The sequence below is a fragment of the Macrobrachium rosenbergii genome, chromosome 46 (genome assembly GCF_040412425.1).
Source record: "Macrobrachium rosenbergii isolate ZJJX-2024 chromosome 46, ASM4041242v1, whole genome shotgun sequence".
In the NCBI taxonomy this organism is placed as follows: Eukaryota; Metazoa; Arthropoda; class Malacostraca; order Decapoda; family Palaemonidae; genus Macrobrachium; species Macrobrachium rosenbergii.
In genome coordinates this window covers 21449266-21521354 of record NC_089786.1, presented here as the reverse complement: position 1 = coordinate 21521354, position 72089 = coordinate 21449266, and the positions used below count along the sequence as shown (strand labels likewise).

At 36.1% G+C, this 72089-nt stretch overlaps 3 protein-coding genes across 3 annotated transcripts; 2 read left to right on the top strand and 1 right to left on the bottom strand.

The window, feature by feature from the left end:
* The first annotated feature begins 27773 nt into the window (after positions 1 to 27773).
* Positions 27774 to 32048, top strand: LOC136830397 (zinc finger MYM-type protein 1-like). Its single transcript, XM_067089933.1, has 4 exons — positions 27774 to 28402; positions 28632 to 28778; positions 31606 to 31625; positions 31900 to 32048. Exons 1-4 carry the CDS (start codon positions 27774 to 27776, stop codon positions 32046 to 32048), a joined length of 945 nt encoding a protein of 314 aa, XP_066946034.1.
* A 12598-nt stretch (positions 32049 to 44646) lies between these two features.
* Positions 44647 to 46096, bottom strand: LOC136830396 (mucin-5AC-like). Its single transcript, XM_067089931.1, has 3 exons — positions 46028 to 46096; positions 45103 to 45237; positions 44647 to 44955 (listed from the first exon to the last, which is right to left on the bottom strand). The coding sequence occupies exons 1-3, from the start codon at positions 46094 to 46096 to the stop codon at positions 44647 to 44649; spliced, it is 513 nt and encodes a 170-aa protein (XP_066946032.1).
* Positions 46095 to 51647, top strand: LOC136830395 (uncharacterized). The gene is made up of 4 exons (XM_067089930.1): positions 46095 to 46150; positions 46443 to 46574; positions 50866 to 50969; positions 51238 to 51647. Exons 1-4 carry the CDS (start codon positions 46095 to 46097, stop codon positions 51645 to 51647), a joined length of 702 nt encoding a protein of 233 aa, XP_066946031.1.
* The last annotated feature ends 20442 nt before the right edge of the window (positions 51648 to 72089 follow it).

Genomic DNA, 72089 nt, shown 5'->3' with positions numbered 1-72089 from the left:
TATATATATATATTATATATATATATATATATATATATATATATGAAAGAGAATATTTTTATTTTACTGGTCCGTTGGCAAAATTTAGCACGTGGCCTCTATTTGACCCCAGGAAGCTTATGACTCAAAATCAAACCCTTACCCCCCGTTACACATCAAGCAGAGACTTATTGAGTAAAATTTTCGTTTTTACCAATTCCTTCAGGTTTTCCTTCAGGTGCTTTATGGGTTAATGGTGAATTTTCATCTGAGCACTCCAGGTTTTCTTCCAGGCGCTGTCAGACGTATGATTAACCCGTGGCAATAAACGCTCTATAATATGTAAATTTTTATCAGAATTTACGTGAATTTTGATCAGAATTTACGTGAATTTTGATCATAATTTATGATAATTATTAACATAATTGTTTATCACTTCGATGAAATCAGCATTGAAAACTTCATCGACAATTTCTATAATAGACCATTCAGACTTCGGCCTGCACTTTCAGAGGAAACTGAAATGCGTTCGTTAACACGCGCAGGAAACCGGAAACAGTTACAGCTCTCTTTACAGTGTCTAAAATTATCATCGTGATAATAATTTATTATTTAAGCAGTCAAAGGACAATGTATCTTAATAACTTATGGATATTCTGAAGCTACTTGTCTGTCAAGCTGACAGCATACCATATTAGTGCAGCAGATAATTGCATATTTCATAAGAATCGTTCAGATAGTGAAACAAGCATGAAATTTTGCACAATTGCTCTTTAAAGTTCCTCTATCAGAAAAGGGCGCTGGCCACAAAAAAATTTAATATGGCGGCCAAATTCCAAGATGGCGGCCAGTATCCACAGATTTTGGCTAATTTTCACTAGAATGGCATGTATTTGCTTCTAGCAATATGGTAAAGCTCTTCCATACTATTTCTTGTGAATATTATGTTTCTGTAGCTTCCCAGTACAGTTTACCTCTTTAAATATGGGGGCTATATGGCTGCCAAGAAAAGGTAGAAACAATAATTATAATGAGAAATAATGCCCGTTCAACAATTATCGTTTTAAGCATGGATCTTGGTTTCTGTGGTTTTAGATCCTAATGAGGCCATCTCTTTCGAATAACTCATCAATTTTGAAGGAAAATTAATAAATGTAAAAGAGTGTATGTCTGCACACAACCAGGGCACACTGGTGACATCACTGCTGTGTAACTCAGCATGGGGTTCAGTGCCAGCTAATCCAGCTTTACTAATCCTGTAGTCTTAGACTAGTAGTTTGTAGTATAGTTTAGTTTAGTGTCCCAAATGCTTTCTAACAGCCCCAGACCAGCTATAGTTAGATAGCCGCACCTGAATAGACAGGATGTGCCAGCAGCGGGAGAGCCGAGCCAAGGGTATGGGGGCTGTACATGATGGTTCATGATACTTACCCGGATGGTGTACAGATCACGTGGGACTTAAATGGCACTGGATGAATGATCGGGCTAGGTGTAGGGAGACCGAACCTGGTTGAATCCCATACAGGAATGTGTGCTTTGTTTAAGGTGGTAAAGGATAACCCTCGGCCTTAATCAAAAGTGAAATCATGGCAGAATGTGATGCCAATCCAATATTGAGCAGTAGAAAACAAACTGGAGTTTGTGTTGTCTTTGTCAGAAGGACAAAAGAGGTGAGCACTTGACATCACCTCAAGTCATCATGTCCTAGACCATGATGGGTACACAATGCTGGCAAGGAACATTCCCATGTTCAGTGAAATTAATGAAATGCCACTGATAATGGATCCAGCAAGGCTGGATGAAGGTGATGGCATAGAGGCCACTCTCAGGAAAAAATGCAGCAAAATACCATGTGAACTGTCGCTTGTTGTTTAACAACACTAAACTGGACCATGCAAGAAAGCGACAATCCAATGACCAGACCAGCAACACTGAGACTAGTCACCGTGCAAAACTGCGCCGAACCAGTCATGACAATGAAGTTTGCATTTTCTGAGAAAGTGGCACCTGCATCTGATCTCAGACAGGCTAGTACTAAGGGCCTTGACTTGAAATTGCGTGAATGTGCAGAGATACTTAGTGATGGCAAGCTCCTTGCTAAGTTGACTGGTGGGGATGTCATTGCACAGGAGTTTAAGTATCACCATGCCTGTCTTTGTGCCCTCTACAACAGAAAAAGGTCCTACCTGAGGAGCCTTGAGAAAGACCAAGGTAGCACTGAGTCAGAATCAGATGTGTATCCACTAGTTCTGTCAGAACTGATGACATACATTGTTGAAAACAACCTTTGTTCAGATGATCCAGTCACATTTCGGCTGGCAGATATTTGCCACCTCTACCAACAACGTCTGGAACAATTAGGTGTAGAGTCACCAAGTGTAAATTCCACGAGACTCAAAGACAAACTTCTGGCAGAAATTCCAGAACTTGAGGCTCATAAATCTGGCAGAGATGTATTACTTGCATTTCAAAAGGATGTGGGAACAGCACTTGCTCAATCATCTGATCTTTCAGAGGCAGTTATCATTGCTAAAGCAGCAAATATTCTCAGAAAGTCTATACTTGATCATCAGTCACTGTTTGATGGCACATTTTCTGAGGCTTGTGTACGAAATTCTGTGCCTCCTCTCCTGCTCCAGTTTGTAGGGATGGTTGAGCATGGGGCTGACATCAAGTCACAGTTACGATTTGGAGCATCAAAGTCAGACCAGGCCATTGCACAGCTCATGCAGTTCAACTGCTAATCCCGATACAAAGAGGGAGCAACAACTCATAGACACTCCAAAGACAGAGAAACACCATTCCCAGTCTACATGGGACTCTCAGTCTATGCCAAAACCAGGAAGAGAAACCTGGTTGAAATGCTACATCAGTATGGCCTCAGTATCTCTTATGACAGAGTACTGGAGGTCTCTGCACAGTTAGGAGATGCCACAGTTAGCAAATATGTGGAGGAGGGTGGTCTGTCCCCCAGTACTGCGAAAAGGGTTGTTCACCACTGCAGTGATGGACAACATCGACCACAACCCATCTGCAACTACTGCCACTACCTCCTTCCATGGAACTAGCATCTCCATATTTCAGCACCCCACCAAGGAGAACACTGGACAGGAAAGACAGCAACTAAAGTTTGCACCTGAGAAAGTGAGGTCGGTGCCTGAATTGCCTGACACATTCACAAACATCTCACCAGCTTCCTTTTCAAACAAAGAACCCTGTGCCACCAAACACTGCAATACCAAAGCCACCCACAGATATCTTGGGCCACAGCTTGCACTGGAGTATCAGTGGCTAGCAAGAGTTGCCAACAGCTTACCAAATGTGGATGCAAAGCAGGCTGTCGGGAAAGGTGCAAGTGCTACAAGCTGGGTCTTCCTGCACAGCTCTGTGCACTTGCAAATGTGAAGTCTAGATAAATATTGCCCTCTCTTCAGTAGATAATCTAGCTTGAGCATCCAACGTGTCATGCTATGCCTACCTTCTTATCCTCGAATTTTTCAAAAGTGTAGGTTGAGAGACCTATACATAGATTGGTTTACTGTTTAGTCCGTATTTCTCTTCTTTTCTTTTTTATGGTTACAGTCTTAGACACAATGTTGTATGTGACCATACCATTACTATTTCAGTTGAAAATAGCATATTAGTTAAACTGTCTGATCACATGAATATACCATTAAATAAAAACAGTTGGTCTCTATGTTTTCTTCTAGCGCTGTGGATAGAGAAAAACTTTTATGGCAACCATTTTGTACGCCATCTTGTTACAATTCATTTAGTAAGGGTTTTCAATAAATGTGTGGTATGGAACATTTTTATAACCTAAAAGTCGAGGTTTAAAAAAAACTGGCATATTCCATCCAATAGATGCTCCCAAACCAGTGAATTCAACATAGATGGCGGCCATTTTGAAAAATAGCCGCCATCTTGGATTTTCAGGTAGCCAGCGCCCTTTTCTAAGAGAGCGTAGTCTTAGGAATGTTTGTGCCAAATTTCATGCTTGTTTCACTATCTGAACGATTTTTACAGCAATCTGCTGCACTATATTGGTTTTATGCGATAACGATCGCTTACCAGTCTTGAAAACGAGGTGATAATCAGACGACCGAATGGTCTCTGGTTAACTGAAGTTGTGCGCATGTCCATACCACACTTCGTCTCCGCAGACCTACTGATATGTTTTCGTTATTACTGTGAAATCATACCGTTGAATTCTGATCTGACTGAAAAATAGAGAGAGAGAGAGAGAGAGAGCACAGGCTTTCGTTGACGATGAGGCAGTTCCTGTGTGATATTCGTATTTAAATATGATGACTGCCGCGGCATTCTGTTGTTCATGGATGTATAGTCTCTACAACGATTCATCCACTATTCATTTCCATGCGTGAATCTCTTCACCTACTTTACCTTTTTGGTATACGTGAATTTCTGTTCGTTATGGAGGTCTGTATGACACTGTCCGCTTTTCCTCGAGCAAAGAGTCTTCTTAATGAATTTAAAACAGGATTATTAATTACAGGAAAGAAGAGCATTTTTAATGATAGTACACATGCTTACATGACAAAACAATTCAAAAGGAGATGTAGAAAACTTTTCTGAGTCCTTTAAAGTTTTTCTCGGGCAGCGCCGGGTTGATCAGCTAGTATGTATGTATGTATATGTATATATATATATATATATATATATATATATATATATATATATATATATATATATATATATATATATATACCACTTTGTGTACTGAACGGCCATTTGTATCTTGATTTGCTCGTAAGTTGGTCTTCATGCCTATTTAAGTACGTATGATATAAAGTGAATACACTACTGTACACTGTACATACAGTACTCTATTTAATAGAGTACAGTACTTTATTAATACGAATGATCGAATGATACATAAAACCTAAATAAATTGTAATGATAATACAGTTGTTTTTCTTACCTTTGAAACTGGTAGTGTAGGCTTGAAGTGATGGATGAGAGGAGGAGAGGTGGTGTGGAATTACTGGGGCTGTGGGTCGTCAATGTCAGTGTCTTCTTTGGCAAGGATTTCTTTGGCATCACTTTCCTCTTAATCTAAGGAGAGAGCAGTTAACGGAGGTAGGGAGGCTCTTGAGGTTGAAGGCACTTGTTTGAAGAATTTGGCTAAGGTAGTTAGCATTGTTTTTCTTTTCTTTTCATCGTGTATGAGATGATAACACTGGATAGTATCGTTGATGGTTGTTGCTACTATTCAGAATCTCTTAGCATCTGGGTCCTGATTCTCAAAAATAGTTAAAGCTTTCTCCATAAGAGAAACCTCTCAGCCATCAATTTCATTTCACACTTCTTTAAAGGAAGGGTTCTTGTTCATGTTCTTCTGTTCCTTGCATTTCTTCCAGCATCATTAAATCTTTATTCAATAACCCTCTGAATGAGACTCAAACAGCTCTTCAAAGTCCTCTTCCCCCCTAAATCAAGCTGTGTATTTTCAATTATGTGAATGAAACTGTTAACGATTCCCTTTTCCTCCTCTTCCTGATTAAATCTTTTGAAGTTGTTGACAAACTGTGGGCATATGTCTGCCATCCTCCCTTCATGTTGATTCCACTTACTTCACACTATGCAGCATCAATATTCTTGATGCAAGTATAAATGTTGCATCCCTTCCAAAAGTCACATAAGGTCACACCGGGGTTATTCACTTCCTTCAGTGCTTGCCTGTAAACACGATGAGTGTAATATTTCTTTAAATTAGCTATTAGGCCTTGATCCATCATCTGAAGGGGTGAGGTGTGTTAGGGGGTAAATACATAATTTTCACATCCAAATGGAAATCATTTAAGTGCTGTGGGTACCCAGGGCCTTTATCCAAGATTAAGAGATCTTGAAAGGAATCCCATTCTTCGGCAGTACAGATTGACTTCGGGAACAAAGTGATGGAAAAACCAGTCTTCGAATATACCAAGAGTCACCCAGGTTTTGTTACCGGACATCCAAATTATGGGAGAGAGCTCCTTGTGATGCTTTCGAGTGCCCATGAATTCGCAGCACGGTACACTAATAGAGGTTTTAGCTTCAAGTCTCCCGATGCGTTGCCACCCAGCAGTAAGGTTAGCCTATCCTTCGCCACCTTATATCCTGGCATCATCTTCTCTTCACATTTCATGTATGTTTTTTTTCTGGCCTTTTTCCCAGAAAAGGCCTGCCTCTGTCAATATTAAACACTTGCTGAAGATTATAACTTCCCCTTATCAATTATTTCCTTGAGTGTCCCTGGAAATTTTTGGCTGCTGCAAGTTAGCATATTTTTAAAGCGATGAAACCATCCACAACTTGCAGCAAATATTTCATCTGCAGGTCCTTCGCCAGTTTTAGCCTTAAAGTCGTTGAAAGGGCTTTTACCCTTTTCCTGAATCAGTATGAGGCTAAGCGGTACAGACCTTGGTCTCTGATGTTCTATGCAGATAACCAGAATTTTTCCATTTCTTCTACCAGCTTCCCCTTCTCTTGCATATAATTGTTAACTGCATAGGCACAGCGCTTTAACATGTTCCATAATTTGCTCTTTGTTCTTAAAGATTGTGCCAACAGTTGAACGATTCGTATTATACTGGCATGCTATGTCCACCATTTCTTCACCACTATCTAATTTCTTTATAATCGCCACCATAGTTTCCATTGGGATAGCTTGCTGCTTTTTACCACTGCCACTATCTTCACTTGTCTTATGTTTATCATTAGCCATGATAGATAGAGGATGTGCTAAGTATTTCACAATGAAATCATAGGAATAGTTTGAAAAGTTAAGTATACCTTAGTTTTACCAGACCAGTGAGCTGATTAACAGCTCTCCTAGGGCTGGCCGGAAGGATTAGACTTATTTTACGTGGCTAAGAACCAATTGGTTACTTAGCAACGGGACCTACAGCTTATTGTGGAATCCGAACCACATTATAGTGAGAAATGAATTTCTATCACCAGAAATAATTCCTCTAACTCTTCATCAGCCGGCCGGGGAATTGAACTTCGGCCCATCGAGTGACAGTCCGCAGCTCTACCGACTCACCCAACGAAGAGCTTATATCACAACAGAGAACATCTTACTAATAGCGTAGATACAAGAGTATAGGGCGTTGGGTGGCATAAGCTACGGTGCTGTATGGTGTGGGTAGTGGAAAAAACTGTAACTAAGCAGAACAGTTGCTCAGAACAAAATTTGAACTCACGGGGGGGCAAAGGGGAGTGCTCTGAACACAATTTCAATTTACGATCATGTTTGTTCATTTCTCTGAATGTTTGTAACTTGAATGTTTGTAAGTAGGGTAGTGTGTGTGTGTGTGTGTATACACACACACACACACATTAAACACACACACACACATATATATATATATATATATATATATATATATATATATATATATATATATATATATATATATATATATATATATATATATATATATATATATATATATATACTGTATATGTATGTGTGTGTGAGTGTGTGTGTAGAATCTACTGGTCACTTTTACCAGACACATATGTAATTCTAATAGCCACAATGCCCTCTTAACTTCTCGAATTCTTCGCGCTTTTTGGATATGTGCCGACCTGTGAATATGGAATTCAGGTTCGCTTCCCGCGACCGGCGTTCACAGGCTCTTCAATTTCTTCCGTTTGGATACTCTCGGCTTCTGTAGTTACAAGCATATCCAAAAAAGCGCGAAGAATTCGAGAAGTTAAGAGGGCATTGTTGTTATTAGAGTATATATATATATATATATATATATATATATATATATATATATATATATATATATATATATATATATATATATATATATATATATATATATATTGTGATATTATGTATACCATGTCTCTGTTCTCTGTAACTATGTCACTTGTATATATTTATTCTTGTAGTGGTACTCCTCCTTACCACTAGGTTTGTAACACTTGCTTTCCTGTTTTGACCTTTGTATCCTTGCCTATCTTATCTTTTCATTACTGTTCGTCATTTAAGTATCCTTTGTTGTTCATTTAGTTTACTTTGGCTTGTAATATTTTGAGGAGGGCAGAGTCGCTCTCAGGCTACCTTAACGACAACATATTCTGTATACACGGTGTAGGATAATCATCTTCCTTTTGTTAATGTAAGTCAGTGTGTTTTCTTTTATTTTGTGTTTCGTTGATATATTTAATTCAGGTGCTTGTTTGATTGTTTGTCTGTGTTCGTTCATTGGTTCGTATAATTGTGTTGGTTTAACTTGCGAATTGTTTTCTACTAAAGTAAATGTCAATGTAATTGCTTGTTATTTCTATTATTAAATTGTTATATTTGTGATCTGAGTTTTACACGTTCCTTCATTGATTGATATTTCTTAAATGTTCTTATTATAAGCTGTAACAGGCTAGGCTAAGGCTTAGTTTATAATAATTGGGGCCTGTCCGGGATCTTAAACAAGTAAACACACCTGATTAAACTACCAAGGTACTGACAGTTAAGTCACCGTGAATGTTCCAACGTACGATCACTTAAATTTGTATACATTGTGATTATCGAATAGATCTATTACAGTATGTTGCGTGGGTTCTTTTCTCCTATTTATCTTATAGCGATTTCTCTCGACATTTAAGTCATTCCAATTCATGTTTTCGGACATCGCTATTATAGCTGCGACTGTATCTAAGTTAATGTAGAAAGTAACAGAGTTCATTTACATTGGTTCGCCTTGTTTCAAATAGTTTTGGGAGAAATATTATTTGAAACTTCGTCTTTATGACATCATGGCATCATATTACCTTAGTGCCGTGTAATAGAGTAGGTTTGGAGTTTGACTGGCCTGACATTTCCGTATCTACGCTATTCGAAGCATCTAAGTATTATTGCTTTTCATATCGCTTCATTCGTACAATTTTGTACCGTTAATTATATTTACTACTTTATCGAAGCATCCAAGTATTTTCATTTTTTTTCTTCTTCGTACCAGTAATTATAATTATTTATTCTTGCCCGACTTGCGTAATGTAAGAATAGTTCAGTATTACATCACGTGATATATATTACGTATTCTGTAATTGTTTATGCTATTGGGAACACTTCTCGTTGACTTTGCTACGTTCTCTTGTGGATTTTCAGTCGCAATGTTTTCAGTAGACGCATTTTTCAGTGACCCTAAGGGAAAACTCAACACTATAGTATATGCTAAAAAAGAGTGAATTGTTGGCTTTGGCAGATAAGTTTAAAGTAACTGCTAGTTCAAGAGACAGGAAAGATGACATAAAAAATGCCATTTTAGAATAAATTATAGAGGAGGGAATTGTAGAAGAACGCGAGGCTAGGAAATTCCTGAGTGCTAAGAAAGAAAGCTCAGACGTTGAGCTTATGAAGTTTAGCCATACAGTTAGAACAAGTAAAGTTAGAAGCAGGAAGACAAAAGTTAGAGGTAGATAATGAGAGAGAAAGACAAAAGTTGGCCATAGATAAAGAAAGGAAAAGGTATGACCTAGAAATGGAGAAAGCTAGATTAGATCATGAAGCTAGTCTAACTCAGAATATGGAAATTGAAAGAAGTAGGATTAGTATAGAACAACATAGAAGACTAATGGACCTAGAATCTAATCAACCACTCAAGTTTGACTTGACTAAGAGTTTAAAGTTAGTCCCTGAATTTACAGAAACCGATGTAGATTCCTTTTTCCGTAGTTTCGAAGATATTGCCTCAAATATGAAATGGCCAGTAGATCAATGGGTTTGGTTACTTAAATCCAAAGTCCATGGTAAGGCTGCTATAGTGGTTAGTAATTTGGTAGGGAAAAGAAATTATACAGTAGTTAATCAAGCTATTTTAGATGCATACATGGTAACTGCCGAGGGTCTTAGACAAAGATTTAGACAATACATTAAATCAAATGCTCAAACTTGGTATGAATTTGCAAATGAAAAACTAAGATTATTTCATAAATGGCTTAAGGCTGCCAATGTTAATAATCATTTTGAGGAACTCATTAACCTGATTGTGACTGAAGAATTCATGAGAAAACTGCCACAAAATATTAGAATGCATATTGCTGACCGCAAGGAAGAGGATTTAAAGAAATCTGCTATGTTAGCTGACCATTTTTTCTTGATACACAAAACACACCAAGGTACTGAGATGTTTGTAAAGCAAGGCAAAGCAACGGGGTTCAGTGGTGAGAAAGAGGGTGTTAAACATTGTTCATATTGTAAACAACAAGGTCATGACATAAATGAATGTAAAACCCAACCTGTAAGAAATCTAAGTTTTTGGCTCTCAGCTGTCCTACCCCGATGTTGGTAAATATAAAGACAATAAATTTAGTGTAAAAGGTAAAGGAACTATGCATTGTAGTACGCCTGAAAGTGATGCCTTGTTTGCTAATTATATTTCAGAGGGTACAGTATCAATTCCCAATGGTACTCCTGTTAAAGTAAGAATCTTACGTGATACTGGGTCAACCCAAAGCATGATTTTACATAGCGCAGTGCCTACAATTTCTTTGCTTGATGAAAAGGTACTAGTTAGGGATTTAAGTCACACTAACAGTTTGTCTTTAGCAGAGCTCAATTTAAACTGTGAATATGTATCTGGTAAAGTAAAGATTGCTGTTATCAACACACCATTCCCCTGTACATGATGTTCAAGTATTACTTGGGAATGATTTAGCTGGTCAACTAACTTTACCTAACCTTATTTTGTATAATCAGCCACTGGATAATAATTCTAATGATTTGGATATCTTTGAACATGTAATTAAAGAAAATAATTTCATTAGTGACTTAGGTGAAAATGACATTGAGGAAGTAGAGACCGAAGTAGAGACCGATCAATGTGACCAGACTGAGAATTTTGTTGGTGTCGTAACTAGGGCAAAAGCCAAACAAGCTGTGAATGAAGGTGTCCCAGATATAGTAAAGACAAACATTCCCTGTACTAATTCTGATTTGATAAACTTACAACGAGCAGATGCGACTTTAACTAATGCACTTAAACAAGCTTCCACTAAGGAAGGTAAGGTACCTGGCTATTACTTTGATAAAGGAGTCCTGTTTAGGCTGTACCGACCTAGAAAGCTGTCATCTAATGATACCTGGGCTAATAAAGAACAACTTGTAGTACCATTAACTTTACATAAGAATATTTTGAGTGTTGCTCATCAAGCAGATTCCCATTTAGGAGTGTCAGAGACTTACAACCGTATAGCTAATGATTTCTTTTGGCCAGGTATGAAAGATGATGTAATTGAATTTGTTAAAGAGTGTCATGTCTGTCAAGTAGTTGGAAAACCTAACGAGGTAATTCCAAAAGCACCCCTCATACCAATTGTAATACCACACGAACCTTTCAGTAAAGTCATAATTGACTGTGTAGGCCCATTGCCAAAAACTAAAAAAGGTAATCAATATATTTTGACTATACTTTTGTCCAACCACTAGATACCCTATTGCAATTCCCTTGGTAACATTTGTGCTAGAAATATTGTGAAACACCTCCTTAAAGTTTTCACCACTTATGGATTCCTGAAAGAAATACAGAGCGATCGGGGTACTAATTTCACAAGTGACCTTTTCAATGAAACTTTAAAGGAATTTAGTGTAAAACATACTCTTGCATCACCATATCACCCACAATCACAAGGTGCTCTTGAAAGACACCATCAGACCTTAAAATCATTACTTGAAAATTTTGTATGGAGACTGGAACAGACTGGGATGAGAGTTTAGACTTAATATTATTTGTAATTAGAGAAGTCCCTAATGATTCCTTAGGTATGTCACCGTTTCAGATGTTATTTGGACATAAAGTTAGGGGCCACTACAAGTACTTAAAGATAAAATGTTGAACAATGATACCTTAGATAACGTAACTGTAGGGCAGTATGTCGATAAATTGAAATGTAATTTTGAGAAAGTCCATAATTTTGCATGTAATAACTTAACAAGTAGTCAAGATGCGATGAAGGAATATTTTGATCTAAAAACTAAAGTTCGTAAGTTTAAAGAAGGGATTTTGTACTTGTATATTTCCCTACTCCTAGTTCTCCTCTCCAACATAAATTTTCTGGTCCTTATATAATTCAGAAATGTGTCAATAATAATAATTATATAATCAGTACTCCAGACAGAAGAAAGTCATCCCAATTAGTTCATGTAAATCTCACCAAGAAATATCATGGTAATCCTCCAGTTGCTTTGCATTGTCTATCAGACTCTAATGTATTAGATTCTAAGAAATATAATGCATCAGCACACCAAAGTAAAACCCCATTGCCACATGAGGCAGATTTATATCACTCTAATGATTTTGTTTCTTGGACAGACTCTGCTAACCAGGAAATATTGCAGAATATTCTAGTATATTTACAGCATCTACCCCGAAAGCAGAGGAGCCAGCTAGCAGAATTATTCCACAAATACAAGGGTATATGTGGGGATGTGCCTCAACGTTGCAGCGATGCTGAACACGACATTGAATTACAGCCGGGTACACGACCAATTCGTCAACACTATTACAGGACCAGCCTGGAAAAGCAGCAACGGATGAAGGAGGAAGTATCAAGTATCGTATTTACTGAAGAATGGACTGGCAACTAGAAGCACATCAGCTTGGGCGTCACCATGTCTTTTAGTTCCAAAACCAAACGGTAAAGTAAGGTTATGCACTGACTTTCGCCAAATAAACAATGTTACTATCAAAGATAGCTATCCATTACCAAGGATTGATGACATTTTAGATGCCATTGGTAATGCCAAATATTTATCACAGATCGATCTATTGCGTGGATATTATCAGATTCCACTTACAGATAGAGCAAAGCAAATATCTGCCTTCATAACCCCCTTTGGATTATTCCACTATGAGAGGCTTCCATTTGGTTTAACCAATGCTCCCGCCACCTTCCAGCGCTTGGTGAATAGTGTAATTCAGGATCTTGATGGTACATATGTGTACATCGACGATATTGTTGTGACATCTGACACCTTGGATGAGCACATCCATCGACTAAAAGCATTGTTTGGTCGTCTTCAGGAGTTTGGACTTACTATTCACCTAGGAAAATCTTCATTTGGCAAAGGGAAGGTTAGGTATTTAGGTCACATCATAGGTAGTGGAGAAATTGTTCCAAAAGATGAAAATATCACTGCTATTGTTGAGTTCCCTGTCCCAAGAAATAGGAAAAGTCTTTTAAGATTTCTAGGCATGACCTCCTATTACAGGAAATTCTGTAAAAATTATAGTACGGTAGCCACTCCCTTGATTGACCTCACCAGCCCCAAAAATAAATTTGTATGGTCTTCTAATTGTCAACAAGCTTTTGATCAACTAAAGAACATACTTTGCTCTAATCCCGTCCTTGTTGCTCCTGATCTTGCTCAACCTTTTATCATACAGATTGACGCCTGTGATACTGGCATTGGTGCTGTCTTGATGCAGAAGAGCAGTGACACACAGATGTTGCATCCTGTTAGCTACTATTCCTGCAAACTCAAAAACACCAACGTTCCTATGCGACCGTAGAAAAGGAGCTGCTGGCAATCATCCTAACCTTGCAGAAATATGAAATATTTCTCATCCAACATCCCGATCACCATCTTTACGGACCATAACCCACTAACCTTTCTCGGACGAGCGAGGTTAACAAATCAACGTATTTTCAGATGGTCTTTGTTTCTGCAAAACTTTGACCTAACCATCCACTGCATCAAAGGAACTAAGAACTGCATTGCGGATACCCTGTCTCGGACCCACATGGACTCCTGATAGTCTTCTGGAATACTCTTCATGGTCCTTATAATGTCCTGATAGGCCATTTCTTCAACGGGGAGGAGTGTGATATTATGTATACCATGTCTCCGTTCTCTGTAATTATGTCACTTGTATATATTTATTCTTGTAGTGGTACTCCTCCTTACCACTAGGTTTGTAACACTTGCTTTCCTGTTTTGACCTTTTGTATCCTTGCCTATCTTATCTTTTCATTACTGTTCGTCATTTAAGTATCCTTGTTGTTCATTTAGTTTACTTTGGCTTGTAATATTTTGAGGAGGGCAGAGTCGCTCTCAGGCTACCTTAACGACAACATATTCTGTATACAAGGTGTAGAATAATCATCTTCCTATTGTTAATGTAAGTCAATGTGTTTTCTTTTATTTTGTGTTTCGTTGGTATATTTAATTCAAGTGTTTGTTTGATTGTTTGTCTGTGTTCGTTCATTGGTTCGTATAATTGTGTTGGTTTAACTTGCGAATTGTTTTCTACTAAAGTAAATGTCAATGTAATTGCTTGTTATTTCTATTATTAAATTATTATATTTTGTGATCTGAGTTTTACACGTTCCTTCATTGATTGATATTTCTTAAATGTTCTTATTATAAGCTGTAACAGGCTAGGCTAAGGCTTAGTTTATAATAATATATATATATGTTTGAGTGAGAGAGAAGGGAGAGTCATGGAGATAAAATGAAAAACAAAGCTCAACACATAAGAATGCGGTGCGGATAAGTCCTTCAGACTTCTTTGAGCAACTCGTTCTGAAGTGTTAGTTCAAGGTTTCCTATCAAACGTAACCTCTAAGTTTTTCCTCCACAGGCCCTCCATTTATGTTATTTACAATAACTTGTACCATCCTATTCTCTCCGTGAGGCAGACCCTCTTTTCTTGCCTCTCATTTTGTCTTTAAATGAACACACAATTTCAGCCTGCTATTTCACAAAATGAGTCCATGATTTAGATTAAATTCACTCTTTCGGTCTTATTCAATATATTTTTCATAGTTCTTATTTGACGTGGTTTTGCCAACAGACTGGTCATTTCGAACCTTCCATAGTTCAGAATCTATTCTTCCGCCGTTTTCATTTTTTCTTTAAAAGAGTACTAAAAAGCGGATGTTTTTCCGAGTGACGTAGGTATCGATAAGCCATCCTAAGCCAGCTTTGAAACTTGAATCAGCATTATCCTCACTGACAGTTATAGAAATTGTACCATTTTTATCATGTAGACTGAATTATTTATATGGCATCGAAGCGTTATCGCAAACTGAAATTTAGTTGTTCATTCCTGTAAACTTGCTTAATCATACTAGCCTGTATGATGAGTCATGAGTCATCAGTGAAACATTTGACTGACCATGGTCGTTAGTACTTCTTTTCCCGTTACTTTCTCAGAAATTAATCAGCTTGTGGATGCCCTTTAACTCGAATTTTTATTTAGAAGTTCTTTCATTAAATTAGCAGTATCATTAATGCATATCGTATCAGAAAAAAATATATATTATCTCTATTATAGAACTGCAACATTAGATCAATTCATCATTATTTTCATTTTAACTGATACTCATCAGATTTCGATTCATATTTTTCCATAATTCTATCAAGATAAAATGAAGACGATAAATATCAACATTTTGAGATTGCCTTCTTCTAATGTAGTTGAATCATATGAAAGCACGATCTACATTACTGACCGGAGTGATTAGAGGAAGACTGAACATGCGTTTTAATTTTAGCATAATTACAGCATGCAGTTGTATAAACTTGTATAATGCACAAATATACAAATATTTTTCAGATGTGGTCTCATTGAACTTCCTAAAACCTTCGATCCAGTCACGTCAGGTGTTATCGATTAGGTTACTTACGTAAATCAGTCGTTCTATTTCTACGCATCACTTTTGTGCGGTCACGTAATGTGAGCATAATTCTTTTTACTTAGTGAACTAATCACAGGGGAAAATCTGTTTCCAGTCATATAAAGATGTACGAAATATGATTTTATCTCATGAAGAGTTACACAGTAATCTAGTTTTTCCTATGTTTCCATTTCCATATGGTGTCATTCTTTGAAGTCATACTAATATTGAAGCATAACAATAACCCAGTACTCTTCGTGAAGCAAATGATTTGTTTTCAATTAGTCCCATACAACCTTCTATAGCTTATAGTCCTCCCACTCAAATCTTTACAAAAAAGGGCATCTCTGGCGTACACTTTTGCTGTGATAGTACTTCTACTTCATAACCCTGTAATGATACAGTCATGATATTGCATAACCTAGTTTAAAAACCAGCAACCATTCGCCCTTAAGAAATGGGGCTGTACTCTGGGGTTCTCGCAAAGCCCTATCATTTGAAGAGCCTAGGCCTTTAATCTATAAAATTTAAAACGGCAGGCAAATTCCCTTTTTCATTCTTTGGGCATTTTCACCTCTCTCTCATAATCATTATGAAGTTTTTGTACGTAAAATTCAGTAATCTAAATATTACCTTTCACAAAGTAAAGGAGTATATCTAGATGTTTAACTGTTATTTCTTAAGACGTCTCAGCATTATGTCGCACAAACTGGCACCAAATTACATTAAAAATTCCTGCTTGGTCTGGACAAATCTGAAAACTAAATGGAACTAAACGTTTCCAGTAATGCCTTTCCAATTAATGAAGTATTTCGAAATCATAATAATTAGGTTCCAATAAACCTAAAGGTGTGGTCTGGAGGAGGTATGTGGAGGACATATTGAATCTTCGGATTCCGACCTAGGGAGATTTCAGTACGTTCTTCAATAAATTATATAACACTGTAACAAGCATCAAATTTAAAGTAAAAAGGGAGAGGCCAACAGAATTCATTCATTACATGTAATTATTAGGAATATTATAAACGGAAAGTTCACAGAATATAGGAAACCATCTCAGCTTATTGAATACAGTTCTTTACTTACCACATCTCAGTAAAAGTGGGACTGGCAAGCAACCTAATTTTACGCTCCCTAAGGATTTTTTTTTTTATGAATACTGTACAAGGATGGGAAATTCAACATTCATGAGCAAATATCCTCCCTCCAATACCCCGGCCTCGTCATTATAGAAGCGGTTTATAAACCAAATATAAATTTCTCTGGTCTTCCTGATGAAAGGCCCACATAACAAGACATCAGTAAAATAAAACTTCCATACCAGGATAGTATCAAAAAGATTAGAGAAATTTTGAGAACGAAAACCTTTCGCTTCCAGCTATGCTAACGCGGTAGGATCTTCGGTCACTAACGTTTATGGACTAAAGGAAACGTTCAGCAATATTGGGCTCTCCTTAATACCTTGCAAAAGTTGCGACGGGATTTTTGTGATTCCCCTTTCCAACAGAAATTTCAAACACCAAAAATCGGAAGCACCAAAATTATAAATTTGGATGCTTCGTAGATTGTTTAGGGAAGATACTCAAGCTGCGTTGATAAAAAAAAAACAACATAAATGAGACTGGTCATATCTTTTAAAGATCCTTTTTCAAAAAAGACTGGCATCCCTTGTCGTTTGGACGAAGCAGTAACCTAATGAACCTAATTTCTTGTTCCCTGTGTAATACCAGAACCATTACTTTCAACTGGGGATAGAGATACCACTCGAAATATAACGCTCTTCTATTTGCTATCATTCCATATAAGTGGGAATTCCCTATTTCATTCTATCTGTATATACATTAACAAGACCATACACACTCACACATACACACACAAACAAACACACACACATGCGCGCACACACACATATACAGTATATATATATATATATATATATATATATATATATATATATATATATATATATATATATATATATATATATATATATATATATATATATATATATATATATATATATATATATATAGAGAGAGAGAGAGAGAGAGAGAGAGAGAGAGAGAGCGAGAGAGAGAGAGCTGCTATTGTGTCCTTTAAGACACACACTTGTCGAACTCTGGTCATATCCATGTTCTATTCCCCATTTTTGTCATTGACATCTGTGAGCTCTTGCAGGCACTGTTATTCTGTGACCCCTTCATGAGCCCTTACTGGTCCTCAAAGTTTTCATGTGAACCTTCTTAATGACTAGTTTAGGTGGAAGACTTGTCCACAGACACCTACTTCATTAAATATTGTGAAACCCATCACCAATATGTTGTCAGGTATTAGGGTTTTGAGTTTCATGGATAACTTCTTCCAAGATTTGGTATGAAGCTACTTCTAGTGTGCTCTTCTCTGATGAATTTACTGAATGCAGAGTGCTGAAGTTCTGAAGGACATTTCTAGACCTAGAAGGTTATTGAAGGCTAACTTAATCTTCCTCACAACACCAGGCCAGCTATCAGCTAATTTAGAGGGTGCAAGCTTCACTCAGATATGGATTCTCGCTTAGATTTGCATTCAGGTCATTCAGTAGTACTTCAGCTGCTCCAATCAAGTTTGTATCTTCATCATAATTATTATCAGAAGGACATGAAACACATTTGTCGGCATCAGGCATTGAGGGCAGAATCTACAATGAAAAGTGCATGAGACACCCAGGCATCAGCCTTGCCACTCTGCATATGTACCACTTCAAAATATATCAGTTCCAGCAGTTTATGCATCCTGGAAGAATCCATTAGCTGTTCTGTGCATCCAATGAGGCTTAGAAGTTTCCAAAAAACAAGGGCTGGTAAAATGATAACTGAGGTGACTCTAATATACAACGAGATTGATTATTTGACTGTGCTGCCCACTGTGATTCATATTGATCATGAGAAGCTTCGAGTATGAAAGTTACCTTTGCATGGTAGTTATCATAATATACAACCTGTATTAATGCAGATCATGGAAATCTAGAACTTGTGGTGGGGGTAAGGGAGCCAAACGGGATGGATGCCTCCAGTAGGGAATCAGTATTTTCCTTTTTTTTCTAGACCTTCAGGCTGACAAGTTTCTGGTAAGCTACATCAGTGTGGTCATCCTTTAGAATGTTATAAATGCACTTTTAAAACCATTTATACATTGAAAGATATTTTATTTATAAATATAGGCACTGAAACAGGGTAAGACAAGAGGTGAGTCGCAGATGAGGGAAAGCAAGGAAAGAAGCCAAGGTAGGAACATAGGAAGTACTTGTTAGACCACTTTTATTTATAGAAGTGAAGTTTGGATGATGAATGCCAGTAAATAAAAAAAAAAAAGGTTAAAGCTGTTGAGGCTATATAATGCTTGTGTAGTATACATGACGTAAAAAGAACTTAAGGGTGAGAAACTTCCACATATGGGGAAACATGATGAAAAGTTGGTGAACATGAAAAGATTGATCTGAGTGTTTTGAGATGGTTTGGTCATGTGGAAAAAATGGAGAACAATAGGACAGTGAAACAGGCGTATACCAAAGGTGTCAGGGAGAAGGAAGAGAAAATAACCTATATTCTTAGGCTGAATGAGGAATTGGAAAGAAAGAGCCTTTATATTCCAGAAGTATAGGAGTCTGAGGGAGAATGGAAGTGAATGGCAAAGTCTGCAGGAAGGTTCCACGTGCTGTTGATGAACCTTCTGTGCAGCTATTATAAAGCGGTTAATATTGTGAAAGTTTTATACATATTGATTCACCCACGATTCACCAAGTATGGATTAGTTAGAGGTGATTATCTTGTCTTTTATTCTGGCGCTAACTGATATGAGGTGAAAGGGTTTCTATATATATATATATATATATATATATATATATATATATATATATATATATATATATATATATATATATATATATATATATATATATGTGTGTGTGTGAGTGTGTGAGTTTTGTGTGAGTGTGAGCCATAGAGAACTTCTGAAATATTTCATGCTACGCTCCGAAAATCTGGAGTAAAATTAATGACCCTTTTCACAGCTGGCTTTGCTGAAAGCTTGGCTTACTTGTTAATTGGTCATTAGAGCGCACGGCCATTCTCTTCAACCCAGATTTCTGATTCTTTATCCCACTTTTCTCTTTTATCGGTTTCCAATGATATGTCTGTCCTAATGAAAGAAAAAAGTTACATTTTATTTTCTTATTTTCAGTTATAACATGACCCACGGCGGAATGTGAAACCATGTGCATACTTTTGAACTTACGGGTAAATTCGAAAATTATGGGAGAGAATAAGTTTCACCCGTGGTATATTTATCTGTTGGGCGTGACCAAAGGAAAGAGATAATATGAAATCTGAAGCTGGCTTCTTTCCAGCTCACTGAAGGGCGAGAAAACCTTTCATGGGGTCATCATTCACCGATTTGAATGGATGATCTCTAACGTTATTAAAGAAAAAGATCAAAAGCGCTTTGTTTCCAGGTAAGGCTACTGTTTGCATAAGAAGAAATTGACAACCACAAAAGAACTGAAGATTAAAAAAATCCATGAGCCCAAGCTGTCAGGAGAGAAGAGCGGTTGAGAACTTGTTAGCTAGCTGACAGCGCCTTATAGCACAGCAATTCGATTGCTGATCGATAAAATGTATTCTTTGATTAGCGTAAAGGCCATATTCGCCAACAGTTTTATAACCCGACTCACATCTCTTGCAATCCTTTCTTTCTCTGCCTTTCTAACACTTGTTTAATAAGAGAAGAGAAACGAAATTGTTTTATGTGTTCTCTCTCTCTCTCTCTCTCTCTCTCTCTCTCTCTCTCTCTCTCTCTCTCTCTCTCTCTCTGATCTTCTTCTAAAAAAAGTTGAATAACTCGTTAAACAGAACACATTTTTGCATCGGTCCTACTGACGGGAAACAGTTTCTGTTAGGTTATAGAGAAAATACGCCTGTCCCTCTTATAATGTTATTCAGCTTAACATTTTTATGTATCTGTCGTGGCACAAGATCTTTTTTGCGAATCTGCAGGGATTAGGAACCCTCAAATAGTAAGTGCTGTAGACTTGCAATATTCCCATTTCTTAAAACTTCAGTAACTTTAGTAGTCTATCTTTTTTCAATATTTGTTACAATATGCATCAGCTGTAATTTCTTTCAAGGCTAATTTCAGTAGATCCTTCATTCATCCTCAGCTACCTCTAGGTGTTTCGATTACAGCTCGATGATTCACTACGGATCAATTGTAATAGAATTACAACACACACACACATACATACATGCATATATATATATATATATATATATATATATATATATATATATATATATATATATATATATATATATATGTGTGTGTGTGTGTGTGTAAGTAAGTATATGCAACTGGGCAACAGGGCAAATAAAACACTGCGTGTTTCATTTCCTTATGATGAAGTTGTATATTCCAGTAACGCATCAATGTTATTATAATATACATACATTATATATATATATATATATATATATATATATATATATATATATATATATATATATATATATATGTATGTATGTATACATATATATTAACTTTATCACATACGTAATTGTTCTGTGCATTAGTAGAATTACTAAAAGGAGCTCATTCAAACTGGATGGTATCTAATGGAGTATTTATTCAGAAAAATTACAAGCTTTCTTGGACAAACAGTCCACATTATCAAGTAGGCTATTCGTACAGTGACCAGACGAGTAGTCCAGTTGTATTTATATCTGTGTGCTGGGTACTTTTATTCCTATTATCGCCTGGCTCCTCCTGTTTGACCCCCACCCCCTCGTGATCTTGGCCTTTCCCTGCCCCCTTCTTCTTCCAGGTGTTCGTTTTCCGTGCGATCTCTTGCGTTTTTCCTTCTTTTCCTTGCTACTGCCGAGTATACGATTTTTCTAGATGTACTGTCTTCAAAGCCGTTTCCGGTGTTCCCTGCCATTGTGTTGTTGGCGCATGTTATGAAGGCGTTCTCTACAACCAGTCTGGCCGTTTTGTTGGTGTTCCTGTACAGAAAACTCATATTTTCCCAGTCTATTTTATGATCATTTTCCCAACAGTGTTTGGCAACTGCCAACGTATGATTATAATGTCTTATGTTTTGTGACGAGTTAATTAAACACATGCCCATCACATACATGCACATATATATTTAGGCATGCATACACAGATATATATATATATATATATATATATATATATATATATATATATATATATATATATATATATATATATATGTGTGTGTGTGCGTGTATGTGATGGGCACGTGTTTAATTAACTCGTCACAAAAACTGTTCATGACAAATTTCAAAGTTCAAAAGGTACTGGGAAACGTTAAATGAAGAATGAATTACTAAACTCGTTGGTATATCGTGTTAACATATCATTATCTTGAAGATATTGACTCAATACATGGATGAACCTTGAATTAGTCTTTTTATTCTTGCAAATTTCCATATATATATATATATATATATATATATATATATATATATATATATATATATATATATATATAATGTATGTGTGTGCGTGCCTGCATGTATGAATGTTTATGTGTGTAAGCAGATATAATGGAGCTTGTAGGAGCTTAGCCATATGTTATACTGTTCTTAATTCTATACAGTTGTTGACGTAATCTCCGGAGTTTTTTTATTCCTCTAAGGACGAGTCAGTTCATGATATCGGACTTCGTATCAAAAGGAACGAGCACTAAAGTACTCAGGGAGGAGGAATTCACAGATGCAGGCAATACTGAAGTTTCTATTACCTTAAGAATTCATTTTTTCTTAATTGTTTCAGACTGCCAAAAGTTCTTAAGGCCAAAAGACTTCCTCTGAAGGTCCTGGTAACCTCATGACAAGGGACATGTGTGATTCCTACTATTAACTTCAACTGGATCATCACCCGAGAAAACTTCGCCCAAAATTGCTGAGATGTCTCTGTGCAAGATGCAGCGATCAGACAAATGTGGCTTCCAGAAAATATAGAAGCCATAGAATGAAATGTCCTTCCTCTAGCTTGAAAGATAAAGAGGTACAACATTTTTTGTTTCTGGTTCCATTTACGCAAATTGTGAATATATTATGGAATCAGAGAAGAATCACTAATATTGTACATCAAACAGTATCAAAATTCTGTAAGAATTGGCTGAATATCAACTCATTTTTAAATTGGGAATATTTCAATTATCTCTTATTTGGAATGACCAATATCCATATTTCCACGCAAGGAGACTCTTAAGAGAAATATTGCTGAAGGCTGCTTCATCAAGTCATAACGGAGGTAGCATTTTAAATTTAACCCTTGAACTTCTTAAACTTACCACTTTTATAACCAAAAATTTTCTTAAATTTTGGTCACTGGTATTTACTTTCATGCAAGTTTTGCATGAGTTTCTGACTGGTTACCCTTTCAGTAGTACTGGTGCCATGTGTGCGGCTTCAGCTTTTGATCTGGCTTGTCGCGGTTTATCGTGTAATATTCTTTCCCTATGACCCTTTGTTTGCTTACTTGGTCATTTTGCTGTCTCTATTGTAACTCGAAAAGTGAATAACAACGGAAAATGACATTGTTCCTGTGATATTCTTGTGATGTTGGTTTTGTGTGTATTTGACACCAAGAAGCAGCTGCCTTGTAGTCAGTATAGCAGACAAACTGAGAGTAATATATAAAATCACAGTGGCGCTAAGCACCTAACTTTCTGTCTTGACCTCTCGGAAAACTTCAGAAAACTCCAGAACTATATCGGTTTCTAACTGGGAACATAAAAACAGCAAGGAAAAAAGAAAACACCATTGCCAAATGTATTTCTCCAGAAAAATTAAAAATTCTGGTGATACTAAACTTTAATTCACAAAAACTCTTACATGCAAGTCACTTCACTTCAAACAGACAAACTGTTATTGTACTTTCTCAAATATTTAGCTTAACACCAGAAAAATAATATGGAATATAAATATGCGAATTTAAATAAAGTAAGTTATTTGCCAGATTTCTTTAGAAGGGAAATTCTCATTTGTAATGCGGCTATTTCTGCTTGTGTTTGTTCTTGTACAAATGACCGTGTTATATTTCCCATTATTGGAATATAAGAAACATTTTCAAATCGAGAAACTATCCGGTAAGGTGCCGTAATCAGAGATTGCATTGAACGGTCTTGAAAAAGATAACCGTCCAGTGTCTTACTAAAGTGTTCCACCACTATCTTATCAATATTATTGTGTATAACAGCAAATAAACTAAATTCAGACGTCTACATTACGAATGAATGTCACTGTTCAATACACGTAGACAAAACGAGTACCACAATCATTTGGAAAAAGCGTTGCTTTCCCGCTTAAAAAACTGTATTTTGAATAAAATAAAGTTTTTAAGCTGGAAAGCATAATTTTTTCGAGCAAGAAAAAGATCTACATTTATAAGATGTGAATCTCATGCAGCCATACCTCCTGTACAAACGAGAAATTTGAAAAAGCCAAGAAAATCCTAATTGGTGAACGACCATTTTGATTAATAACATTCATTATCTGAGATGACACTGATTCAAGCACAGCCACATTTCCTTTTCGAACCAGTATTCTACCATTATTATTGTTTTCAGTAGTTAGGTTGATAATTGGTCATAGGCCCTGATATTAACTTTGTCAGAGAAATTTTGATTTTGATTCAGTTGGGTGTATATATATTTGTGTCTATTTGCAGAATCTCATGAAAATTTAAGGACAAGATTTTGACGAGAACTTGTGGAAACGTAAAACTGGTGATCCTTTCATGGTTGACCATTGAATAACACACTTGATATTTCCGCTTAATTTGATCAAAATCAGCTCGTCTGTTGTGGAAACACTTGCTTTTCATTTTTATGTTTGCCCAAGAAAAATATCGCAGAAAGTTACTGATAGTGTCTGGTAAAACAGGGATGGTTATAGAGAGAGATAATCAGGGCCGGCTCGTCCTTAAGGCGAAACTAGGCAGTCGCCTAGGGCGCAAGAATGAAGGGGGCGCAAGAACTGGGAACTAAATAAATAAATAAATAAATAAATAAACAAATAAATATATATGCAAAGCAATTATATATATACAGAACAATTATAACAATTATACATAAATTTATTTATATATATATATATATATATATATATATATATATATATATATATATATATATATATACATATATATATATATATATATATATATATATATATATATATATATATATATATATATATATATATATATATATATATTACAATAAAGAAAAAAAATATACAGAAAGCAACAATGACTTTTTGCATAGTTCCATACAATGTTCAACTGAAATTAAACATTTTCTAAAGAATGACGCAGTTTTATACTACATACAAATACAATAAAGCAAGGATACATTTGGTTTACTTGAACTGAGTAATACTGAATAGACGGAAAACAAAGTAATGTAGTTAAATGTTCGAGTCAGTTGACAAATATTTCTGCACCAATTCTTTAAAAAGAGAATTATTTACTTTTAATAACCTAATAATATTAATTTTAGAATGAATTATGATATGCTTACCATAAAAAAAATATCGAAATCTTATGATATTATCGAGATTACATCATGCCATACGCGTATGGGCCACGCAGAATCTCTCTCTCTCTCTCTCTCTCTCTCTCTCTCTCTCTCTCTCTCTCTCTCTCTCTCTCTCTCTCTCTCCGTGCGGACATTTTTCCAGATTTTTTTATTTTATTTATTTATTTATTTTTTTATGCTGCAACCCACATCGAGCAACGTGTATTATACAAGTTACCGTCTACTCCGTCTTACTAAAAGTAAAGTTAGTGTTTCCTCTGAAAGCTACAAAAGCACTTCACTTCTTTTCTCTGGTGAGTCAACCGTGAGGGGAAATCTTGAGCACAGACATACTGCACATTCCCCTACATGTCTACAAGTTGAGACTCGAGAGTGAGGCTACTAATAATTAATTCAAGTCTTCAACATTCCCGGGTAGACCGTAGAATCGTAGATCCTGCATATGATTCCACCAAATTCGTGATTCATCACTTACCAGGTAGGAATAGGCCTAATTTTTGGTCATTGACTTAACTTACACAGTATAGATGTCGGAGGGTAGCCGATAGATCACAACATCGACATAATTTTTCTTGCTAATATTAGTGCATGTAACTTGATATAGGCCTAGCTGCCTGCCTAAGGTATTATGGTGACAGAAAATTATTACTCGTATGATATACTGATAAGCGATAGTAAGATTTAGCGATGATAGTTTTTAGCTCATTTTAACTGATTCCGTACAATATTATTGAGCAGATTCTCACCAAATTATATTTGAGGATAGTAGCTAAGCTTTATTTCAGAAAAGCTTTTACTAATGTTAGCATAAAATTGATTTTTTCTAATAAAAAATTCGAAAAAAAATTAAACCCACTTGCAAGCGTGTGTTTGTTTTTTAAGTGGGTTTTTTTTTTGGGGGGGCGGTTAATTGCCAGCCCTGATACACACACATACACACACTATACTTTGTATATATATATATATATATATATATATATATATATATATATATATATATATATATATATATATATATATATATATATATATATATATATAATATATATATGTGTGTGTGTGTGTGTACATTGAAATGTGTGTGATTATATATATATATATATATATATATATATATATATATATATATATATATATATATATATATATATATATATATATATATATATATATATATATAAAATACGTGTTATTGCTTAGTCAAAGTGACTCAATATTTAGCTTGCATTAACATTTTTATTTCAGCATGTCTAAGCGGCCATCTGAGCTCAGTATCGCAAGCGTAAAGCTGAACGAGAAAAAGAAGAAGCCAAACGACAAGGATCATTTCTTAAGTATCTGCTGCGGGAGACTGATGAACTGGGTCATGAATCTCATGATGCAATCGAAAGTTATGCAAAATCAGAGAAAAAGACAGACAAGGAAGTAGAGATGAAATGTAGAGACAGCATCACTAGGTCTGCGAGAGAAAAAACAGAGACAGCAGTGGGGGTAGATAATGTATACATCGTGTCTACACACCAGATTGTGGAGACAGCAGCAGAGATAGCACAGGTAGAACCTAATGACAGGACCGAAACGCAAGATGAACCAGAGACAGCTAACAGTAAGATGATAGAAGCTGGAAACAGCACCAGTACACAAGTAAAATCAGAGACTGAAGTAAACGTTCAGGAAACTGCAGACAAAGATAAGTCTGAAAATGAAGGCACAGTGACCAAGGATGAAGAAAGTAACACACCAATGAAGCACTCTGGTAGGCCTACACTGACTGATATAGACTACAGTGATCCAGCAACATGGACTAGCCATGATGATCAGTTAAGGCAGCAACTAGTGCAACATGGACCCATGCAGATATTGGATATCAGGTTTCCAAGAGATAAAAACCAGAGAAAGTTTTCGAGCTTCCATTATCAAAGACATTTACCCAATGGAGAAGTTATGCACCGAAAGTGGCTACAATATTCAGTGTCAACTGATTCTGTAATGTGCTTCTGTTGCAAGTTGTTTGGCATGAAACGCATTTCTTCACTTTCTAGTATTGGATTACGAGACTGGAAAAACTTGTCATCATTACTGTCATCACATGAAAAATTACCTGATCATTTGGACAATGTGGGCAAGTGGAAAGAGCTTGAGCAGCGTTTGAAGAAACACAAAACAATAGATGATGAAACCCAGCGTGCAAGAGAAAGAGTTGAAAATTATTGGCAACAAATCTTGGAACGACTTATTGCCTTAGTAAGGGTACTTGGTGTGCAGAATCTCTCTTTTCGAGGAACAAATGAAAAATTGTACAGTTCAGGAAATGGAAATTTTTTAAAGTTTGTAGAACTAATGGCATTGTTTGATCCAGTTATGAGTGAACATCTGCGGAAGATAAGGAATGAAGAAACACATGTACATTATCTAGGGAAACACATTCAGAATGAATTGATAGACATATTAGCAAATGCTATTAAGGAAGAAATTCTGAGAAATGCACGTGCTGCAAAATATTTTTCAATAATTTTTGGACAGCACACCTGATGTGAGTCATGTGGAGCAAATGACAGTCATAATCAGGTTTGTTCAAGTTGATGAAGATAATGCTGTGATAGCTGTGAGAGAACATTTCTTGGGTTATGTGCCACTACAAGAAACCACTGGTGCATTCATGGCTGAAACTATTCTGGAAGAGTTCAAGAAAATGGATCTGTGCATTGACAACTTGCGAGATCAAGGTTATGATAATGGCAGCAATATGAAAGGCAAGCACAATGGTGTACAGAAGAAAATCCTTCAAAGAAATCCCAGGGCGCTGTTCGTGCCATGCTCAGCTCACACATTAAATTTTGTGGTGAATGATGCAGCAAGTTGCTGCTTAGAAGCAACTAATTTTTTCGTCCTGATACAAAAGCTCTATGTATTCTTCTCAGCCTCAACTCATCGTTGGGATGTACTGAAACGTCATGTACAAAGCTTAACAGTAAAACCTCTGAGTGAAACACGATGGGAGAGTCGGATAGATGCACTAAAACCCATCCGTTACCAAATTGGTGACATATATGATGCTCTTACTGAAATGGCAACAGACTCTACTCTCCTTGGATCATCTGGAAATTCCACACGTGCAGAAGCTAAAGCTCTTGCAAATGGCATTGCAACATTCAAATTTTTGGTTTCATTGCTCGTTTGGTATGACATTCTTTTTTAAATAAACATTACCAGCAAGCAACTACAAGCAAAAGAAAATTATATTTCATCAGCATTAAAACAACTGGAACGCACTAGAATGTTTCTAGAAGAGAGAAGAAGTGTTACAGAGTTTGAAAAGGTACTAGTTGATGCTACTGAATCGGCTAATGATTTGGAGATAGACCCATTTTTTAGACCCATTTTTTGTTGCAGATTCCGTTCGTCTTAGGAAAAAGAAAAGGCAGTTTGACTATGAAGGAGAAGACACACCAGTGCAGAATGCAAAAGTGAACTTTAAAGTTAACTTCTATTTTGCTATACTCGATGTTGCCATCAATTCTGTACTGGAACGTTTTCAGCAACTGCAGCAGATGAAGTCTGTTTTGGTTTCCTGTATGATGTGAAATCACTTAATGGGATAACAAACACACAACTTATGGAACATTGCACCAAGCTGGAAAAAGCACTACGAGATGGAGAAAGCAAGGACATAGACGCCACTGACTTGTGTCATGAACTTCAGGCAGTTGCACGCCGCCTTCAGCCTGACACTGTCATTCCCTAGATGTTTTAAAGTTCATTTGTGAACAAGGGCTGGTTCACAGTGTACCCAACACATTTGTTGCCTTGCGCATTCTGCTAACTTTGCCTGTTACTGTGGCGAGCGGTGAGAGGAGCTTCTCAAAATTAAAATTAATTAAGACGTATTTGCGGTCTACAATGACAGAAGAAAGACTTGTAGGTCTAGCTATGGTCTCTATTGAGAACGAGATCGCACAGAAAGTTGATCTAAAGAATCTAGTGGCTGATTTTGCCAAGAAAAAGGCACGGAAAGCACATTTTTAGTTATCTGTAGTTGTAGCTTACAATCTAGAAAGACTCAGTGCTCACTAAAATTGAATTTCTCATTTCTGCAATTGACAGATATTGATAAATTTTAGTATAAAGTTACAATTACATTATAATTGAAAGTTGTAATTGTAAACAGTTCCTAATAATATAAAATTTAAACAATTGTTTCTGAGTTATCTTCATGTTTACTTCAGAATTATTAATTATTCTCACTACTTTGATTTCTAGTCTTTTTGTTAATAATTCAGTTCGTAGTTATGAAGAGAATATCACATTCTCTTCAATAAATGAAATTAATATTATACGTTTTCTACGTACATAGCTTTCAGTTCCTTTCAGTACATTGAATTCTAGTCTTTTTTCTTTAATAGTTTAGTTAGGGGATTTTAGTTACTTAAGATTTGTTCTATTAATGAATGAAAAAATGTTGTAGAGGCCATGTTTTATTTTTTCCCCCTTTTTCAGCTAAGGATACACTCAAATGGAAGGAAAATGAGTCAGATTTTCTTCACCACTTACATTTTCTTATCCCTGATTGAAGTTTTAAAGAAATAACTCAAAACATTCATTTTCATATGTTTATAATTGATTGTTGTATATTCAATCATAATTTCACTATCAGATGCACATTTCCTTATTAAATAAAAATTCTTTAAATAGATTATAAGCAAAAATCATTGTTTTGCTCTATTTAATGCCATTTTCAATATAATGTTATGAATACATTAATTGTCTAATATATCTTTATAGGCATCAAAATTGCCCTTGCAATGGTTACATATTAAAAATAATGATGGAATTGTAAATTTCAACCTAGATTTATATATATATATATATATATATATATATATATATATATATATATATATATATATATATATATATATATATATATATATATATATATATGTATGTATGTATGTGTGTGTGTTTGTGCGTGCATAATGCATTTCAACTTAATATTTGTTAGCTGGATTTACAATTAAACTATCCCGAAATGTCACCCAATGGGGAGCTACTGACTACTGCTCACCCCAGACCTCCTAGCTGGTGGACCTGGGGCGCAAATTAAAATATTAGCCTAGGGCGCAGGAAACCCTAGAGCCGCCCCTGGAGATAATGCATTTTTCATAAAGATATTGATACATGATGCTTCTTCATTCCTTGGCTCTAGCAGGAGTATGTGCCCTCTGCCTGTTTGGCAGACATCTATAGACTGGAAAAAATCGTTTCAGGGATCAAGAGTTATATCCAATATCTCATCACAATAAGACTACGTTTCCGCCTATGGTTTGTGATATAAGAGTGAATGTGAAAACCAGTTTTGAAAAATCCACTATTGTTAATTAATGAGTAATTTGGTATCGTAAAAACAATTTTTAACTCGTTAGGAGGCGCGGTTGATGATTAAATCATGCTTCTAATTTAATTGGTCCGTGAGATATCAAGCAAAACATATTTTGACGACCTGTTAATTACATTCTCTTCTTTCACGCAATGCTGTATGAGTTTTGTGCACATAGAGAATTAAATAACTTTTAGTTTTTCAAAACCACCTTTTTATTTATCCTATTGGGTCGATAGATTAATGATCCTGATAATGATTAGGCAAAATCATAATTTAATACATAACCTGCATGTGTTTACCGTACAAAGTTCATCACTCTAGTTTTCGTCATTCTCAGGAAAATGTGTAACCACAAAGATGTATTTCAATTAAGGTTTCAGAAACCTGATTTTGATAAAGAAATTAAGAAAAGTAGGATAACCTTCTTTGATTAACCTAATGCCAAACACCTGGCTAAAATGAAATTACAATAAAAACTTATGTTGTCCCTTTTTGCTTATGCATGCTGGTGCAAGCTTCAGCCCCATTTTTCACCAGTCCCCAAAACATCTACTAGCATTACATTATATATATATATATATATATATATATATATATATATATATATATATATATATATATATATATATATATAAATATATATATATATATATATATATATATATATATATATATATATATATATATATATATATATATATATATGTGTGTGTGTGTGTGTGTGTGTGTGTGTGTATACACACACACACACACACACACACACACACACACACACACATATATATATATATATATATATATATATATATATATATATATATATATATATATATATATATATATATATATATATATATATGTATGTATACAGGTTGTCCATAAAGTCTATTTACAACTTAAGAAATATATTACAAACACCATTGATAAGTTATCTTAATCAGATTTGTTCTATGCACTCAACAGTTATCAAAGTTTTTAATCACATTGCATTTGTGTCTTTCAGATACCCTGTTGTTGACAGAGGTACTGTTAAATGAACCCCTAAAAAATGGCTACTCCTCAAGAAAAGGCACAATGATTGTTATGATCTACTGAAAGAAAATCGGATACACAGACTCAGCAAAACTACAAAACTAAGTATGAAAGAGATCCAACGTCACGTCCGTCAATTCGTGGAAGGCACAAGAAATTTATGGACACAGGGACAATGTTGGATAGTGGGAGGATTGGACGACCAAGAACACCTGAGGACAACATTAACTGTGTAAGACATGCCTTTGATCATTCTCCTACAAAGTCCATCTGTACTGCTGCCAGACACTTACAGCTACCACGTTCAACAGTGCACAAAATCCTGCACAAGAACTTGCAATTGTACACTTACAAAGTGCAAGTTATACAGCACTCGAGCCAAACGATAAACCAAGACGAAGAGTTTGCAGTTAACACACTGGAACGAATTTCTGAGGATGAAACATTCCTCAACCGAATTTGTTTTAGTGATGAGGCAACCTTCCATGTTTCATGGAAACTGAACACTCACAATTTGAGAATCTGGCATCAGAACATCACCATGTGGGATCATGTGCAATCGAATCATTGGTCCATTTTTCTTCAGTGAGCCATCAGTTACTGCAGATGTTAACCTTGACCTTCTGACTGAATATGTGGCACCACAACTAGATGACCTTCAACCAACCATTATTTTCCAGCAAGATGGTGCACTACCACATTGGGGATTGCATGTTCGTGGGTTCCTAAATCAAACATTTCCAGCCTGGAGTATTAACAGGGATGGCCCAACGCCCTGGCCACCTCTTTCACCAGATATCACTCCCCAGGACTTCTTTCTGTGGGGTTATGATAAATATATCGTGTATCAAACAAAGATTCGGGACATCACTGATCTCAAGCAGATCACTGATGCCATTGCCACCATTGATGAGGCTATGCTACAGAGAACGTGGCAAGAAATCGAGTGCCGTCTTGATGAGCTTTGCGCAATTAATGGTACCCGTATAGAGGTGTGTTAATTGAGACAAAAAAAAAACTTCAATGTTTACTTCTCATTTTGTAATAATTTCCACATATTTGTCTGTTCATTTGTTTTGTAATATATTTTTTAAATTGTAAAGGGTCTTTATGGTCACCCTGCATATATATATATATATATATATATATATATATATATATATATATATATATATATATATATATATATATATATATATATATATATATATATATATATATATATATATATATATATATATATATATATATATATATATATATATATATATATATATATATATATATATATATATATATATATATATATATATATATATATATATATATATATATATATATATATATATATATATATATATATATATATATATATATATATATATATATATATATATATATATATATATATATATATATATATATATATATATATATATATATATATATATATATTCTTAAAAAATCACAGTAGATGCACGTGACTTCAGTGTATAAGTTGAATCCCACAGGAAAAAGACAGGCAGAAGTTCAGTAGTACCAAGCGCTTTCACGTTTATTGACGCATCGTCGGGGTACGAATGAGACAAAAATATGAAGAAGGTTACAAAGTAAACAAAAAAGAACAAGAATACCAGATGGTCAATTGTCAAAGGGTAATAAACAGAAAGTTAATCCAGGATAATCCCGGATCGAGCTGTCACAAACTGAACCTAAGACCACACAAAAAGAAATACTAAAGTTTAGGCTTACAAAATCCAAAAGCATGTATAACCTTGAATACCAAATGGTTAATTGCCAGGGGTTAAACAGAAAAGGTTAATCCACGGTAAATCCGGGATCACACGGTCAAAAACTAATCCAAATATATACTTAAACATAAGGCAAACGGCTTCTTACACATTCAAATTGCAGAAACCTGTGTATTAATTTTGCTTATATTTATCAACAACTTTTTTAATTATTAAAGCATCAAGTTTAAGTAAACCAAGACTTAAATGTAGAACACTTTCATTATTTGACTTAATAAAACAAGATTCGATGATATTCCTTTTAACTGTGTCATTGCACGGGACTAAAGGTCTTGCTTTACTCCAGTTAATATGATGATCAAAATCTCTCATATGTACGAATAATGCATTCGATATTTGGTCAGTTCTCACAGAATATTGGTGTTGTTTGATTCTTTGTGAAAGTGGTTTTCCACTTTGTCCATAATATATTTTATCACATTTTTTACAAGGAATTTCATAGATGCAGCCAGAAACATCTTTAGGAGAATTTTTATCACTAAACTCTTAACATTAAAATTACTGAAAACAACATTTATGTTGAAAAGCTTTAAAATTCTAGGAATCTGTAAAACCTTTCATCATACGGTAATTTGAGAATATTATGCTTACTGAATTCAAGTTTGTTATTAGTTAAATAAAATGTTTTCCTGGCTCTTTTCCATGCTACATCCACAAAGGTCCTTGGGTATTTAAGTTTCAAAGCAAAACTCTACCCTGGTCATTTATTTCCATGGTGCAAAAATAAGGTGAAAAAGCGACATAAATATGACAATATTCATATATTAGTTAAATACGAAGCCTATTCCATATAAGCAGGCAAAAAAAGAAGTGACCAAATTGATAAACATCTTTGCCCAAAGGTCAGGAAGCATTATCATAAAATGGTGATTTTAAACAATAAAAATGAAAAGGAAAGGATACTGAATAACAACCGAAATATCGGTAACACTTGAAGTATGTAAAATGTTCTTTGAAGAACAGTAACTCGGCATCTTTTGACTATTAAGTCATAGTCTCATTTGATAACACAAACAGGCTTTGTATAAACGAGGACCAGTTTGTCTATTGCTTTGCACCGGAATAAGACGTCTTGGTGTGTAGAACCATGATGCTGCTAGTAAAAGAGATATCTTGCAGTTAAGTGGCACGGTTTTCGAGCTGTAGTTAGTCCCACCTAAATGTTCTTCCTCATGTGCTCGGAAACTGTATTGCTAACAACGGTTACACCTACCAGCATACCTGGCAATACAGGACAAGTGAACTTTTTCGCTAGAGTAATGGTCAGTCGCGAATTTACCAGTTAAGACAACCTACAACTGTATCTGTGGATAGGCAACTTTTTAGTATTTGCCAAGATTTGTTCTTGCTCCAAAGGTGTTAATGCCTGGTTATAGTAGTGTTACATATCAGATGTCCTTGGGTATAATGAAAACTGGAACTTGAAGGGCAAATTTTCTATCAACAAACGATCTAAGAATGCTCCTTTAACAAGAATTTTTGCAACTAATATCGTAAAGAATAAGGAAAAAGTAATAAATGAAATCCTAATCCAGTATCTGTGGATCTTCTGTTAGCTGATGTAGAAAACGAGTTGTTTTCTCTAACAAAGGTGGTATCAAGAAGTGAGAGCTTACAGTTGCTTTAAATTATACATAAAATTTCATAGTTGGATATTGTAAATTCTGTGGCGTCGCAATGGGGGGACCGGGGGGTGGTTTCCCAGTCAAATGCTTGGCCCCCACTACCCCCCCAAACAGTTGAAATTCCCTTTGAAGCTAAACTTAACCCTCACAGTATTTGATAGATTTACATATAGTAAGAGTTAAAAATTGAGCTCTATATTTTCAAATACAGGTTTACTAATTACTAATACTATTTTTTTCCTTCATTCACGTGGATATATACGTTCGAGAATTGTATATTTTACTAATTACAGTACTGATACATTAGTTCTGTGTAATTTTCTTTGGCCGCCCCAAAAATATCTTGGCCCCCCGCTGATGGAATGCCAGCTACGCCACTGTTGTACTTTTAAACAGTGAAGATCTTTATAGAAATTTTAGAATTCTTTTGATGATTAAAATTATCATCTATTTATCTAAGATACATTGTAGATTTAAATTCTGTTGGACAGTCTTTTAGACATGAAGTCTACTAGTAACAGAAAGTTTTAGCATAGCAGAAAGTGAGAGATGATCCCATTTTTATTTCATTATTCTAAGGATAGGGCTTATTATTAAATGCATACCTTGCCTATGACGCATGGTCACAACTGTAATTGTCAAAGCATTAATTATGGAGAATCCCTTTCTTTTGTATAGTTCCTCCAGCACCATTTTCTTTTTCAGTAAAACTAAAAAAACGGGAGGCTCGGTCATTTTCTTTTACGCTTGAGATTCATCAACAAAGTTTGTTACCTTCGTACATGAGTTTAGTTTCGAAAAAGATATTACAAGATATGTGCAGACTGCCCGAATCGGTCAAAAATACGTAATTTGCCGAAGGTGTCGTAGAGAGTAAGCTCAAATGTTCACGTGAGTGATGCTGGCGCTATACATACATACATACATACATATATATATATATATATATATATATATATATATATATATATATATATATATATATATATATATATATATATATATATATATATATATATATATATATATATATATATATATATATATATATATATCTATATATATATGCTGTATATATACATACATATATATATATAAAATATATATATATATATATATATATATATATATATATATATATATATATATATATATATATATATATATATATATATATATACATACAAATATATATAAATATATATATACATACATATATATATATATATATATATATATATATATACATATATATATATATATATATATATTTACGTATTTCCCTGGGTTTATGGTATTTTACAGGCCGGCAACGGAAACTTTATTTAATTGGCCTTGGAGTTCTGACTTGCTTAAAGGAAATCATAAAAAATAAGAAAAAAGGGAGAATTTAGGAGCTGAAGGCTCTACTTCATAAAGAAATGTTACACGTAAACACTTAGGATAAATTAAAGAATTATATTTACAAAAGCAAGCATTTGAAGGGAAAATGGATAAGTAAATTGATAAAGGGCTTGCAACGCCTGAAGATCCTTCTACTGGAGTCTTGACTAAAGGCAAGGCACAATCCAAGATGAGTCCATTGCGAATAGGTCCTTCTGCAAGAGAGATTTACACATTACACGCCAGTAAAGGAACAATATAACACCGAATATGACTCGAGTTTGCACTGAGGGTGTCAAAGACTCGAGGAATGAATGACCACTTTACACTCGAACACAGGACATTGGAAATGGCACTGGATAAACTGGCGTAAGGACAGAAGTGAAATGCTGGTACTGTACTCCAGACTTTCTAAAGGGCAAACTGCCATGACTGAAAAGTCTTCACTTGCATTTTACCTTAGGGGACGCGGGACTCTGACGAAGAAGGACAAGGGACGATCACACGTATGGCGGTGCCCTCGAGGATGAATGGAGTTGGACAGGGAGAATGAATGGTCTCTCAGGAAACTGCATTACCCGCCCGCATGTATGGCTAACTGTACACTTCCTCCTCGCATGACTAACTAACTGCCTAACTGCTTCCAGCCTCCGCTGGTCTCTTCCTTTTGAGGCAAGCGGCCAGGGGTAGGAGCCGTGTGCAAACGATGAATCACTTGCCTGGTGTTCAGCGATTCGTGGCCTCTTCCCAGGTTTCCTGCGGGGTAAGACAATCCAGCAGCTTAATCTGTCTTTAGAAAGGCCGTTTATTGCCGGTCTCATGTGTCTTGACGGTGCCATAACAATGCCCTGGCCTTTAGTCTCTGATGGTCGTAGTTAGTTTCAAATTCTGATAATTGATCTATGAAACCATCAACATTATCTTAAGTAGAGTCTACCACTCAGATGCCTCGCCCCTTGACATACCAGAGGGTGCCTTTTGATGTTTTCTCTAAATCTGCACCAAGGAGGCACTCTTCTTCTCACATAGGGGTGACCTCCTTTGACAGGTAGATGGTGTTGCCATGGGATCCACCCTTGCCATCCTATTTGCCAATATAGACATGGCAGATATCAAGGAAAGAACTTTCAATTCCCATGCAAAGCCAAAGGCTATCGATACTAATGAAGAGGCAAATCAAGACTATCGACCAGAGACGGGGATCACTCCCTTGCTCACCCTACGCTGCAAACAGCAATGTAGGATGCATCCTACGGAGCACCAGGAATACCCATGCTGCCTCCCAGACCACCAGCGAAAGAATGAGACCCACCGGCCAATAGAAATCCAGCACCCAATGACATCATGTTGAAAATTTAAGTCTGCATGCAGTAATAAAAACCTAGTATGTCAATTTGTAATTTAGTCTTGAAGAAGTCGCCGATCAGCGAGGATACGATCCGTCGACTAGAATAAGTAAATGAAAAGAATCTGCAATGATTTTCTTTATTCGTGTACCAGAAGAGAAACAGAAATATAGACTGATTCAAAGCCTTGACAAAAAAGATAGTATCTGTGAACATTGCCATTAAATTCATAGAAATTGCATGAGAGAAAATATGCCTAAATAGCACACACTCACACACACACACACACACACACACACACACATATATATATATATATATATATATATATATATATATATATATATATATATATATATATATATATATATATATATATATATATATATATATATATATATATATATAAATGAACAAGGTACGAGACAGCAGAAAAAGAGCAGTCCGATAGGATGAAATCTACCTCATATCCCCTTTCGTCACTTCATATTGAAAGTAGAGCCCAAAGCTTCGTTTAGATGAATTTATCTTAGCTGCAGGTGAAAGGGGAACCGTTCCTAAAGAGAGAGAGCGGGAAAGGGGAAAAGCGTGTAAACCGAACCTCTAGAAGTCCACATCCAGTGAAAAGTGATAACACATCATGAAGAGTACAGTGAATATACTTTACAGTCCACCTTTTAGTAATTGTCTCAGTCACACAACTTTACAAAGCACCTGTGAGATTCCGAGGTCCATAGATAATAAAATTATCCCTAAAAATTATCCTTTTTCGGCATATTGTTTGTTGCCATGAGAATTTGTCAAGTTCTCGGCCTTTCCTTTTCGTTAAACATTTGTCTGCTTTTACCAAACAAACCCTAACTTCAAAAGTTGAATTCACTCTCATGGATGCATAATAGAAATATTCGCTTTTCGTAGAAAACTGTAACATAATTCGCCCTTAAAAGTTTGGGCGAAGAACAAAAAAAAATGGGTTTGTATGTAAATCATTTTTACGTACTTGGATTTTGCAATGACTTGTGTATCTTTGGTTTAACTCTGCCCTTTAGGATGCTTCATTAGTATCATTTCTTAATGATTACCAATTAAAATATAATGATTTCCCTTTGTATCTTTATTATGGTATGACCAGACTCTTGTCCCTGCAACTAATAATTGTTTTAAGAAGAGGGATACTTCCGAAAGTTGTCTTTGCAGGTGAAAAGAGAAAACTGAAGTTTCCTTTCTTCGGCATAGACACGGCGGTTGATTGATTGATCGATTTATTGAGATTAATACTGGCATCACCATCTTGGTTATTGACGCCGTAATGATATTAAATAAAAAAATAAAAAAAACTTAAAAAATTTTATTCTTTTAGAATAGTTTCATACAAGAAATTTTATATATATATATATAATATATATATATATATATATATATATATATATATATATATATATATATATATATATATATATATATAAATAATTATACATGTATATATGTATGGTTAATCACATCTCTAGATAAATATGTCCACCTGCGTAAGTAGGAATTTGTGAACATGCTCACGACACACAATCCCTTGCAATGTTCAACAAATCTCGCAAATGGGGATATATGTTTGTTAATTCAGCGCTCAGCATACAGTCACTTTTGGGAGTCAGCAATTGATCATCGGCAACTTGAACATTGATCGGAGAGCGCCCAGAGACAGTAACACGTGTCCAAAGATGGAAGTTTCCATGGAACTTTTTGGTCCAGTTCTAATTTTTTTTTTTTTTTTGGGGGTTGTATGTTAACGGAAACGTAAATCTGTTTGTGCGTTACGAAAACCCTCGGTGCAAAGAGCCTTGTGATAAATTGCAGACTTGATTATTCTTTGTCATGATTTAACAATTATCTCATGTGGTGCTGTGTTGATGATCTGGCTGATATTTTATGTTTTTTTTCAGAATGTTTCAATGGAACCATGGTTAATTGGGGTGGACACGCATCTGCACAGATATAGCCATATTGAGAAATGGTCATCTTAATGGAACAAAGACTTAAGCTTAAACTTACTTTTATGTGAAGACTTATTGGGGAAATAATGAAGTGGGGAATAATCCTATTCATGATTTCGGTGTTAGCTAAGGTGTATTTTGTTGGTGGAAAAATTCATTTATCATTTACATTCATTTTGTGGCTTTTAGCATTTTCTTTCTTAATTACCATGTTTTTAACCTGTTGTTTGTTAGCTTCACAGAATAAACTATTTTTGTACGTGGGGTTTAATTTTCACACAATAGTTTAGGATGTTTTAGAGAGAGAGAGAGAGAGAGAGAGAGAGAGAGAGAGAGAGAGAGAGAGAGAGAGAAGGATTCTTTTCAGTTGCCGCGGGAGAAGTTTCTTTTGTCAAGGCCAGCTCAGTGAAAGACACCCTTGCCAATCGGATCTCGTGGGTAAGTATAAATAAAAGTTGGAGTTTTTTTTATACACTAAATATATATTGTACATGTATACACACATATACTGCCCATGTGCATGACAAAATTTTGTTGAGGAGGTCCAACTCCCTAACAAAGATACACAACTGCGTTATATTACTATTCTCCTCGAGAATCAAAGCAAGGTTAAAATATTTTAGTCCGTCTCTGTTACATCCCCAGGAGAGGAACCTATGTCTCAGATCCCCATGACTGGGACGTTTGACCAGCAAATGTCTCAGGTCACGGGGACAATATAATCACAGCACAATGGATGTTTTTCACCTGAAATCAAGAATCCATGAGTGAGTCTTGTATGTCAGTCCTTAACCCTTACAACATCGTTTCTAATCTCCTTGGCAAATATGGATATGACCAAGGAGATACTGACAACGTAATACTGCACATCTTTTGGTTTGTTTCAATATTTTTCCCAGAGGGACTGCCAAAGTAAGCATCTTCTGGCCTCTGGAGAACTGACTGCTGACTTAGCAAGTTGATCAACTTGCTCATTCCCAAGAACCCCAACACAGAAGGCACCAGGCAAAAATTTACTTCTTTACCTCCTCTTTTCAATAACAACTGCCATTCCGTTATCTCTAAAATCACTGAGTGTAAAGAGTTAAAAGATTCTAAATACTAAAGAACAGTTCTTGAGTCACAATGAGGCAACAGTTAAAATTTCCTTTAAGGCTTTTAAAATTGCATGCAGTTCTGCTGTAAAAATAGATGCGACAGGTGATAGTCTCCCACTTCTTTCTACACCAGGAAAGGCCACTCCAAAGCAGATGCCAGCATCTGACTTTGATCCATCTGTGAGAACCTCAATGGGTTTATCTTGTTGGGAAAAATGATTTAAAAATATTGATCTCATTGTATCATGGAACATTGCTGCCTTAGTTGAATTAAGTATCTACAGAACTTTACCTCTGGAAGGTTCTGGGTGCAGGGGTTGGGGGTGAGCTCACCGAATGTTTATCTGGTAAAGTCTCTGTCGTTGGCTTGTTTAATTGAAGGGTTATACATTTTACTCTAAAAGCAAATGGTTGGAGTTGCTTGTGGCGATTTTCATAAAACTGCCAACGCCTTTCATTTCTGATACAAATGCTGGTTAAAGACTTAGGGAGCCTCTGAAATCTGTGCCAGCTCTGAACCAACAGATGTTGGTAATGTAGATCCAGAGGCATCCCACCAGTGTTTACAAGCATGCTCTCAGTGAGAAATGACTTAAATCCCCCTGTAACCAATCTTATTCCTACATGATGAATTGTATAGTCTCAACATCTGAGTTCAGTCAGCACCCCTGCAAGTGTAGAACAAAACTTTCAGGACACTCATTGCTTTCAAGCATTTTGTTTTGATGTATTTCAGATGTGGAATACAAGTCAGCTTCCTGTCAAAAATCAACCCAAGCAACCTTGTTTCAGCAACACATGGAATTTTCTGCCCATGAATGGATGATCTGGACCAGGATAAACTCCTCTTACATAGTTACCGTTTTACTAACTAAAAACCTAAAACCATTCATCTCAGCCTCTTTACTATGTTATCAATGCAGCGCTGAAGGTGGAATTCAGATACTGCCATCCTTGTTGCTGCAAAAGATATCGAAAGATCATCAACAAATAGAGTATTAAATTACATCTGGGAGAATTATCCTGGATACCCGATTGATTGCTAAGGCAAACAAGGTAAAATACTACCTTGCAGCACTCCTTGGTTGAATACATCTGACACTGTAGCACCTACTTGAATCTGAAATAGCCTATTTTTTAAAAATGCCTTGACAAAATGAGCCAAATTGCCTCTCAGGTTATGTTCATGTAGAACTCTCAGCATGCCATATCTCCATGTTGTGTCATAGGCCGCTCATGATCAAAGACAACAGTGATGTGATGCTGTTTGTTAGTAAAAGCATCACATATTGAAGAGTCGATTCAAACCAACACTTCAGTTGTGGAAAGCACTTTGAAAATCACATTTACCATGTTCCAAGGACCACATCAAACGTGTATACACTATTTTTTTCATGATCTTACACAGGCATGATGTCAGTGCAATGGAACAACAATTCTCTGTCTTGAAAGGTTTCACAAACATCTCCCATAGCTTAACAAAAATATGTTTTTAAAAAATTCTGTTAATAAGGCTCAGTATTAAAAATCTGGTATTTTTGGGGGTATGCTTTATCACTGAATATGTTAAATCATCCAGTCCAGGAGCTGATTCACTACACTCTCTTAAGGCTGATGTAAATTCCCTCATGGTAAAAGGTACATTGTATTGTTAATTCCCTGATGGATTAAAATCAATTTCTACCTGTTCCATTACCCTTCTTTGAGCTGAATAGGGTCTGTCATCATTTTCCTGAACAACATTAGCATGATGATTAGCAAACTCAATTCCCACTAACTGGGAATCTGCTACTTCACAACAATTGATCTCAATAACTGGAAGATAACAAGGAGTAAATTTGCCTGATATTTTTCTAACTCTTCCAAATTAAAGTTAGGGTTTTTTTTTTAGTAAAGATATGAAAATTGTCCAAGGTTCCTTTTGAGCCTTTATAATTTCCATGTGGAAATGAGCTCTTGCTTTTCAAAATTCAACTCAACAATACCCGCATTTTTGTTTGCGATATCTGGTAAAACCTGACCTCATAGTCCTATAAGTTTCTTGGCATTTGTGAGCTCACCATGAAACTGGTCAGTGGACGGGCATGATCGTATGAGCAACTACAGAAGGTTTTGAGTGAACCCCGGGCTAACTCTTATGAGGATTAATATTGCATGTTATACGGTTTGGATGAAATTAGTGGGAAAAATTTTCATAGCACTTCAATGGGCCATAAATGACTTATGGCAACTGTATTAGCTCAGTACGGGAGAGAGGTAGATCAATCAGCCTTGAGATTTTATGGGGGCATGTACTGCCTGTCCATAACTCCAGGACATTTTTTTATTTGTTCATAAATTTGCAGGTATTGCTGTTGGTTTTTTAGTTCTTATCTTTTATGATAGTAGTTCAGATATAATCGTAATTTTTAAAGTAAAGTGCAAAGAAATATTAGAAAAAGCATGTATACCTCACAAGAAAGTTACTGATCTTGTAAATATTTTACAATAAATATACTCAGAATTTGTTAATGATTTTAGTTCTTATCTCTTATAATGATGTAAGAGCTGTAATTATAATTTTACAAAATAAAATAAAACAAATCATTAGGAAAAACATGTATAACTTTGTAAAATCAGCATATTTTTACAAGTGACTTGTAAAAGAAGCCCCACACAGGGTTATAAATAGTCACTTTCAGCTTCCCGTGGACGGTTCAGGAAAATCTTTATAATTTTTTTTTCTTATACCATGTGCATTTGCATATCTTCCTCTTTCCATTGATGTGTTTTTTCTTGAATTAGCCAACCTTAAAGTCTGCCCGGTCTGGAGGTGTGCTTAATATATATTTAGCCCATCCTTTAAGGGTTAATATGTCTGAAGTCCTGGGCACGGATTGAAGACCAACCAAGAATACAACTATATTCAAAAAGTCAAGAGCATCAGCTGAGTCATCTACTGAGCTGTGTTCCTGGAATGTTGCCCAATCAGCTTTACCAATGTTTCATTTAGGTGACCTTGATGATCGAGGATTTGAAGATACATTCATTGCTATTGGAAAATGATCGCTGTTAAATCTACCATTTATCACTCTTCAACTGAAGTCAATAAGGCAGTCATCACTGCATATAGATATGTCAATTTCTAATAATGTGCTTGTTTGAGCACGAAATTGTGAAGGCTCCCCCATGTTTAGGATTCTCTTATTTTCACTTTCTATGATGGAACAGAGGCAATTTCCTCTTTGATTGGAAAGAATATCACCACAAAGAGGGTTTCTACCATTCATATCTCCCAGAATAACAAAGGACATGGTAGTTGTTGAATAAAGGATTTAAATTCATCAGTGGGGAAGACTTCACTAGGTGGTAGAAAGGGCATACTGAATATTTTCTTTGTAAATGGATCTGCACAGCTATCACTTCCAGAGAAGACTTGATATTAGTAAGATTTTGTGGGGTGCCCTGATGAATACATAAAAGTACACCCCCATGGCTTCCTACATTTATGTTATAAAGGGAATGACAGGCTGTGTACTCTATTGGTTTTGGACACGTATTGTTACCAGCAAAATCATATATACAGGAGACACTTCTGATTCGAGCAACCTTAGTTCTTCCCATTTAGCTCTTAATCCCTAACAGTTCCACTGGAGAAAATGAATGAATTTCACTTTGATTCTGAGGCCATTAAACTGGAGCCCATTTTAAGTGATTTCACCTTACTGCCCCATTCCTGCTTTTTTTTTTCCTGGGAGGAGACTGATCATTTATGACTGTTTTCTATTCCATAGTTGATGATGGTGCTATTTCCATGGAAGAGGAACTTGTTGCAGATAGCACAACCTCCCCAGTATTATGGATGTTGGGCACCTTTGATGGCATCTTTGTTAGAGGAATATCAAGCTCAGGAGCACCAGATGAAGCTGGTGCTGCCTGACGAGAGGTGGAAGTTCCAGACACAATTGGTACATCCTCTGAATCTCCAGGAGCACTAGTCACAGCTGGTGTAGGCTCCAGGGAGACACAAGCACCAGGTACACATGATGCAGCCTCCAGAGTGGCAGGAGCGCCAGTTGCAGCTGGCGCAGCCTTCAAAAAGGCCTACACACCAAATATAACTGGTGCAGCCTCCAGAGAGCCGGGCTTGCCATGTATATCTAGCACTGCCTTAGAAGAGGGAAGAGTGCCAGAGACAGCTGGTGCAGCCTCCGGAGAGGCAGGAATGTCAGAAATTACTGACACAGCCTCAAAAGAGGCAGAAGTGCCAGTTGTTACAGGCACAGCCTCCAAAGAGGTGGAAGTACAGGTCCCCACTGATCTTCCCTTTACATTACCAAAGGAAGTACCTCCAGTAACATTTACATTTCTTCTCTGGATAGCAGAAATACTAGAAAATGGTATTCCTGGCCTAACTTACCAGTTTAGAAGTTTCTGTTGTCCCACTGTAAATGTGATGCATTCAATTACCCATATAACTGGATTTTTTTATCCATGATGTACACATCACAATTCTGTGAAGAAGATGGATGATTGTCTTCAGAATGCATACATTTTGCTTCTTTATAACATACACCATGCTCTGGTTCACTACATTTAGCACATGTGGCAGGCTTTCCTTGTAGATTCTGCCTACAAGACCCTATCATATGACCATATTCTTGACAATAAAACATTTCCTCGGTCTTGGGATATATTGCTTAACCTTGAAACGTAAAAATGCTGCTTTCATTACGTTAGGTAAGTGGGTAGAATTGAATGTGAAACTTAAATTTGGAAGTGGAACCAAGGCTCCATTGATCTTCATTCTTTCAATTCTAATCATACCTTGATCTTTTATTTCTTCTACAAGTTTCTTTTCTGTGTACATCATCAGTTGGGGTGCAAATGTCATTCCCTTGAAGTAATTCCCAAAAGCATGTACTGGGCAGTCTACTTTTACTCCTCCAAAACTCAATAATGCTCTTAATTTTTTACTTTCATTTGCTGAGGCCGATTCTACTGTAAGTTTTCCTCGACCTTCAGATGATATCTGAGGCTCTCAGCCACAACACTTCACAATGTCTCCATACACATTAAAAATGTCACAATAAGAATCTTCTAGATTAAAGGTCAAATACTTATCACAAGATGTTTCAAATATCCTTAGTGCTATTTCACATACATTTCTGGTCAATTTCCCTTTGCTACTTGCTGGAGCATGGGGTTCCAGTGTAATTACAGTAGAAGCCATGTCCAGACACGGGTTGTCAGAGGAGGGTGAAGAGGTCACCATCTGTACCAAAAGGTATCATCAAAGGGCCCAGGGTACTCGATACTTTATTGCTATTCACAAAGATCAAATTGAAAGAAAAAAATAAGTAAATCTGAAAATCTTAAAAAGATATCATCAGCCTTTCATGGGGTTTATTCTTCTACCAATGGTACCAGTAAGAGTCAACTCACAATGTCCACTCCCTACTCTACCCCATAGAGGATGGCACAACACCATTTATGTGGCCCAAGTGTAAGCCAAAGCTGCTTGTTGGAACTGAGAGTATTACAAGAATGCAATCATCCTCACCCTAATTATATTACAGGAGAGCTGGAAAGAATGCTGAGAGCCCTATCCCCAGAATCAGACTACCCCTGGAATCCAATGGCCCAGCTCTGCAGAACAGTTCCACCATTGAGCTATCAATGTGGTATCTCTCAGGTCCAAACATTATTGGGTAATTGATGATCCTACAGCAGTTCCTGCTATTAGCTTCAGGTATAGACCTCAGTCCCAGCTATGATACCTTTTCCTATTTATCAAATCAGATAAATTTTTCCAAAAGTTGAAAATTCCACAGGACTTAAGTCAAAGTAATATCTAATAATACACCAGACTCTTGGACTTGAACCAGGCAACAATTCCAAGGGTTCAAGGGCCCCCTCACCACGTCAAAGTGGTCCTAAATCGAGGAGGAGACAAGGTAGTTCTGTCAGTACTGCAGTACTGACTGAACCACAGTTCAAACAAGTACCTCTATTCGATACTTACCCAACCTCAACTCAGATATTTTAATGGATTATCACTGAGTGCACTACATCATGGAATAATTTAATTCATGACTAACCCCTGATTTGGTGCACCTGAACTCATGGATGGATAACTGGTATTCGCTACACTGGATGTCACTGACGCTTTTACCTTCTGTCGTCAACTGTGGTCTGAGTCCACCTTTCTGAGGAATTTCAGTAAACCCTTTCGAAATTAATTAATTTGCTGAAATTAATTATTTGCAGAGATGTAATAATTTAAAATTTCAGGGATTATCCTTCTAAGCAACCTAAATGTCCCTTTCTTGAAATTGCCTGACTACTAGTTTAAGGGAATTTGGTGATTGCAGTATTATTGGTGATCGCTGTATTGTTGATGATTGCTGTGTTTTTTTTTTTTTGTCATAAGGAAATTAGTGCTTGCAGCTTATGATTACATTTTTCCTATGGAAATTTTATTGTATCCTTAGCTCTATTTTTTCAAGAGTAAGGAATTTGTAAAGTTCGTCTTGTTACAATCTCTGCCTTCTTGAGAAATGGTGGGAGGGTTGTCAGGGCTGCACTACTCTAGTTTTCCCCACTACGAAATTATCTGTAAACAAAAAGACTGTGACCGCCTTAACAAACTATTTAATAGTTTTCGCCACGAAGTTCTTGAATCGTTCTCTTTTATTGATAGGATTATTTTTACTCAGCAGCTTACTTTTAGTAACAGTATTAGAAATTTTATTAACACTACACAACGGAGATACCATAAAAACTAGGAAATTACAAGATTATTTACCAAAAAATTTCATAGCTATTATAAAACTGTTTTAATTTTCAAAATATGTATTGTCTAAGCGAGGAAGAATTCCTTTTTGTCTTTTGGGTTAGATTTTTGCTTACCAAATTTTAAACCTAATTTCTGCCAATTTTTCTGCCCCTTGAGTGTTATTTCATCGTTTAAGAAAATCTCAACTTGTAATGACCTCAGCCTTTACAGAGTGAGTTAATATATATAGTGGGTGTTTGAAATTAGTTTTCTGCTATAGCCTATCTCCAAGTACATTATTTTAAGTTTTTATTAAGCTTTTTTTTCATTTTACATTTCTTGTATTTTCAGACTGAGTGATGGAGTTAGATACAGCCATGGCTAACGACTCGGAGGAAATCAGATGGATTGACGAATCCGGGCTATAACTCCTCCAGAGAGGCCAGGGATGCTGGCACATCCTTCATTTCACGTTCCTGGATAACTAAATACATTCAAAGAGATGAATCCTTTGTTAAAAGAAACTGGAACGAAAATCCTTTCTCAGGAGTCAAAAGACATCATAGCTGAGGTAGTGGGTAGACCAACAAAGTCTTTACATAAACTGGCACTTGAACTAGAAACAAAAAGTGGAAAGAAGAGAAGTTATAGTGCTGTATATAGTGAGTTGAAAAACTGGGTAACAAGCCATTTCATGTTATCAGCAAGCCCAACATCACTCAGCAACAGAGAGAAGACCGTGCATGGTTTTGTGGTTCATTTCTTAAAGATTGGGCTGAAGCTGACTTTCTCCATGTTGCCGCATCAGATGAATTCTTCATATACACAGTCAGGAAGCCAAATCATAAAAATGACATTATTTGGAATGCAAAGTTGGATGATATCAGCGATGACGTGTGCTATTGCCAAGTTGTGAAGTTTCCTGAATGTTTTGGAATTTTTCTCTGTTTCACAGCCAAACAATTAATGTGGATCATCAAAGAAAAAGGAGTCATGGCATGGCAAATACTTCAGAGAAACTGTGCTTACTGGTGGAGTATTTCTTTCTCAAAGAGCCTGAAAATGTGTCATCTGTTGAAGAAGTCACATCTTTGCATGATAAGGCACCATGTTTCAAGGCTTTGCAGACGCAGGAGCTGCTTCCGAAACAGTGGTATCAATTTCTCCTCGTCAAGTGAATTTCCAGGTAGCTCCTGACCTTAATATGTGTGAAAACATTGGTAGTATCTTAGTGAACTATATATATATATATATATATATATATATATATATATATATATATATATATATATATATATATATAGTCATGAAAGGGCAGAGCCGATTCTTAAACTTGAAGAGCGAGCCAATGGTCTTAGGATTCTTAGGTATAACTTTTAGATTTATGGCTCTAAAATGTATATGTACGATCTTTGTAAAATCTCTCCGAAAATTGTCATTTAGTAGATGCGGGAAACTGGCATAAAGAGGTAGCTTAGGGACCTTAAAACGTAAAGGATGTTCTGGAAACTTTTGTTAAGTTTATTTAAAATTTTATAGAAGATCATAAAGGAAAGCAGTTAGTAGAGAAGTACTGAGGAGAAAAGTAATTTCGTTGTGGAAGAGAGTCCAGCTACAGGTAAGAGACAAAGCACGATAGAGCAAGGTATATATAGAGTTAAGTTTGAAATTGAGGAAACAGAAACCATAGAAGTTGGAACCGACACCAATAAATGTTTTCTTTCTAAAAATTGAGGTACAGAAAAAGTCATTTTCCTTAGAGACCAAAATATTTAAGAAGGTTAGTTATAGAACTGGTTGTAAGCTATCTAACTCGGAAACTTCTTATATAAGGAGTCACATTATCAAATGTAAAAGTACCATCAAATATGAAGATTTTAAAATTATTGGCCAAACAAAGGAACTCAAAGAACTGTCCCGTTGTTTTTAGTCTAAATTTCCTGTCAGTCTTTGTACCGCTTGACGTTTACTTTTAGTGTGTTTTTATATTTGATGCTGAAAGGTTGGTTGTGTGGAGCTGTCTTCAGCTGTAGTTTTATGAGTGTATGATTTTTGCTTTATTGTATGTGTTGGCATTCTTTTTATTTATATATAATTTTGCCAAGATATTTAAATGTTCGTTCTGTTTTTATATAATTTTTGTACCTCTAGTCGCAGTTTTAATCAAGTGTGCATGTAATTTAAGACTGTGAGTTGTAATTTTACCACTAAAATTGTTTTTAGCTTTTTCAACTATTGATCTTATAATCAGCTCTTATTTTATGTAAACGTATTATATTTTATTTTGTAGAAAATCCTGAAGATGTGGCGATGTTGTAACGAAACGTAGGATTAAAACATAATGCATATCCTATTGTATTCCTGCCCTTTATCTGTTTCATTATCGTATATAATATATACATATATATATAGGTTATATATAGTTATATATATATATATATATATATATATATATATATATATATATATATATGTAAATATATACATACATATATATATATATATATATATATATATATATATATATATATATATATATATATATATATATATATATATCATCATATGCGAGAACAACGTCATAACTCAAAAATGGGAAATTTGAGTTATGACAACCATAAGATTGCCCATTTTTTGCTCTATAATGGGTAAAAACGACATATCTCTATCTGCAAAACTCACCACTAGAGGGCAGTAAGTGTCACTATTGCCCTGGCCTAGGTGTTGAATCCTGGTGTCAACAATGTCATAATCTCAGTTCCTGTTTAACCGTTATAAGGGAAAGTGCTTTTGTGTTGTCAAGAAAAACGTCATATTTTGGTATGGGTCAGTATTGGTGATATTTTGTTGTTTAATAGTCTTAAAATGTTCATTGCAATAACGTTTTAATTCTAAATAGTACGTTGTTCATGCAAATATCAGATACTTACCTGTTTATTTTATTCAAAATGTGACGTTCTTGTAGCAAAGTAATGAGCTTTTCAATGTGTTATCTCAAATTATGTCAATATTTCTACAAACATTTTGCACAATGTAGATAAGCTCTGTCTTTGTATTCCATAATGTGTCGTTATTGCAGAAAAGTATGTGTGAGATAAATATATTCATTGTTCATATTTTAACTTATGTCGCTATTTATACAAATGTAGATTATGACCACTGCACTTTATTATGGCATTTCATGTTTATGAACTCTTTAGCATGTTTTGTTTAATTTTTTTCAGTAAAATGCATAGCAGAGGTAAGGCATTGTTATCAATGGCATTAAACAAACTGCAAGATGAAAAGAAAGAAGCTCTTCCATCTAACGAAAGTACCTCAGCAGTAGGTTAGTTGTTTTCAGATTCAACCTCGTCCACTCTTCCATGTGGGCTGGTTTGTACGCATTTACTTAGAGGTTAGGTTAGGTTAGGTTAGGTTAGTTATGGATTTACATATCCCTCCTCTTATGAGAGTTTTCTTTATTTCAATTTAATGTATCCTGTATGTGTCTCATAGATGTTTCACATTCAACTGGAACGTTGAAGATATAGGGAAAACTTGTTTTCATATTTCACAGCAATTTTTTCTTATTCGCACATTTTACAATTTTCTAGGCCACATCCGTGAACCTTTGAAGAACAAGGAAATTGATTGTGGCGTTCGAGAGTGTGAAGGTAACGATTACATACAATCTTCATCCTCTACATCATCCTCGTCAAGTTCTTCATCTTCATCATCAAGTAGCTCTTCTATGTCTTCTGACAACGAACTAGATTCGGATGATTCTGTAGCAGATAAGCATTATATTCCAGACTATGAAGAAGATACAGACAGTGCTGATGATGACCAGCCCTCTGAAAATATTACCGTTGGTGCAGAAGTTGAAGTAGCAACAGTCATGAATGAGTCTCCAAACGTTGGTGCAGAAGTTGCTGCAGTCCTGGACGAGAATCCAAACGCAATTGGAGAGATCGGTATTCACGAAAATGTGCCGATATTGGTTAGTCCATCCAAAAAGGATTAAAGAGAAAGGCGTGTCCTGAGAATTGGAGAAGGAATGTGCAAAAGCGACTACGCAATCAAGGGAAAGCTTATGAAATGAAGTCAAAGTTTAATCAAGGAGCGAGAAGAACGGAAAATGAAACCGGCGTGTGATGAAAAGTGCCGACTGAAATGTTCCAATAAATTTACGGAAGAAGAGAGAAATTGGATTTTCACTTCATACTGGAATCTAAGTGATATAACAAAGCAGCGTGAATTTATTCGGAAATTCTATTCAGGAAGTTCAAACAAGGTACAGATACATCAGAGTGGGTGGTACCAGACAACAAAGAAGACTCAATAATGCATTCTATCTACTTAGAAATTGTAATAGAATTAGGGTGCAAGGTTTTTTTAAGAACACTCTTGACATAAAAACGATCGACCCATACGTACAGTTTTGGAAAAAAGGACAAGGTAGCTGATGTAGTCATGGAAGAAGATCGAAGAGGAAAGCATGGCAATCATTGTACTGTCGATGAGCGGATCAGAGAAGATAACCAGCCATATTCAATCAATTCCTAAGGTAGAAAGTCATTATACCCAAGCAAATACAACAAGGACCTTCATTGATGGAAGCAAATCGATTGCTGAAATTACAGAGACTATGTTGCCAATTGCAAAGAAGAAGGTCTACCTTTTGAAATTACACTCTCTTTCATCGCATTTTCTAAAAAGAGCATAACATATCGTTCTTTACACCAAAAAAGGATCAGTGTGATACCTGCACATCCTATCATAATGCTGAAGAGATGGAGAAAGAACTGCTAAAGGAAAGCTATGAGAGTCATCAAAATGAGAAGGAACTATCAAGGAAGGAAAAGGCTATCGATAAAGCATCAGATTCTGTAGTGGCAGTGTACGACTTGCAGGCGGTCATGCAGCTCCGAAAAGGTGATGTAAGTGTGTTTTATTACAAATCAAAGTTGAACGTACTGAATTTTACGATCTATGACATCAAAACAAATAAATGCGACTGCTTTCTATGGGATGAGTCTAACGGTCATCGCGGAGTGAATGAGCTAGGAACTTGTGTGTTACAGTACATTAAAAGTATCACTGAATCAGGAAAGAAAGACATAATATTCTATTCCGACAATTGTGCTGTAGCAAAAGAACAAATTCATGCTAGCACTTTATTTGTATGCAGTAAAGGAATTGGATGTAAATTCTATTACTCATAAGTATTTAGTTAAAGGTCACACACAGAACGAAGGGATGCAGCTCATTCCCTGATTGAAAAGCAAAACAAAAGACTCCTCAAAAGCGGGCCTATTTATGTCCCTCGAAACTTTTTTTGCTACAGCTATTCGACTGCAAAGAAACGGAGATCCTTTCAATGTCTTCCATTTAGGATTTGACGACTTCTATAACATAAAATCAATTGCTAATGACATTGGTCCCATGAACGTCAAGGATCTTAAGATAAGTGACATCAAAGTGCTGAAAGTCATCAAGGAATCACCGTCTACCGTTTTGTACAAGCATTCGTATGCAGATGAATTTAAGGGAATGCACAGTACTCAAGCAGAGCAATAAGTCAAAGGATTTCAGACTGCTCCCGTGCTTCAAAGAAAAACCAGGATACCACACAAGAAGAAAGTTGACCTAATGGAATTATGCGAGAAAAAATCTAATTCCGAAGCATCACCATCAATTCTATGAAGGTCTTAATCTGTTGGTGAAGTGTCACACACTTTATAATGTGCTTTATGTTATTCAGGAAATAAGACGGAAAGCTTATTTCTATTACTACAAGATTTGCTTTATTTTGATATGCAGTACTGATTCTATAATAAGAAAAAAAAAGTTTCACTCGACATTAAAAGTTAGGTTTCAATAAAATTTGCATAGACATAGTACATTTTTATTTACGTATTTGTTTAGGAATATTTTGCCTTTTAGTGAAAAGGCTTTTATTATAGTGAATGTACTTATGATTTAATTCATAACTGTTTATTTTATTTCAGAGTATGGATGCCTGATAATAACAAAATTGGAATTTAATTTTGAGGTATCAAATGATTGCAATTACTTATATTACTTCTGTCTAATGATGTTTAGCGACATGATTCGCTAACTGTGATGCCATATTCATCTGTTCTATTCTGATAACCATAAATGATTGAAATAATATCTCTGTCAATTACTCCTATTTTTGTAGAAATATCGTCATAATTCTTCCTAGTACACGCTAAGGAGATCACATTTTTGTGCAACAATGACATAAAACTGAATACTTTCGCAAAATTAACTATTGCATTGATACTATGAGCTCAATTTTCGTAACCTTCAGAAATATTATGAAGATGTGTTTTCTACGTTATATGAATTAAGCCAAAAAATGGCAGAAAGTCATTAGATATTTTTATAAATTTTTAAATATTAAAATCATCTCTCCTGTAAAAGTGCCTTTTTGAGTTATGACGTTGTTCTCGCATATGAGCGATATATATATATATATATATATAAAAGAGAATATTTTTTATTTTGTCGATTATAGAAATCCAAACTGCTTTACTGGTCCGGGCAAAATTTAGCACGTGGCCTCTATGTGACCCCAGGAAGCTTATGACTCAAAATCAAACCCTTACCCCCGTTACACACATCAAGCAGAGACTTATTGAGTAAAATTTTCGTTTTTACCAATTCCTTCAGGTTTTCCTTCAGGTGCTTTATGGGTTAATGGTGAATTTTCATCTGAGCACTCCAGGTTTTCTTCCAGGCGCTGTCAGACGTATGATTAACCTGTGGCAATAAACGCTCTATAATATGTAAATTTTTATCAGAATTTACGTGAATTTTGATCATAATGTATGATAATTATTAACATAATTGTTTATCACTTCGATGAAATCAGCATTGAAAACTTCATCGACAATTTCTATAATAGACCATTCAGACTTCGGCCTGCACTTTCAGAGGAAACTGAAATGCGTTCGTTAACACGCGCAGGAAACCGGAAACAGTTACAGCTCTCTTTACAGTGTCTAAAATTATCATCGTGATAATAATTTATTATTTAAGCAGTCAAAGGACAATGTATCTTAATAACTTATGGATATTCTGAAGCTACTTGTCTGTCAAGCTGACAGCATACCATCTTGGTTTTATGCGATAACGATCGCTTACCAGTCTTGAAAACGAGGTGATAATCAGGCGACTGAATGGTCTCTGGTTAACTGAAGTTGTGCGCATGTCCATACCACACTTCGTCTCCGCAGACCTACTGATATGTTTTTCGTTATTACTGTGAAATCATACCGTTGAATTCTGATCTGACTGAAAAATAGAGAGAGAGAGAGAGAGCACAGGCTTTCGTTGACGATGAGGCAGTTCCTGTGTGATATTCGTATTTAAATATGATGACTGCCGCGGCATTCTGTTGTTCATGGATGTATAGTCTCTACAACGATTCATCCACTATTCATTTCCATGCGTGAATCTCTTCACCTACTTACCTTTTGGTATACGTGAATTGCTGTTCGTTGCGAAGGTCTGTATGACACTGTCCGCTTTTCCTCGAGCAAAGAGTCTTCAATGTATTTAAAACAGAATTATTAATTACAGAAAAGAAAAGCATTTTTAATGATAGTACACATGCTTACATGACAAAACAATTCAAAGGAGATGTAGAAAACTTTTCTGAGTCCTTTAAAGTTTTCTCGGGCAAAGTTGGGTTGATCAGCTAGATGTATATATATATATATATATATATATATATATATATATATATATATATATATATATATATATATATATATATATATATATACCACTTTGTGTACGTAACGGCCATTTGTATCTTGATTTGCTCGTAAGTTGGTCTTCATGCCTATTTAAGTACCATATGATATAACGTGAATACACTACTGTACACTGTACATACAGTACTCTATTTAATAGAGTACAGTATTTTTATTAATACGAATGATCGAATGATACATAAAACCTAAATAAATTGTAATGATAATACAGTTGTTTTTCTTACCTTTGAAACTGGTAGTGTAGGCTTGAAGTGATGGATGAGAGGAGAGTTGGTGTGGAATTACTGGGGCTGTGTGTCGTCAATGTCAGTGTCTTCTTTGGCAAGGATTTCTTTGGCATCACTTTCCTCTTAATCTAAGGAGAGAGCAGTTAACGGAGGTAGGGAAGCTCTTGAGGTTGAAGGCACTTGTTTGAAGAATTTGGCTAAGGTAGTTAGCATTGTTTTTCTTTTCTTTTCATTGTGTATGAGATGATAACACTGGATAGTATCGTTGATGGTTGTTGCTACTATTCAGAATCTCTTAGCATCTGGGTCCTGATTCTCAAAAATAGTTAAAGCTTTCTCCATAAGAGAAACCTCTCAGCCATCAATTTCGTTTCACACTTCTTTAAAGGAAGAGGTTCTTTTTCATGTTCTTCTGTTCCTTGCATTTCTTCCAGCATCATTAAATCTTTATTCAATAACCCTCTGAATGAGACTCAAACAGCTCTTTCAAAGTCCTCTTCCCCTAAATCAAGCTGTGTATTTTCAATTATGTGAATGAAACTGTTAACGATTCCTTTTCCTCCTCTTCCCTGATTAAATCTTTTGAAGTTGTTGACAAACTGTGGGCATATGTCTGCCATCCTCCCTTCATGTTGATTCCACTTACTTCACACTATGCAGCATCAATATTCTTGATGCAAGTATAAATGTTGCATCCCTTCCAAAAGTCACATAAGGTCACACCAGTGTTATTCACTTCCTTCAGTGCTTGCCTGTAAATACGACGAGTGTAATATTTCTTTAAATTAGCTATTAGGCCTTGATCCATCATCTGAAGGGGTGAGGTGTGTTAGGGTAAATACATAATTTTCACATCCAAATGGAAATCATTTAAATGCTGTGGGTACCCAGGGCCTTTATCCAAGATTAAGAGATCTTGAAAGGAATCCCATTCTTCGGCAGTACAGCTTGACTTCGGGGAACAAAGTGATGAAAAAACCAGTCTTCGAATATACCAAGAGTCACCCAGGTTTTGTTACCGGACATCCAAATTATTGGAGAGAGCTCCTTGTGATGCTTTCGAGTGCCCATGAATTCGCAGCACGGTACACTAATAGAGGTTTTAGCTTCAAGGTTAGCCTACCCTCGCCACCTTATATCCTGGCATCATCTTCTCTTCACATTTCATGTATGTTTTTTCTGGCCTTTTTTTCCCAGAAAAAGGCCTGCCTCGTCAATATTAAACACTTGCTGAGGATTATAACTTCCCTTATCAATTATTTCCTTGAGTGTCCCTGGAAATTTTTTGGCTGCTGCAAGTTAGCATATTTTTTAAAGCGATGAAACCATCCACAACTTGCAGCAAATATTTCATCTGCAGGTCCTTCGCCAGTTTTAGCCTTAAAGTCGTTGAAAGGGCTTTTACCCTTTTCCTGAATCAGTATGAGGCTAAGCGGTACAGACCTTGGTCTCTGATGTTCTATGCAGATAACCAGAATTTTTCCATTTCTTCTACCAGCTTCCCCCTTCTCTTGCATATAATTGTTAACTGCATAGGCACAGCGCTTTTAACATGTTCCATAATTTGCTCTTTGTTCTTAAAGATTGTGCCAACAGTTGAACGATTCGTATTATACTGGCATGCTATGTCCACCATTTCTTCACTACTATCTAATTTCTTTATAATCGCCACCTTAGTTTCCATTGGAATAGCTGGCTGCTTTTTACCACTGCCACTATCTTCACTTGTCTTATGTTTATCATTAGCCATGATAGATAAAGGATGTGCTAAGTATTTCACGATGAAATCATAGGAATAGCTTGAAAAGTTAAGTATACCTTAGTTTTACCAGACCACTGAGCTGATTAACAGCTCTCCTAGGGCTGGCCCGAAGGATTAGATTTATTTTACGTGGCTAAGAACCAATTGGTTACTTAGCAACGGTACCTACAGCTTATTGTGGAATCCGAACCACATTATAGCGAGAAATGAATTTCTATCACCATAAATAAATTCCTCTAACTCTTCATCAGCCGGCCGGGGAATTGAACTCCGGCCCATCGAGTGACAGTCCGCAGCTCTACCGACTCACCCAACGAAGAGCTTATAGCACAACAGAGAACATCTTACTAATAGCGTAGATACAAGAGTATAGGGCGTTGGGTGGCATGAGCTACGGTGCTGTATCGTGTGGATAGTAGAGAAAACTGTAACTAAGCAGAACAGTTGCGCAAAACAAATTTGAACTTACGGGGGTCAAAGGGGAGTGCTCTGAACACAATTTCAATTTACGGTCATGTTTGTTCATTTCTCTGAGTGTTTGTACCTTGAATGTCCCTAAGTAGGGTAGTGTGTGTGTGTGTGTGTGTGTACACACACACACACACACACATATATATATATATATATATATATATATATATATATATATATATATATATATATATATATATATATATATATATATATATATGTGTGTGTGTGTGTGTGTGTGTGTGTGTGTGTGTGTGTGTGTGTGTGTGTGTGTGTGTGTGTGTGTTAGAGTGAGAGAGAAGGGAGAGTCATGGAGATAAAATGAAAAACAAAGCTCAACACATAAGAATGCGGTGTGATAAGTCCTTCAGTCTTCTTTGAGCAACTCGTTTCTGAAGTGTTAGTTCAAGGTTTCCTATCAAACGTAACCTCTAAGGTTTTTCCTCCACAGGCCCTCCATTTATGTTATTTACAATAACTTGTACCATCCTATTCTCTCCGTGAGGCAGGCCCTCTTTTCTTGCCTCTCATTTTGTCTTTAAATGAACACACAATTTCAGCCTGCTATTTCACAAAATGAGTCCATGATTTAGATTAAATTCACTCTTTCGGACTTATTCAATATAGTTTTCATCCTTCTTATTTGAAGAGGTTTTGCCAACAGACTGGGTCATTTCGAACCTTCCATAATTCTAAATCTATTCTTCCGCCGTTGTCATTTTTTCTTTAACAGAGTACTAAAAGCGGATGTTTTTCCGAGTGACGTAGGTATCGATAAGCCATCCTAAGCCAGCTTTGAAACTTGAATCAGCATTATCCTCACTGACAGTTATAGAAATTGTACCATTTTTATCATGTAGACTGAATCATTTATATGGCATCGAAGCGTTATCGCAAACTGAAATTTAGATGTTCATTCCTGTAAACTTGCTTAATCATACTAGCCTGTATGATGAGTCATGAGTCATCAGTGAAACATTTGACTGACCATGGTCGTTAGTACTTCTTTTCCCGTTACTTTCTCAGAAATTAATCAGCTTGTGGATGCCCTTTAACTCGAATTTTTATTTAGAAGTTCTTTCATTAAATTAGCAGTATCATTAATGCATATCGTATCAGAAAAAAAATATATGTTATCTCTATTATAGAACTACAACATTAGATCAATTCATTATTATTTTCATTTTAACTGATACTCATCAGATTTCGATTCATATTTTTCCATAATTCTATCAAGATAAAATGAAGACGATAAATATCAACATTTTGAGACTGCCTTCTTCTCGTGTAGTTAAATCATATGAAATCACGATCTACATTACTGACCGGAGTGATTAGAGGAAGACTGAACATGCGTTTTAATTTTAGCATAATTACAGCATGCAGTTGTATAAACTTGTATAATGCACAAATATACAAATATTTTTCAGATGTGGTCTCATTGAACTTCCTAAAACCTTCGATCCAGTCACGTCAGGTGTTATCGATTAGGTTACTTACGTAAATCAGTCGTTCTGTTTCTACGCATCACTTTTTGCGGTCACGTAATGTGACCATAATTCTTTTTACTATTGAACTAATCACAGGGGAAAATCTGTTTCCAGTCATATAACGATGTACGAAATATGATTTTATCTCATGAAGAGTTACACAGCAATCTAGTTTTTCCTGTTTCCATTTCCATATGGTGTCATTCTTTGAAGTCATACTAATATTGAAGCATAACACTAACCCAGTGCTCTTCGTGAAGCAAATGATTTGTTTTCAATTAGTCCCATACAACCTTCTATAGCTTATAGTCCTCCCACTCAAATCTTTACAAAAAAGGGCATCTCTGGCGTACACTTTTGCTGTGATAGTACTTCTACTTCATAACCCTGTAATGATACAGTCATGATATTGCATAACCTAGTTTAAAAACCAGCAACCATTCGTCCTTAAGAAATGGGGCTGTACTCTGGGGTTCTCGCAAAGCCCTATCATTTGAAGAGCCTAGGCCTTTAATCTATAAAATTTAAAACGGCAGGTAAATTCCCTTTTTCATTCTTTGGGCATTTTCACCTCTCTCTCATAAACATTATGAAGTTTTTGTACGTAAAATTCAGTAATCTAAATATTACCTTTCACAAAATAAAGGAGTAAGTCTAGATGTTTAACTGTTATTTCTTAAGACGTCTCAGCATTATGTCGCACAAACTGGCACCAAATTACATTAAAAATTCCTGCTTGGTTTGGACAAATCTGAAAACTTAATGGAACTAAACGTTTCCAGTAATGCCTCTCCAATTAATGAAGTATTTCGAAATCATAATAATTAGGTTCCAGTAAACCTAAAGGTGTGGTCTAGAGGAGGTATGTGGAGGCCATATTGAATCTTCGGATTCCGACCTAGGGAGATTTCAGTACGTTCTTCAATAAATTATATAACCCTGTAACAAGCATCAAATTTAAAGTAAAAAGGGAGAGGCCAACAGAATTCATTCATTACATGTAATTATTAGGAATATTATAAACGGAAAGTTCACAGAATATAGGAAACCATCTCAGCATATTGAATACAGTTCTTTACTTACCACATCTCAGTAAAAGTGGGACTGGCAAGCAATCTAATTTACGCCCTAAGGATTTTTTTTTTATGAATACTGTACAAGGATGGGAAATTCAACATTCATGAGCAATATCCTCCCTCCAATACCCTGCCTAGTCATTATAGGAAGCGGTTTATAAACCAAATATAAATTTCTCTGGTCTTCCTGATGAAAGGCCCACATAACAAGACATCAATAAAATAAACTTCCATACCAGGATAGTATCAAAAAGATTAGAGAAATTTTGAGAACGAAAACCTTTCGCTTCCAGCTATGCTAACGCGGTAGGATCTTCGGTCACTAACGTTTATGGACTAAAGGAAACGTTCAACAATACTGGGCTCTCCTTAATACCTTGCAAAAAGATGCGACGGATTTTTGTGATTCCCCTTTCCAACAGAAATTTCAAACACCAAAATCGGAAGCACCAAAATTATAAATTTGGATGCTTCGTAGATTGTGTAGGGAAGATACTCAAGCTGCGTTGATAAAAAAGACAAACAACGTAAATGAGACTGATCATATCTTTTAAAGATCCCTTTTCAAAAAAGACTGGCATCCCTTGTCGTTTGGACGAAGCAGTAACCTAATGAACCTAATTTCTTGTTCCCTGTGTAATACCAGAACCATTACTTTCAACTGGGGATAGAGATACCACTGAAATATAACTCTCTTCTATTTGCTATTACTCCATATAAGTGGGAATTTCCCTATTTCATTCTATCTGTATACACATTAACAAGACCATACACACTGCACACATACACACACAAACAAACACACACACATGCACACACACACACACATATACAGTATATATATATATATATATATATATATATATATATATATATATATATATATATATATAGAGAGAGAGAGAGAGAGAGAGAGAGAGAGAGAGAGAGAGAGAGAGAGAGAGAGAGAGAGAGAGAGAGAGCTGCTATTGTGTCCTTTAAGTCACACACTGGTCATATCCATGTTCTATTCCCCATTTTTGTCATTGACATCTATGAGCTCTTGCAGGCACTGTTATTCTGTGACCCCGTCCACAGACATCCACTTCATTAAATATTGTGAAAGCCATCACCAATATGTTGTCAGGTATTAGGGTTTTGAGTTGCAAGGATAAGTTCTTCCAAGATTTGGTATGAAGCTACTTCTAGTGAGCTCTGCTCTGAGGAATTTACTAAATGCAGAGTGCTAAAGTTCTGAAGGACATTTCTAGACCTAGAAGGTTATTGAAGGCCAACTTTATCTTCTTCAAAGCACCAGGCCAGCTATCAGCTAATTTAGAGGGTGCAAGCTTCACTCAGATATGGATTCTCGCTTAGATTTGCATTCAGGTAATTCAGAAGTACTTCAGCTGCTCCAATCAAGTTTGTATCTTCATCATCATTATTATCAGAAGGACATGAAACACATTTGTCGGCATCAGGCATTGAGGGCAGAATCTACAATGAAAAGTGCATGAGCCACCCAGGTATCAGCCTTGCCACTCTGCATATGTACCACTTCAAAATATATCAGTTCCAGCAGTTTATGCATCCTGGAAGAATCCATCAGCTGTTCTGTGCATCCAGTGAGGCTTAGAAGTTTCCAAAACGCAAGGGCTGGTAAAATGATAACTGGGGTGACTCTAATATACAACGAGATTGATTATTTGAATGTACTGCCCACTGTGATTCATATTGATCATGGGAAGCTTCGAGTATGAAAGTTACCTTTGCATGGTAGTTATCATAATATACAACCTGTATTATTGCAGACCATGGAGATCTAGAACTTGTGGTGGGGGTGAGGGAGCCAAACGGGATGGATGCCTCCAGTAGGGCATCAGTATTTTTCTTTTTTTCTAGACCTTCAGGCTGACAAGTTTCTGGTAGGCTACATCAGTGTGGTCATCCTTTAGAATGTTATAAATGCACTTTTAAAACCATTTATACAATGAAAGATATTTCCTTTATAAACATAGGCACTGAAACAGGGTAAGGCAAGAGGTGAGTCGCAGATGAGGGAAAGCAAGGAAAGAAGCCAAGGTAGGAACATATGAAGTACTTGTTAGACAACTTTTATTTATAGAAGTGAAGTGTGGATGATGAATGCCAGTAAATAAAAAAGAAAAAATGTTAAAGCTGTTGAGGCTATATAATGCTTAGGTAGTATACATGATGTAAAAAGAACTTAAGGGTGAGAAACTTGCACATATGGGGAAACATGATGAAAAGTTGGTGAACATGAAAAGATTGATCTGAGTGTTTTGAGATGGTTTGGTCATGTGGAAAGAATGGAGAACAATAGGACAGCGAAACAGGCGTATAACAGAGGTGTCAGGGAGAAGAAAGAGAAAACCTATATTCTTAGGCTGAATGAGGAATTGGAAAGAAAGAGCCTTTATATTCCAGAAGTATGGGAGTCTGAGGGAGAATGGAAGTGAATGGCAAAGTCTGCAGGAAGGTTTCACGTGCTGCTGATGAACTTTCTGTGCAGCTATATTGTCATCTTGTTGTCATTATTTAATTAGTTGATTTGTCTTAGCTTTAATTTTAAATGTTAAATTATTGTCACAATGTATTAGCTAGTTTTCCTCCTCTAGTGGTTCTTGTGTGGTTCTTGTGTTTACGTTTTCACTAACGACCGTTTTGTCTTTCATGTTTTGAGGGTGTACGGCTTTTCTCCCCAGCTCCCCCACCCCCTCCGCCCCAGGAGGCCGAGGGGTTGTCAACGTCCCGAATGAAGTGGTGGACAATTGTGTTCTGAACCTTGACCTGGGCGTTTCTACTTGATTTTGGCCGCTGCTGTTGACTGCTACGTTGTTGGCATCCTGAACTTAGGATTAATTTGGATCCACTACCTTCAGCAGCTTGAGGATTTATTCATTTATCCTGCTACGCCCTTGGTTCAGTTACCATAGCCAAGGGGACCTCTCTGTCCAACGGTACGGTATTTGGACTGTTATTAGTTTGCATGCTGAGCAAGACGCCTCAGTTGCATCACGGCCTGTGAATTGGTGGAGGTATAGGCCAGCGCCGTAGTTGGGCCCATAATTTGACATCACCCTGTCTCAATCTCCAGACGTGGAGATCCTTAGTTTAACCAGATCACGGCTTTGTTACAAGGACCACCTCTGAATACTTTAGTGTTGTATTTTGGCTAGGTTATTCATTCTTTTTGAACTTCTCCTCCTTTCTGGGCCCCCTCCATATTGCGTTTGAATGTGTTGTTTTTCTATTTATTAATTGGGTAAGTGTTTTTTTTATATATTAAGCGTAATTGTTTTTCATTATAATTATTGTATCTAGTGGTTCAGGCGTCATTTCTGTCTATTTCTTTATGTATTAAAATTAAGTTATTTTTCTTAGTGTTTATTTTCACCCCCAAATTGGTTTTGCACACATTGGTTGATTGTCTTGTGATGCGATTTCACTTACTGTGAATTTCGTATTCTGGTTAGTGAATACTAGTATTGGATAATTATACAAGTGTATGTTGTGGTGGTAAAACGACCCATCACAAACTGGCGACCGTTTTGACAGGATATTTTGTTCCTGCAAGTATTCACTAGTGTGCAAAATTGATTCTGGGGGTTTTATTTTTGGGCAACAGTTTTACACCTTCTCCAGATTTGATATTTTTTTGGGGGTATTGTTTTGAGGTTTGATTGAGCAAAATGTGTACTATTGATGTTTTAGAGCTTCTTAGTGGAGAGGGGTGGCAAGCAAGGCTCGCAGAGTTGGATAGGCTTGAGTTAGAGCAAGTGGCTCAGCATTTGGAAATTGAATTTGATTCGTCTGTAAGGAAGGGCCTATTGTTGTTGAAGGTATATGATTATGTTAAAACTGTGAAGACAGAGGGGGAAATGAAGGTAGTCAAAGAGGAAGTGTCTGTAGAGTTTTTGAATAAGCAAATTGAGTTAAAAACAATAGAGTTTAATATAGAAAAATTTAGGGCAGAGGAAAGAGAGAGAGAGAGGCAGTTTGAGAGGGAAATGCGTTTAATGGATCCTGTTTCCTCTCCTCTTCCCCAACCAGGGAGGTGACGCCTACTATTAATTTGTCAGAGGCACTCAAATTTGTGCCACATTTTCAGGAGTGTAATGTAGCGGAGTTTTGTTTCATTTGAGAGGATTGCCGCTAAATTGCAGTGGCCTCAAGAGTACTGGACGACACTTATCCAGAGTAAATTGATAGGTAGGGCTCAGAAAGTGTATGTTACGTTGGATGAGAGTTTATCATCCGACTATGATAATGTGAAAGCCATTGTGCTAAAGGCTTATGAGCTTGTCCCTGAAGCTTATAGACAGCGTTTCAGGAATTTACAGAAAGATAGGGAACAGACGTTCGTAGAATTTGCTAGGGGGTAAGAGGCAATATGCTGAAGATTGGTTAAAGTCGAAAGAAGTTGACAATTTTGAAGGGTTGAAAGAATTGGTACTTGTAGAGGAGTTTAAGAGGTGTGTACCCGATAAGTTGAAGGTGCATTTGGAAGAATTAAAGATTGATACTTTGCAGGAGGTTGCCATTGCTAGTGACGAATATTACCTGTCACATAAGAATGAGTTAGGGGTGATGAGTAATATAAAGCCTGGTTGTGTTAGAAAAAGTCAGAGTAATAATAATAATAATAATAATAATAATAATTACAATGTTTTTGGGAGGCCTAATTATGTTAATAGGAGTCAGCCCAGGAGGCAGAATAATAGTAATCATTTTTCTGCTAATAACAATCGTGTTTCTCCTGACAGAGGTAACATAAATAATCCTGAAAGGTTAAGAAGCATGACATGCTTCTTCTGTAATAAAAGGGGGCATGTAAAAGTCAGTGTTTTGCCTTTAAGAAGTCCCTACAAGCTAAGGGTAGATCAGTTATGGGCATTGATAAGCGAGAGAGAGAGCCCGTCCAAACGAGAACGACTGAACAATGACTAACCAATTGCTTTGAAAGGTACATGTCCGTGGTAGTGTCTCGTCTGTGGATTCGGACAAAGAAAGGGTGGTTCGCATTTTGCGGGACACAGGAGCGGCTCAGTCGTTGATTTTAAGAGAGGCATTACCTTGCGATTTTGTCCATGACTTTGAAGAGTTTGTTCTGTTGTCTGGCTTTCCCCGATTCAGTTGAGTCCTATCCCATCGGTAATTTCCATTTTAAAATGTCCATCTTTTTCAGGAATATTGAAGTTGGCCATTGTGTATAGGTTTCCTGTTAAAGATGTAGATATTGTGTTAGGAAATGATGTGGCTTATAAAAATAATCAGGATCCAATTTTAATGAATCGTGAAATTGCTGTCGTTACTCGTTCTAGAGCTAGTGGTGTTGACGCTGCAGAGTCAACAACAGACGTAGATTGTAGTAGTTTAGAACGTAGTATTAGTAGTAGTAGTGGTAGTAATTTAGTTGTAGATAGGAATATTGCAAAGACCTTCCAAATTGGACAAAGGAAGAGCTAATTAAAGCTCAGAAACAAGAATTCGGGACCTTCATGTTGAGTCGGGCGAAGTGGATGATTTAACTGTCCCAAAGTTTAAAATAATTAATAACATTCTTTACAGGTTGAGTAGGCCTAGAGAGGCTGGCAATAGTGCACATGAAGTTTTAAAACAGATATTGGTTCCTTATGTTCACAGGATTGGCTTGATGTCGTTGGCACATGATAATGGTTTGGGGTCATTTCGGAATCCACAAGACAGCTGGGAAATTGCTTAAGGATTATTACTGGCCCAAATTGAAATCCGACGTGAAGAAATTTGTCAATAGCTGTAGTATCTGTCAGAAGGTCGGTAAGCCAAACCAAGTTATTCCAAAAGCTCCTTTATGTCCCATCCCTGTGGTTTCTGAACCTTTTAAGGAAATTATCATTGATGTTGTCGGGCCGTTGCCCAGGACTCGTAGTGGGAATGAGTATATTTTCACCATGATGGATAAAATGTCCCGTTATCCAGAAGCAATTCCTCTACGATCCATCAAAAGTGTAAAATTGTTGAGGTATTAATTAACTTTTTACTAGGTTCGGAATGCCTAAGGTGGTTCAATCTGATTGTGGTACAAACTTTGTTAGCAAATATTTTAAGGAGAAAATGGCAGAATTGGGTATTAAGCATGTGACTTCATCTCCTTATCATCCGGAAAGTCAGGGTGCTCTGGAGAGGTTTCATCAAACTCTGAAATCGATGATTAGGAAATATTGTCTAAGTCACGGCTCTGAGTGGGACAAAGAATTACCATATCTTTTATTTGCTTTTCGGTCGGCTCCAAGTCAGTCTCTTGGTTTATCCCCATTTAATTTGGTTTTTGGGCATTGTGTTCGGGGTCCGCTTGATGTTGTAAGAGAGTCATGGGAAGGTGACATTCCTGATATTAATTTATTAGATTATCTGACTAATTTGGGTGATAAAATGACGAAGGCCTGGGAATTTGCTCGTGAGAATTTGTTGTGTAGTCAGAGAAGAATGAAATACTTCTTTGACAGGAAGACCAAAATTCGTAACTTCGCTGAAGGCGACAAGGTATTGTGTTGTTACCTCTTCCAGGTAATTCGTTAAAAGCTTCATTTTCAGGTCCTTGGAAAGTTTTGAAAAAAAAATAAGCGAGGTTAATTATTTGGTAGAAACTCCTGAACGGAGGAAACCCTTTCAACTTTGCCATATTAATATGTTAAAGGAATATAAGGAAAGGGATAAAGTCATTCCTGTGGCAACAGTTGGGGAGGTTGTAAATTGTAATAATAATATTTATTCTTTTTCAGAGGAAGAATTTAATGAAGATAAATATGGTAATGATGGTAACTTTCCAACAGGTAATAAAACTACTTTGAAAAATTTTGATAGTTCAGTTTCTCATTTGAGTTTTGATAAACGTAGGTCTCTAAAGAAGTTGGTGTTTGATTATAAAGAATTGTTTTCGGATGTACCAGGTCGAACATCTGTCTTAGAACATGACGTGGATGTTGGTAATGCCACGCCAGTGAAACAATCGCCATATAGATTAAATCCTTTTTAAGAGTGAAGTTGTTGCAAAAGAGGTGGAATATATGTTAAAACATGGTTTGATCGAACCAAGCAAAAGCCCTTGGTCGTCACCTGTGGTGTTGGTTAAGAAACCTGATGGAGAGTTTCGTATGTGTTTTGATTATAGGAGAGTTAATGAGGTTACAAAACCCGATAGTTATCCTTTGCCACGGATAGAAGATTGCATTGATCGCATGGGGAAGTCTAAATATATAAGTAAATTTGATTTGTTAAAGGTTATTGGCAAGTTCCTTTGTCGAAACGAGCAAGGGCCTTGTCAGCTTTCGTTACACCTCAAGGGTTGTTTCAATGTCGTGTTATGCCGTTTGGTATGAAAAATGCCGCCGCCACTTTTCAAAGGTTAATGAACACGCTGGTGTATGGTTTAGAAGGTTGTGTGGTTTATATTGATGACATTGTTATTTATAGTGACGACTGGGACACACATTTGAAGCGTATTAAGGCATTGTTTGAGGTATTGAAGAAAGCTGGTTTGGTGGTTAATTTAAAGAAAAGTGAATTTGCAAAAGCGAAGGTTGTTTATTTGGGTCATGTAGTTGGAGATGGTAAAGTTACCCCTAAACAAGCAAATGTGGAGGCTATTGAAAACATTTCTGTTCCTAAGTGCCGAAGGGATGTCAGGAAGTTCTTAGGTTTGCTAGGGTATTATCGTCGGTTTTGTAAAGAATTTCTCTGACATCGCTGTTCCACTTACTAACCTATTGAAAAAGAAGGTCACGTTCATTTGGACGAAGGAAGCGCAGAATGCTTTTGAAAGTTTGAAGGGATACTACTCAGTTTCCCCATTCTTAGGGCTCCGGATTTCGACCTCCCATTTTCGCTTGCCACTGACGCAAGTGACGTCGGTGTCGGAGCGGTCTTATTACAGAACGACGAGCAAGGCGTTTCTCACCCGGTAGCGTTCTTTTCGAAGAAATTAACCTCCGCTCAACGCAAATATTCGACGGTCGAGAAGGAAACACTCGCATTAATCTTGGCCATTAATCATTTTTCTGTTTATCTATCTTCCACAGGAACTCCAATAAAGATTATGACAGATCATAATCCATTGACCTTCATCAACAGATACAAAAATAAAAATCAACGTCTGATGCGGTGGAGTATCATGTTGCAAGAATGGAACTTGCAGTTTTCTCATGTACCGGGAAGAGATAATGTAGTGGCTGATGCTCTCTCGCAGCGTTGGGTAGGGATTCTGGCAAGGGCTCTGCGGATATTAAGGTAGTATCTGTATCGTTCTAATTACGGTGTGTGTGCTGTTGAAGTAGGTAGTTAGGTTTGTATTCTTAGAAGTAGATGAGTGTATAAGGATAATGAATATGTATTAATCTGAATTTTTCTTTACAGGAATTCCATAAATGTCTGGGACTGTAAAATTAGTTATGTTTAATATTAAGTTTATAGGTGAAGGTAAAAGATGGTACTCGTTTAAATTTTTTGTGGCAAGGGTAATTTTAAGATAGGTTGGTGGTGTGTTATTTCTGGAATACGCTTTTGCAGATATTATTATTATAGTTTTATGCTACTGATGAGTAGCATAGGCGGTTGTTGTTGGTCGTTGAGACATGGTAAGACACTGTTAGGTGATTGGTTATGCAGTTGAGGTGTTAATCAGAGAGTTTACTTAATGAAATGATAGCTACTAATCCGGGTATTCTGTGTTTTCAGGCATAACTACGCTTCACGAAAGTTTTGCGTGTTCAGGTTGCGCAGGGGAAAACTGTGCTGGTTTTCTCTGTGTCGTCCATTATAGGTGTGTGTACTCGGTAGGACACTTTATAGTGATTTAGTGTGTTGACACGGTAGTGTAAATGACTCTTGTTCGCTGAACATTTTTGCAATGAGCGATGTGAGATATGAAGTGAGAAACCGTTAAGTGTGTAAAAATAGTTATGGCCTATGAACAAATATGTGGAATCCGGAGTGGAGCAATGTAGCTCTTGATTATGTACCTATGTGAGAGCCTTGGAGCTATTGGTTTGGTGTTGGTTTTCTGTATTGTGTAATATTTTGAATTTGTATTGTATGATATTGGGTTACTTTTGATATTTTGTTAATCTTGATATTATGTTAGTGCCTTTCTTGTGAGCTGCATCCTTGTTCTTTTGCCACCCCGTCCCTCATTTTGTTTTTGGTATCATGCTCTAATTATATAATTGTTTTTTTTACAGATTTTATGAAATCATTATTTCTGTTGTTTGACTATTTTTGTTATAAGTGATTATTTTATATTTTACTTTTAAATTTGAATTTGAAATATTATTTACTTTAATTTTTTTTTTTTTTTTTGAAAAAAAAATTCTTTTGGGAGAGGAGGTGTCATCTTGTTGTCATTATTTAATTAGTTGATTTGTCTTAGCTTTAATTTTAAATGTTAAATTATTGTCACAATGTATTAGCTAGTTTTCCTCCTCTAGTGGTTCTTGTGTGGTTCTTGTGTTTACGTTTTCACTAACGACCGTTTTGTCTTTCATGTTTTGAGGGTGTACGGCTTTTCTCCCCAGCTCCCCCACCCCCTCCGCCCCAGGAGGCCGAGGGGTTGTCAACGTCCCGAATGAAGTGGTGGACAATTGTGTTCTGAACCTTGACCTGGGCGTTTCTACTTGATTTTGGCCGCTGCTGTTGACTGCTACGTTGTTGGCATCCTGAACTTAGGATTAATTTGGATCCACTACCTTCAGCAGCTTGAGGATTTATTCATTTATCCTGCTACGCCCTTGGTTCAGTTACCATAGCCAAGGGGACCTCTCTGTCCAACGGTACGGTATTTGGACTGTTATTAGTTTGCATGCTGAGCAAGACGCCTCAGTTGCATCACGGCCTGTGAATTGGTGGAGGTATAGGCCAGCGCCGTAGTTGGGCCCATAATTTGACATCACCCTGTCTCAATCTCCAGACGTGGAGATCCTTAGTTTAACCAGACCACGGCTTTGTTACAAGGACCACCTCTGAATACTTTAGTGTTGTATTTTGGCTAGGTTATTCATTCTTTTTGAACTTCTCCTCCTTTCTGGGCCCCCTCCATATTGCGTTTGAATGTGTTGTTTTTCTATTTATTAATTGGGTAAGTGTTTTTTTTTATATTAAGCGTAATTGTTTTTTCATTATAATTATTGTATCTAGTGGTTCAGGCGTCATTTCTGTCTATTTCTTTATGTATTAAAATTAAGTTATTTTTCTTAGTGTTTATTTTCACCCCCAAATTGGTTTTGCACACATTGGTTGATTGTCTTGTGATGCGATTTCACTTACTGTGAATTTCGTATTCTGGTTAGTGAATACTAGTATTGGATAATTATACAAGTGTATGTTGTGGTGGTAAAACGACCCATCACAATATAAAGCGGTTAATATTGTGAAAGTTTTATACATCTTGGATTCACCCACGATTCACCAAGTATGGATTAGTTACAGGTCGTTATCTTATCTTTTATTCTGGCGCTAACTGATATGAGGTGAAAAGGGTTTCTTATATATATATATATATATATATATATATATATATATATATATATATATATATATATATATATATATATATATATATATATATATATATATATACAGTATATATATATATATATATATATATATATATATATATATATATATATATATATATATATATATATATATACATATATATATATATATATATATATATGAAATTATTTATCACACCGTGATTTATATACAATCATGAAGCTACAAATGTCGTTTAATATCAAATTCACGCTACCTCGAGTATCTCCGATGGAGAATTATCACCGAAGGGAATTTATATAAGTGATAAATGAACAGGTACCACTGGGACGCGAACCCTTGACATGGACCCATTCAACGACTCAGTAGACGTTACCACCGCGCGGTGGTAACGTCTACTGAAGTCGTTGAATCGGTCCATGTCAGTGACTTTCGCGAACCCCTTGACATGGACCCATTCAACGACTCCAGTAGACGTTACCACCGCCCAGTGGTACCTGTTCATTTATCACTTATATAAATTCCCCTTCGGTGATAATTCTCCATCGGAGATACTCGAGGTAGCGTGAATTTGATATTAAACGACATTTGTAGCTTCATGATATATATATATATATATATATATATATATATATATATATATATATATATATATATATATATATATATATATATATATATATATATATATATATATATATATATATATATCATGCATGTATGTATGTATATACATGTATGTGTGGAGTGTGTGAGTTTGTGTAAGTGTGAACCATAGAGAACTTCGAAATATTTCATGCTACGCTCCGAAAACCTGGAGTAAAATTAATGACCCTTTTCACAGCTGGCTTTGCCGAAAGCTTGGCTTACTTGTTAATTGGTCATTAGAGCGCACGGCCATTCTCTTCAACCCAGATTTCTGATTCTTTATCCCACTTTTCTCTTTTATCGGTTTCCAATGATATGTCTGTCCTAATGAAAGAAAAAAGTTACATTTTATTTTCTTATTTTCAGTTACAACATGACCCACGGTGGAATGTGAAACCGTGTGCATACTTTTGAAGTTACGGGTAAATTCGAAAATTATGGGAGAGAATAAGTT

Bases quoted from the DNA above. Each gene is read 5' to 3' on its own strand.
- LOC136830395 (XM_067089930.1), top strand. From the start codon at position 46,095: ATGTCCAGACACGGGTTGTCAGAGGAGGGTGAAGAGGTCACCATCTGT. The intron at 46,575-50,865 runs GTAATTGATGAT...AATTTTTTTCAG, and splicing joins TCAGGTCCAAACATTATTGG to TAAAATGCATAGCAGAGGTA. The intron at 50,970-51,237 runs GTTAGTTGTTTT...ACAATTTTCTAG, and splicing joins CGAAAGTACCTCAGCAGTAG to GCCACATCCGTGAACCTTTG.
- LOC136830397 (XM_067089933.1), top strand. From the start codon at position 27,774: ATGACAGTCATAATCAGGTTTGTTCAAGTTGATGAAGATAATGCTGTG. The intron at 28,403-28,631 runs GTATGACATTCT...CGTTCGTCTTAG, and splicing joins TTGGTTTCATTGCTCGTTTG to GAAAAAGAAAAGGCAGTTTG. The intron at 31,626-31,899 runs GTACTGTTAAAT...TCTCCTACAAAG, and splicing joins ATACCCTGTTGTTGACAGAG to TCCATCTGTACTGCTGCCAG.
- LOC136830396 (XM_067089931.1), bottom strand. From the start codon at position 46,096: ATGGCTTCTACTGTAATTACACTGGAACCCCATGCTCCAGCAAGTAGC. The intron at 45,238-46,027 runs GTATGTGAAATA...TCTGCTATCCAG, and splicing joins AAGGGAAATTGACCAGAAAT to AGAAGAAATGTAAATGTTAC. The intron at 44,956-45,102 runs GTAATTTCTGAC...GCCTTTTTGAAG, and splicing joins CCTCTTTTGAGGCTGTGTCA to GCTGCGCCAGCTGCAACTGG.